This window comes from Ruditapes philippinarum, unplaced genomic scaffold (genome assembly GCF_026571515.1).
Source record: "Ruditapes philippinarum isolate M1 unplaced genomic scaffold, ASM2657151v2 ctg2271_1_1_1_1, whole genome shotgun sequence".
NCBI lineage: Eukaryota > Metazoa > Mollusca > Bivalvia > Venerida > Veneridae > Ruditapes > Ruditapes philippinarum.
Genome location: NW_026861888.1, coordinates 144 through 72232, shown reverse-complemented (window position 1 = coordinate 72232; position 72089 = coordinate 144). Strand labels below are relative to the sequence as shown.

General features: G+C 32.9%; 2 protein-coding genes across 4 annotated transcripts; one reads left to right on the top strand and one right to left on the bottom strand.

Moving 5' to 3' along the window:
• Window positions 1-573: 573 nt before the first annotated feature.
• Window positions 574-7764, bottom strand: LOC132717273 (uncharacterized). Its single transcript, XM_060700709.1, has 3 exons — window positions 7617-7764; window positions 1968-2090; window positions 574-1002 (listed from the first exon to the last, which is right to left on the bottom strand). Exons 1-3 carry the CDS (start codon window positions 7654-7656, stop codon window positions 821-823), a joined length of 345 nt encoding a protein of 114 aa, XP_060556692.1. The 5' UTR covers window positions 7657-7764; the 3' UTR covers window positions 574-820.
• A 17658-nt stretch (window positions 7765-25422) lies between these two features.
• Window positions 25423-52457, top strand: LOC132717272 (uncharacterized). 3 transcript variants are annotated; one of them, XM_060700706.1, is made up of 3 exons: window positions 25423-25587; window positions 30788-30910; window positions 31835-32060. In XM_060700706.1, the coding sequence occupies exons 1-3, from the start codon at window positions 25548-25550 to the stop codon at window positions 32014-32016; spliced, it is 345 nt and encodes a 114-aa protein (XP_060556689.1). In that variant the 5' UTR covers window positions 25423-25547; the 3' UTR covers window positions 32017-32060. The 3 variants fall into 3 exon arrangements, with proteins under 3 accessions (XP_060556689.1, XP_060556691.1, XP_060556690.1); XM_060700708.1 differs by lacking the exons at window positions 30788-30910; window positions 31835-32060 and adding exons at window positions 51314-51433; window positions 52210-52457 and having other exon boundaries at window positions 25434-25587; XM_060700707.1 differs by lacking the exons at window positions 25423-25587; window positions 30788-30910; window positions 31835-32060 and adding exons at window positions 48530-48700; window positions 51314-51433; window positions 52210-52457.
• The last annotated feature ends 19632 nt before the right edge of the window (window positions 52458-72089 follow it).

Genomic DNA, 72089 nt, shown 5'->3' with positions numbered 1-72089 from the left:
GAAGAGATTGACTAAAAAGTTGCAACAACAAAGAGAAGAAAATGAAAATGATATGTGAACAACATTTAGTAATAAATTGTAGTAATTAGTATATATTTTGTTCTTTTATGAAAACAAGGCATTGGGCCAACAAAGGGCCAATGTTTATTGTAGGAAACCAGTCAGTGGGCCAACGGGGGGCCAACAAGAAGAAGGGAAACCAGTTGTTGGGCCAACAGAGGGCCAACGATAGGAAGGAAACCCAGTCATTGGGCCAATGGAGGGCCAACGATAAGAGTAGGAAAGCAGTCGTTGGGCCAACCATATACCAACCGTTGGCCCAACGTTGCCCCAATTAGCAAATTGACATTGGGCCAACGTTGGCATTATGTGTTGGGCCAACAAAGCAAATGTAATTGGCCCAACGTTGGGCCAACTACTGTCTGCTATCTGGGAGGAACGGGTTTGAGAGGGTTTTAGTAAGCTTATAGCTTCCATTACAATCTATTAGTAAAATCGAATCTGACTTAAGTTTATATCTTCTAAATTATAGCATTTTTCGGAATTCCTTTAATCAGAATGATCAGAAAATGATCAGAGATTTTCCTTTATTCATTTCAACAATACACATAAAAAGGTGCTATGAAAATTACAAATTTTAATAAAAAAGTATTAAGAAACACACCTACAAAGTTATACATGCACACTAGTATAAAAAGAATTGATTACGTCATATTGCATAGAATGGAAGACATCTTTTAAAAAACGTTTTTTCGGAAAAAAATAGATTAGATACCAATCAAAAGTTTTTAATATACAGTCTATTTCATGATTTTAATGATTAGAAGATATTTCTGAAGATGTTAAGAAAGACACACGCAACAGTCGTGATCACAGCGAACGTGGACATGGGCTCAATGGTGGCTGCGTTACAAAGGTTTGACGTACAGGCGCATATACTAACATCGTCTTTTTCCTCGCATTCGTCCTTCTTTACAAACGGTAGACAAGTTCTCACGACGGCTGAAAACAAATCAAAAGAATACATTTGTCATTGTAATTTAAAGTCTCTTTGAGTCACCTTTATCACTCAATAATTAACACACACCACATGCACATTATTAAATAACGCCAGTGTAAATCATACGTTGTTTTTATTTATTTGAGCCGTGTCACGACAAAACCAACATAATGGGTTTCCGACCAGCATGGATCCAGACCAGCCTGCGCATCTGCATAATGGCCCATTATGCCTCAAAAATGCTTTTATGTCTCAAAAACTTTTTAAATTTGGTGTATTTCTATAGTATCAAATAATTTACTTATTGGCCAATTACGTGAACCATCATTTTTATCTGTTGCTTTTGGCCATAAAATATAATTATAGTGAATAAATAGTTTGTGTGAAAGACAAAATGCTACTTTGTAAACATTTTGCTACTTTCATGACAAAATATTTCATATTTATCGCTACTTTCTTCGGGTAAAATCACCTAACATTCTCTTAAACCATTATTTAAACATTATAAAAGTTCATGCAACCTTTTTTTGTTTTTAGAAGTAAACATTATTTGTTCCAGAGGCATAATGCGCCTTTAATGGAACTTCTGTCTACTTCTTTATGCATGCAAATCAAACTTACCCCCATCTGTTTACTTCTTTATGAATGCAAATCAAACATACCCACTTCCTGTTTGCAAATCAAACTTACCCCAATCTGTTTACTTCTTTATGAATGCAAATCAAACTTACCCCCTTTCTGTCTACTTCTTTATGCATTTAAATCAAACTTACCCCCATCTGTTTACTTCTTTATGAATGCAAATCAAACTTACCCCCTTCCTGTTTGCAAATCAAACTTACCCCCATCTGTTTATTTCTTTATGAATGCAAATAAAACTTACCCCCTTTCTGTTTACTTCTTTATGAATGCAAATCAAACTTACCCCCTTCCTGTTTACTTCTTTATGAGTGCAAATCAAACTTACCCCCATTTGTTTTCGTCTTCAAACATGAACCACTACAGGTGTCCTTGGCCACGCCATCAGACTTGAACTCATCATTACACCCTAAGGCGCACTGGTAACATTCCAGGCCGGATACATGGTAGACTGAAAAAAAATAAATATAAAAATTCACAAAATTACAACATATAACTTCAAACCTTAAAACCTTATAAAAGATAACCAATGAACTTCCAACGTTTACCCCACGTGATCTTCTAATCTAGATTGGTATTTCAGTTAAGTATCCAGTCATCCACTCCCAAACCCCAATAAGAATTAGACGAAATAAAATTAATATCGTAATTATAGCCTCGTTTTCTATTATCCGAGTTAAAAAAAATAAAACCGCATCAAGCCACTATTTGTGTACTTATTTTACTTTGTCTAGGTTTCCTAGGGTTTCAAGAGTCCAAATAAATCGATATCATGTCCATATTGTACTCAAAATCTTGATACAGTGAAAGGTTACCCGTTTTCTTTTGCTCCTGTATGAAAAACTATAAACTATGAACTATATACTATTAACTATAAACTATGAACATGTTTCAAATGTATACGTGCAAAAGTTAAAAGTGATATTGTTATATTAGAACAGCATTTGAAAGCGAAATTGTGTAAGTATAGAATTCAATGTTGATTTTAATCTAATTTAAAGACTCATAGTGATTTTGAATCTTTGAATAACAAGATTGGGGTGCCATTTTCATTGTCATCAGTAGAATAATTCATAGGTGGTTTCTATTTTTTTATGTACCTTTAGATTCAGTGGTGTTTTTCTTCTTTCTAATAGCAAGATTTAAAAGTCATTATATAAGTACTCAGGGGTTACTTTTATTGTAGAATATGCAAAATTCAGTGGTGATTTTTTTTATTTTAGTAAGCACAAAATTCATAAGTGATTTTTATTGTATTATGTACAAAATTGAGAGGTGATTTTGTTATTGCATTAGCATGTGCAAATTTCAGAGGTGATTTAATTAAGTGTTTTACAATGTACTAAATAAATCCTGTATTTTTAGAAAAACTTAAATATCCTGTATGTATTTATAAGTCCACGTTATGGGGTGATTTGTATTGTATTATGTACAAAATTCCGAGATGATTTATCAGTACAAAATCTAGTGGTGATACAAAACTTCTTCTGTGTAGACGACAAGAACCAGCAAATAAAAGCTCTTGTCGTAACATTGATCCACATTGTCATACAACAATGTCATTCCACAATATGAGAAATAGTAATTAATGTAATGGATTTTCTGGTACTCGGCTTTGCAGACAGAATAGACGAGCAAATACCCAGTGAAATTTACGTAATTTCAGAAATAGTAATTAATGTAATGGCTTTTCTGGTACTCGGCTCTGCAGTCAGAATAGAAAAAATACCCAGGGAAATTTACGTTAAACAAGCCATTATGCATGTATATAGTGATATACATGTATCATTTTGTAGAAATTTGGACAAGGATTTCATTGCATAAAAAACAATTTGAGAATATTAGGAATTCTATACCTATCAATGAAAACTTTACTGTCAGTTGAAGTGAGTTGTATTCTACTTAAACAAAACACAGTATTCTACTTAAACAAAACACAGTATTGTACTAAAACAAACTCAGTTATTTACTTAAACAAACACAGTTTTCTACTTAAACAAACACAATAATCTTCTTTAAACACGGTATATACTTATACAAACACAGCATTCTACTTAAACAAAACACAGTATTCTACTTAAAAAAACTCAGTTATTTACTTAAACAAACACAGTTTTCTACTTAAACAAACACAATAATCTTCTTTAAACACGGTATATACTTATACAAACACAACATTCTACTTAAACAAAACACAGTATTCTACTTAAACAAACTCAATTATTTACTTAAACAAACACAGTTTTCTACTTAAACAAACACAATAATTTTCTTTAAACACAATAATTTTCTTTAAACACAGTATTATACTTATACAAACACAGTATTCTACTAAAACAAACACTTTTATATTTCTACTGAAACAAAACACAGTATTCTACTTGAACAAACACAGTATTGTACTTGAACTAACACAGTATTCTACTTTAGCGAACACAGTGTTCTATTTAAACAAACACAGTTTTCTACTTAAACGTTATTTGTATTCCACTTCAACAAACAAAGTATTCAACTTAAAAAAAACAAAGTATTCTACTAAAACAAACAAAGTATTCTACTTAAACAAACACAGTATTCTACATAAACAAACACAGTATTCGACTTAAGCAAATACAGTGTTCTACTTCAGCAAACATTCTACTTAGCAGACACAGTATTTTACACTCGTAGAATAGTATTATAATACATGATCAACTAAATGACCGACCGACTAACTGGGGCGGGGGGGGGGCGGTGTTGTTGTTTTTTGTTGCTGTTATTGTTTTTTTTTTTTCTTGTTTTTTTTTTTAATTTGATTATTTACCACTTAATTATTACTAATTCATTTACACATACACATCTAAATTAAAATGAATATGATGAATATAAGTACGGCAAAAACCAAATCTCTATTAAACAGTACACGTCAATAAAATAATGTTCTATTCTGTTCAATTTAACAGTGCCATATTGCCCATAGGTGAACGTCGCGTGGCCATGACTTACACTATACCCCCGTTCCCTCTCTACAACCCAAAACCTTTAAACATCATCATAACATCTTAAGAATTGACAAAAAATAAATAAATGCTTTGTTTGAACAATAATTTATTAGTCATATTTTTTTATTTTTTTCTTTTTTTTTCATAAAATTCATTTTAGTCAATACTAATGATGTTTGGATGATGTTTAAGAGTTTTGGGTTGTAGAGGGGGGAACGGGGATATAGTGAAAGTCATGGCCACGCGACGTTCACCTATGATATTGCCTTGCTTTACGAGTACGTATAACTTCTTTAATATATGACCAATTAATCCGTAGTTAAAAAAACAACATCTTAAGACAGGCGCAGATATACACACGTACGCACGCTCGCGCGCACTCCCACACACAAAAGAACAACAACAAAAACACCCCATTACTTATTAATTATACTCATGCTCAGGTTATGCGTAAGCAATATCGACTTTTCCCATGTGTTGTATTTATTTCCAGTGATAGTCGATTCCGCACAATAATTTTACTGTTATCGTAGAAACGATTATTGTTTAATATCAAGATATTCTAAAGAGTTTGTATATTTATTTTGATTGATTGTTGTTGTTTTTTTTTTTCTAGTTGGTCGGTTGCTTGCTTGCTTGGTGTGTGTGTGTGTGTGTGTATGGGTTTGGTTGGTTGGTTGTTTTGCTTGCTTGATTGATTGATTGTTGGTTAGATGGTTGTTCGGTCGGACGGTCGGTTGGCAGGTCGGTCGGTCGGTTGGTTGGGTGGGTGGTGGGTAGTTGCCTGGCTTGCTGGATTAAATGATCATTTCAATTAGGAGCATACTATACACGTTTGTGTTATTGCGGTATTTGTAATGTATGTTTTACTTGTTAATGTATACACATTGTGCTTTAGGATGAACATGTTAGTAAGTCAGTGTTTGACAGTTATTACCGTTTGAATAAATGACCTTGAAATACTTTCGCATGGCTGCTATTTTTATGCAAAACAAAGTACATCGACCATGGACGTGAACTTGTTATTATTAAGAAATTATTAAGAAATGGTTAGAATATCAAACAAAAATTAGCGCAACAAAGATTGGCTTAAGTACTTGATATAATATAATAAGTCCGAGTGGGAGCATTAAGGAAAAATAGCTTCATAATGTTTTCAGGACTAAACTAGGCAGTAAAACTATTTTTTTAATAATATCAACTACTAAAGGCAATCTTTGGTTCACTACATTTTTTTCTTTAATATAAAAGTATATAAATAAATAAAAAAAGTCTGATTTGGAGCATCCTGTGCGCGATGACCTAGTACCTTCAGTACCATTGATACTTTTCCGGATTATTTATTACAATAGGAGATCTAATTTCCTTTTTCCAAATAGAATATACATGAAGAAAAGTAACAAATATTTGTAACATATGTTAAATATTTTGACTTGATTTTGATCAGCTAGTATAAGGCTATAGGCTGCCGGTACAGACTTGAATAACTGGCTAAAGGGTAACTGTTTACGGTCTGTTATAACAGCCGAAGTTTCATTCTTTTTCTTGCATATCAAATCTTAATCATATTTCGGAAAGAAATTACGAAAACTGATATTTTCATTAAGCATTTTTTCGTATGGTAGCGAATGAATTTACAACTTCATTCATTATGGAAAAGTAACGACATTCTATGCAATTCATTCATAAAGGGCGCGCGGAAATGACGTCGTTTATAGCACGCGACTTTGTCTTACACGGATGGGGGTGTAAGACAGGTTTTCTTCTAGCATCTGTGTAAACGGTAGACAATCCTGTCTGATATGCGAGACAGGTTTTTCTAGTACCGGTGTAAACCTCAGATAATCAAGAAAATATCTGATAAGCCCCGTCTATAACTAGTAACTTCGCGGCGAGATATTGTGCTATTTTGTGTCTGGGCAATATCTCAACCAGCACGAAAATATCTCAGAACAGAAGTTAGCTTTGGTACGTCGATTTATATTGACTACTAGTATAACCTAACTGTAGTAGATTTAGCTTTGTTGAATCTCTCTTTTGACTATATCATAGTGTATGTACCTTTCTGTTGAAAATGTGTCAGGGTGAGATAGTATGCATACACATGCACAGTGCGTTAACTGGAGTGCAGAGAAAAACTTTTTTCATTTCTGCATAAATGTACAATAATCCATTAAATATTAAATATGTGCATACATCTAAAAAGAAAGTCATCATTTTATAATGTTTTTGTTGTTGAAGAAAAAATTAGTATTGAGTTACAATTGTAGTAAAGATAGTGTCAATAATTTAAATTGAGCAATGTAACATTTGATAATTTTAACTAAAACACGAACTAACTAGAGTGAAACATCATTTATTGCAATTTAATGATGACATACTGTTTTTCAAAATAACCGACCTATGGTCTACGTCTTGACCGTTTAATGTGAAACTTCATTGAATATCGTGTTGTTTCCTTGTGTCATACATCAGCAAAAACCTAAATGTTACAGCTTATGAAATTTTTGTACCGTTGACTCATAATTTCCCTTCTTGCTTCAAAGCGTTAAGTATATCGTAAACTAACATCATCAGAGATTATGACGAAGATAACATATGTTCCTATGTGTTTTTAAGAAAAAAAAATGTTCCTATGTGTTTATTTTTACAACAAAAACCTTGTTATACTAATATAAAATTATTTTGCAGAAAAAAAGAAAGAATAAAAGATAAAAAAAATAATACGATAATATCCGACGGTTTGTCTATCCATAACAAAAGGAAAAAACTTTTAACAAAGTTGTTATATATAAGTTAAAATTTGCAAACGAAAATCACATTTCACTTTGTAACCCATTTACATGTATTGCAAAAAGTCATACACAAGTGAAAAATAAAACTTATAATTTTCATAAAAATTCACATTTGCAAACAAAAATACATCCCATTTATAAAAGTTTCAAAAGACCGCAAGATTGAAAAAATAAATCTTAAAAAAAAAACAAATATCTTACCAGCAAGGGAAAACAAACAAAAGCCTAATAGCAAATTCATCTTTTAGTAAAACTGTGTAAAATCCAGATGCAAACACGTCAAACTAAGGCGAATGCTGCTCGCGAAATGATTTCTGCATTGCCCGGTTAAATATAGATCATTTTCCGGTCAGATTTTTCAAGTATAGATCACTTATGATAGTTTGGTATAAAATTCATGAATATAAATTATATATTTAACTGAATATGCTGAATTATTCACCTGAAAATCTACAAACTATCTTTAGACGTGTACAACATTGATTGCAAATAGTTTTTGGCGTTTAGAAGACACCGACACATCGCGGACATTTTATCATCGTTTACTTGTAAGGTTTATCAGAGATTGACCTTGAGTTTGTTGGAAAATGAAAAAAAAGTACATTTCGAATTATCGAAACGTAACAATTGAGAGGAACTTTTGTTCTCCGAAATCTCTCGGTTGCTGGAAAATTGGACCATTTTAATTCAACCATGTATTGTCACAATAAGTAATAATTATTTTTACAATTGAAAAGAAGCACCAGGAAAAAATTACACATACTTTCCTGCTACCATTTTATCATAATGTATCTGTAGGAACCAAATGGTACATCTGCTATTCCGAGGCTTATCAGAAAGGATGCAAAAACTTATGCTCTTGCATGGGGAGTTCTTATTACTCAAAATTCATTCTGCAGAAATATTTGTATTCTACGGAATACGGAAGCCCATTAGTGCCATTTTTTCTAAAGCGTTGGCGCACCATACTAAAAACTATATTCCGGTATATACCGGACAAGGCGCTTGAATGATTAAATGCTAAAGTCTCGTTTTTTCACCCATCAAAATAGGCTCCGATATATATGTGACACTGAGTGAAAAATGTAAGAATCGTCGAAAAAAAAAACGATATTTTTTCTACTTTGTGAACTTGATTTCTGCAAGCATCTATAGGTACTGCTCCAACACCAAAGTGAGTTGAAAAACTTTCAATCCCTGTGTCTCAGGAGTTTTATATGGAAGCCTTGGAGGGTCACTTTTGAGTTTCGACTTATAGATTTATTTTACTATTTTCTTATGACTTTTGATTTATGACTTTTGATTTTTGACTTATGGATTTTGTTATTTCCCACGTGCTTGCCATTTTAATCATAATTTCCAAGGAAAATATGGTAGAATATGACATTGATTCAGACAAGGTAAGTTCATTTACCTAAGTTTCCTGGAGGCTTATTTAAAAAATCAAAATTTGTGGGCTCATATGCAAGAACAGAATGTTATTCCTATATAAGCCTTTTAAATTGATTAAGAAAAGAAAATACTTTGCTTGCATTGCATTGCATTGCATTGGGTATCTATTTTTTATTTTTAATTTCCGGAACAGGGATATATAATCTCAAATTGACATACAGCGTATGAATCAAAAGCTTTATTTTTATATGGGTTCCAGTTTTAAATCCAAACCAGTCTCGCATTGTTGTTTGCTGTAGTTACAATCGGTTTTCACCCGTAGTTCTTCATTCTTCGTCCATCTTATATTGAATATAGACCAAATTATATGCCTTAGTTTGACAAAGAAATTTGTGGTTAAGAAGTTTCATGAAACATGGTATTTCAAAAAACAATAAATCATACAGGCTTTGAAACTTCACACACTTGTTTAGAACACGCTCTAAGTTAGAAATCTCTGAATTGCATTGTTATCAAAATTCTGCCTCTTTTTCGATGTTGAATTCATTGTTAGAATTTTCATGAAAAATGGTTCCTCAAACACTTTTTAAGCGATTCCTTTGAAACTTGGAACACATATTAAGTGTTGACATCGAAGATCAATGACCAAGTCTCGTATGAGTGGCGCACAACTGGACATACTTATGCCCATTTTTAAAGCTAAAATGTTTTGTCAGATGGTTTATGAAATATGATCCCATAAACCAGTTATGATATAATATTGAAACTTTATTCACTTGTTCAGTATCAATAACTTAGGTCACATACCAAGTACAAAGTACATTTGTATATAAACTTTTGTATACAGTTATGTATTAAGGCATTTTTTGTATTTCATTTTGTATATATATATGTATTTCATTTCAATTGAGATAACACATACTTTTAATGTTTTCAGTTTAAATTCTAGTAAAGCTACTCGTAGGAATTAAGGACGTGCTGTCGAATGGTTTCAACTACAAAGCAGTTGCAAGAGCATCAGCAGCATCAGCAATACATATTTGTCAAGTTTTCGGAGCCAGTTTAGAAGACTAAGAGGTTTTATGGCAAAACAGCGTTCGTTCCGAGTGGAAAGTAGTACAGTTTAGCAAATGCAAAATGTCCAAACACTAGTGATTTGGTTTTCTTCGTTATTGTCTATGGAAATATTCAGACATTTTTGGAATACAAGCGTTACCATTTCACACTTGTTTCAGACGCTCGATAATTTTTAAGTTTTAACCCCACCACTTATTGTGGACGCTTTATTGGAAATGCAATGTCACGTCCAGCCTCGTTTATTTTATACTGTCCATACCTCCAATATGGTACAAATCTTGTCTCGATATACAGGCCATGGTGTGACAGAGAAAAGTGTGAAAAATCATGAATTCATAATTCTGACTTTCATAATTTTCAGTATTTGCCAAAAATAAATTTTAAAACTTAAAAGAAAGGTATCGAAATCAAATTTTGCATGTTCATATAGCTTGGCGAGGCAGAAAGAAACATACTTCTTGCTATCATAGCTACATTTTAGAAAGTCCCCTTTGTTGTTGATCTTTTTCGTCTTTTTTTCATACTTAGATTTTGTTAAACTCATAATTATCTCAAAAAATGTTGGAGGCATCAACTTGAATTTACTGGCGAGACAGAGTGCATTGTGTTGTTAACAAAACTTTTTATTATAACATTTAATCGTTCTTCTAAGTTAAACATTCCTTTTTTCGACATGCTGTGGGTTGGTTGGGGTGTGTTCATTAAGAAAGACTATGATATTTCCATTACATATAAAGTCGGTTATTCTTCGAAAAAAAAACAACAAAAAAAAACAAACTAACTTGTGGACGTTATTAAATATATACATTATACAATGTATACAGTTTCTTAAAGTTAACTAGGAAGTTTTAAGCTAGAGACTGTGTTTGTTTTTTCTCTCTTTTGAACGAAATAACGCTTTGACAATGATTTTAAAAATCTTGACTTCAATATTAATACAGTCACTCTAGCGTTGCTAGTTAACCTAATCTATTCTATGATTTCAAAAGCTTCGTTAGATCACTCATGATTTTCTTAGTTTTTCATCAGTAACGTATCAACGATGTGTTGTATTGTAGACATATTGCATGTATATATGTCTTCTGTGACGTAAATACTTGATGTTTGTGTTGATGGCAGTGTTTATTTTTAGCTGTTCTATATTGTTAGCTTTTAAGTAAGGCATGTGTGCTATTTTAGAAAGAAATACCTCTGTAGTTCTTATCTCTGTTTTTAAATTAAATATAATGAAGCTCAAATTCAGTTTGTTTTGCCTATCTAATACATTTGTTTTCCCATAAGACAACAATTTTAATAAACAAATTAAAGCACGGTTGTAGCATAAAAAAATGTTTGTTGTTATCTGTTTAAACACATTTATTCCAAACAATTATTGATAATAATAATAATAATAAATACCACATTTATATAGCGCCCTTTTCATTAAAATGTTCAAAGGCGCTTTACATCGATAGCTCTACCAACTTGTCATGGTCAAGACCGTGAGGTAAAAACCTTTGGTAGTGTGGTCTCTAGGTAGAGGTATATTTAGGTAGTGTGTTGAGGGAGTTGGCTAGTTCCACACAGTTTACTTCTATAGTGATTGTTATTCTATTTCTACTTTGCTCATTTCAACCTCTTACTTATAGTTTTAATGGATGACTATCTCTACATAGATAAATAAATTCTCTGTAACATTTAAATACTGTTTATTCCGGTGGGAAATTGCAAGTTTATTTTGGTTATAACAAAGTTACAATAACACAATAATAAATTGTCAACAAATGAGGAAAATGTCTTTTTATCATTCAGGACCAGATTTAATATGATAATGTAAATAAGTACAAGTTTGAAGTAGAAATCACGAGAGTTTCAAGTCATATTTGTGTCAAAACCGTTTTCTAAATTTTTATTTTATACCTATAACTTTTCTTCCAACGGATAGAAAATTCCGTATTATGTTAGTTACAAATACGGAACCATATATGGAAATGCCGGATTATTTTTGACATTGGTTCCGATCTTAGCTGTGTCTTACATAGCATTAGGAACCAAAATTATAAGAGGCGTCGCCGGTTTTGCATATATTACGTATTCATCCGTCAGTCATAAATTTATTTTTTTATTTTCTGAAATTTCTTATAGCAGTGTAGTTTAATGAAAATCATTTTTACTAAAAACGAAAAGGTATATAATAAAAGTCAAATTAATGTTGTAGTAGCTTTCTGAGGCTATGTATTTTTCTACTTGCAACATTGGAAAATTGATATCTCACTCGACCTTCGGTCTCGCGAGATATCAATTTTCCATCACTGCTTGTAGCAAAATACAAAGCCTTAAAAAGCTACTACTACATATTATTCCGTACATATATCTCCTTTATTTTAATGTATTATAATGCCTAACGCTTGTACCCTCTTTAATAGTCAACACGGAAAAATAGCGTACCAGTCAACCGTGACTAACTTCAACAAGGAATTAAATAATCTATTTCAAGATGTAAAATGTTAATAAAAATTTGTAATAAAGCTACACATCTAGAAAATAGCTAAGAACTGTTTTATCTGAATAAAAAAATTCGTTATTTATCAAGAATAGTTTATTTACTTTAATACTTAATGCTGCAGACGGCATGTATAAATGAATGTCCCGAATTAAAACTTCTATACATATGATTTCACATTAACAATTGATGTTGATTCTTCACGTAAAAACGATCAACTATGATAAAAACATATGAATGCATTCAATGCAATAATTCTAATTTTTAACATCATATGACTTCAACACCACTCTCGGCTGATGTCCTCCCTTGCGTTTGGTGATTGTATCACAAGTTTGCTTATTTTGCATTAATCTAAAATCAAGTAAAACTAATGTTTATACCAAGGCAAAGAGTAACAGCAAATGGCAAAAGTTATAAGTCAAAAGATAAAAGTCATAAGTAAAAAGTGATAAATCATAAGTAAAATGTCATTAGGCAAAACCTAAAAAAAAAACGCGAGAAAATAAGTCAGCATTTATTACAAAGATCAATTACTATTTTTGAAATAACAATCATATATATTCCTTTTAAATACCATAATACATCCTATAAAGTATGGTTGCTATTTGTTGCGAATGAATAAGACGTTAGAATCTAATTACACATACTTGAAATTACACGTATATCTTATATGCCACGGTACGAATTTATTCAGTACATGATATGCAATCTCGGTGGGGACAGAGCTAGCCCTGTAAGGGGTTCCGGGTTCGAATCCCGGTATGGCTGCATATCTCTCCCCCCCCCCCCCCTGTGACATGGCATAGTAGAAAGTGTCCCTGTCAGTCACGCGGGAGACCGAGGTTCTATTCCTAGTGGGGCAGCCTTTTTAGATTTTTAGATAGAAGAGATACAACCAGAAGTCGATTCATATAGTGCAGTTAATCTCGTAATACGTATGCCAAAAACAAAAAGAAATACAGCATGTATTTTACGTAAAAAGTCACAAAATTGCACATACATATATTGTGATGTAAAAACTTTACAAATTAATATTTACAGGCTGCTGAGTTGGAAATCTTTAAAAGGACAATTAACTTGTACAATAAATGTGTTTAGATTTTTCTAGCTATATTAAGATGGGAAAATATGCACGTTTTCTATTATTATAATTTGTTTACAGATATTCATTGCCTAATTAATGCTAAAAGAATCTAACAGCAAATTGCAATTATCACATTTTCAATGCTTTATATATTACAAACTAGCCGGTAAAAGCCGTCAATATTCCACAGAATGAATCAATATACTTCTAGAAAGAATTTAGCAAATTGATACAAGCCTTTTGACTTAATGTAATTTAAGTGATTTTTTAAGTTTAGTAGGATATGATAAAAAATGTTCAAATTGGTGGGGTAAAGAAACAATACCATGTGTATTTCTATCGTGTCGAGAATAGTCATGCATTTAACATGCATAGTTTATTACTAGAATGTTATTTTTTGCATCTAAACAAACAACACTTGCAAAACATGTTTAAATGAGATTACACGGATTTTTTGTTTAGACTTTCAATACATGTATATCTTTTATAAAGCCTTTTTAATGTATATGTTCTGAGTCATAATAATGCCTACAACTCCAAATCCGTACGGTAAATTTTTCTTAAATTTTGCATACAGGTGTCCTTTAGGTATACCACTAAACAATGTTGTCAATTTTACAATGCCTTATAGTGCAAATTAGAGTGTTTATAACTTAAATGATAATTTACAAATATATTTTAATTTGCTCAATATTTACAAACCAATATCTTAAAATAACCATATAATGAAGTGAAATCGTAGACTATCGTCTTTTTTATTTTAAAACATCATTTTTTGAAACTTAACCTATAGTAACCTAGTATATATCAATAACACGAACAAAATCAGTATTAGTCGTTTCAAAGCGTATTAATATTAAATCTATTCTCAAAATAAATCTTTCAACTCGCTACACAGTTGTAGTGCTTAATCAGCGTCCAATGGAATCTGTAGATATGCCTTAAGAAGGGGTGCTAATTCTATGAATTCCTCACATTGTCTTTTTGGGCGTGAAAACATGTTCTTTGCAAATATATACGTCTCTCAAGTTAACTGCATTGCCGAAGTCGTGAGTTTCATACAGACCTGGTACAAAAAACAGTGTGTCAGGTTTAACACAAATAACAGAAGAACTTTTTTGTTGCCTTATTTCATGTGCAATCCGATCAAACTCGGTTTGTAAGAGGTCCATGAAGCAAAATTTTAAGTTCTCACATTGTACTGGATGCAGATCATTAAATACACAAGTATTGCTTAAGTCTTTTGGTCGTTATTTGAGTCCAAAACCTCTAACCATGTTTATACCCATTCACAGCACAATGGATATAAAATCCTTATGGTTTAAGTTTGTCTTAACCGACCATATGTCATGGCGTAGTATACGCGTCGGCATAAGCGATGAGCTTTCCGCATCTCAATACCATCCGGATCAAGCGCTCCCATTATTTCCATGACGTCGTCTCCCTTGACGTACATGTGGTAATTCAGCATTAACCTACGCCATATTGTACGGTATTCTATGCGTTGTCCATTTGTTTGTATTTCTCTGTTTATAACATCAGACACAGTCTCAAAATGAGTATATATTCCATTACGCAATTTTAAATTTAAGCGTTTAAAAAGTCTATTCACTATACTAAATGACGTCGTAATGCCATGCTGTACCGGAAAGTACTCTATTATCAGCAGAGTTTTGTTTGTTATAGATATTGTGGGTAGGTATCTTGGCACGGTAGCTTTGGTAATGATGAACAGTATAATGATGAAGAGACAGATCAACATCAAGGTTTTCATCCTCGTTACCTTTTGTCCAGTAGTTGTGTCTGAAATAAGAGTTTATATTTTATCTAAATTTTTATACATTCATACTATATAAAATGGGTAAATCTCTTAGCTCCGATTTTTTAAGATTGATAAGTGCGAAAAAAAATACAATTAAAAAATATTTAAATGCCAGTAGGATATTTTGTTCTAACTGGTTCTATATCTACGTTTATTTTAAGTGTTCTTTTCTCAATTGTTAAAATATACAACAAAATTAGACATTGATGCTAAATGCAAATGGCGCTCGATTACAATTTTAAGTTAACTTTGTACTTGTGTGTATGAACATAGCACTTGCCGTTCTTTACTAATTCCGTGTTAGCTCAATAAAATGCTGAATTGCGATACATGTTTAATACTGTACACCATGCCATTTTAAGACGTAAAACTTGTATTCCCTGTCTATTTGTAAAACAATTATTTGTTTGTTACTCATGGACAGATTTTGTGATGAGGACAAAAAATGTATAAGCACTAATATAATAGAAATATAATACAAATAGAAGATTGTACAAAACACACAGTCACACTTGTGGAATTAAAGTCTGTGATATGTTACCACTATGGGATTATATCAAATAATATTAAATTCCCTCCTTAACACATCCTCTCCTCCATGACAAATCTAAATGAAATTATTTAAAACGTTTAAAAACATACCTGAAACCAAAGTTGCTGCTTTCAGCTTCTAGAGCACGTGTAAAATGGATTAGCCAAAAGTCATAAGACGTAAGTCACAAATCAAAAGTCACAAGTCGAAAGTCAAAAGTAAAATAGCCGTAAGTCGAAACTCAAAAGTGACCCTCCAAGGCTTCCATAGTTTTATCATATGACTAATGACTTAAGTATTATGACTGCTGTCTATTCCTTATGTCTGTATCAGATGTATAATAAGTAATTAATGGAATAATAGTTCCACGGTCTTATGCATCTGTCCTAGAATTCTGGAAATAAAGGAGGAACAATAGGAACATCTCGGCTATTATGATTGATAATCTCAGATCTGTTACATGTTATACGAATGACTTGTGTTATTCAAACTATCTCGAAATCGCGCTAACGAAGAAAAAGTGAGTCGTTTTTACCATCAACAGTTCTTATCTAAGATATTCGTGTAGCTGTAATTCTGAATTTATTGAAAACGTGAAATAAAGTAACATTACGATTGCAAGAGGCTTGCATACTAATAATTTTATTCAACCCGTTCAATAAATCTAGTATTGGATCAAGATTCATTCACTATCATTTATATACGAAAATATAGTTATCCAAATTCCAAAAACCGCTAGCAATTTCTCCTTATTGCGCCCGCCGCATTGTTGATTAATATGTTTATAGAGATACAGCGTATGGTGGCTGATTTGTGCCATTCGTGTTTTCCCCCCCGCGACCCCCGAAAATTAACAGGTCGCGAGGCGAAAACACTAATGGCACCATAGTCCTGTATAATCCACTGTCGTCTATGAGCAATTAACTGAGTCATAATTTTGTATATTTATGCCGATTTAGGGACAGGGATGGCGAGATACAAACATCATCAATTTACGACTCTCATTTCCATCATGTTAGATCGATTTGTCCCAGATGTATATCAAGTTACTTGACATGTACAATGACCGGTCATCTACAGACATTTCCAGCTATGCATGCATTGCTTCCTAATTCATATACACGGAATGATATCGCCGTGACATTAACTAATGAACATGAATGCAAGTCTTCAAATAATGCCGTCACAGTGAAATCACTTCCTTACGTGACACAAATGTACTTAAAATATGTACATGTCCGTGGCTTTGCACTTAGTATATGTCAGTGTTTATTAAGTGAAATTTTAATAATTAAAAACCTAAAAGAAAGAGATCGGTCGGGAGTAACCGTCGGTTCTTCATTGATAAATTGATCAGTTACACATGCGCACTTCGCCTCAAACTCTTAATTATTAAGAGTTCGACTAAATAAGTAAGTGGAAAAATCCCTGTCTATATGATTAAGAATGACATTTATTTTCTAAAAGATCAAGTGTGTAAAAGAAACGACTCAAAATCTCAAGTTCATGGATTGTTGTGTCTCGTGTTCCTTAATTGTCATGTCCTGTCAATTTTAAGTATATAGATAAATGCCTCAATGTCCTATATAATAAGTGGGTTAAATACGTCATAATATCGGTCTCGTCTGTCTCGCGAGACTAAAAGATCGTTAAAGTGGCGGCGCCTATCAACTTATATCTCGATAAATAAATATTGTCTTAAAACAAAACATTCACTGTTACACGGTTGATTTCAACAGAAAACCGTCACGGTGCCTTTTTTCTTAAAGGAAAAATATTGATATAAGACATACATCAAAGATATCCGTCCCTATTCCTATAAGTATTTTTTCCACTTGTAATCAATACACAATTATATAAAATAAGCAACTTTTCAAAAATAAAAATCATTATAAATTCATTTACTAACACACATCATTTATAGTTTTCTAAGTTGCTCCGTCCCAAATTTAGTGGTTCGTTTGCTTTAAAATCTAATGAGGTGTAAAAAAATACATCTTCGAAATCTCTTACAGAAATCCAAATATAATAGTTTGAAAAAAAAAACAATGAATTCTGACCCTTCTAATTAATATGTAGTATATAAAAAACGTTGCATGTTTATAGAAAATAATCTTAGAAAAAACATTGACTATTGAGTTGTCTTTTGATTATTATTATTATTAATATAATTATTATTATTATTATTATTATAATTATCATAAGTTATTATTATTATTATTATCTTATTATTATTATTATTATTATATTATTATTATTATTATTATTATTATTATTATTATTCTATTATTATTATTATTATTAGTGTTAGTATTATTATTATCATTGTTATTATTATTATTATCATCACCATTGTTATTATTATTATTATTATTATCATTATTATTATTCTCATTATTATAATTATTATCATTATTATTATTATTATTATATTACTATTATTATTATTATTATGATTATTATTATAAATAAAATAATTATGTCGTTTCATTTTGTTTAATGTTATTCTTTCTCCATCCCTGGTAGCCCAGGCTATTTACCGCATTCTTGTTTTAACCTTGTCAACTTTGTAATTTGTTATTTACCTCATATTTACATGCATTGTGTATTGAGTGAATAATATATCTTGAAGCAAAATCAAGAAAATTGTTTAAGTTACTACACAACCGATAATCAGATCCAGGCAGTTTTCGATTTCTTTTATTTTTTATTTTTTTTTTAAATTGTCCACACACATGGACATGCGCTCTTTGTTACCATTTATAAGAATAAGACAAGTCAGGGATCTATGTATTAATTAATTTGAAATTTTTATTAAATTCTAAACCGAAATGAAAGGCTATATAATCTTTAGAAGTTTTTGTGTTTTGCTAATGAAGAGATAATAATAATGAGCCGCGTCACGACAAAACCAACATAATGGGTTTGCGACCAGGATGGATCCAGACCAGCCTGTGCATCCGCGCAGTCTGATCAGGATCCATGCTGTTCGCTTACCAACTCTATTACAAGTAGAGAAACTGATAGCGAACAGCATGGATCCTGATCAGACTGTGCGGTTGCGCAGGCTGGTCTGGATCCATGCTGGTCGCAAACCCATTATGTTGGTTTTGTCATGACGCGGCTCATATCTTGATGATGTAATACGATGTCATGTGAATAGCAGTTATGAGGCATAATGGGCCTTTAAGGTAACATATACAACTAGATTATTTAATCATGCTTGTATACTTGTACTTTAATGTGATGAAAGTAGAGCAAATAATTTTTAGTTTGTCCTCGGGACAATGGCACATTAGATATACAGTCATTTAGTTTAACCTTGAACTGTTCATCGCTTCATTTTTTATTTTTTTTTTTTTTTTTTTTTTTGCAAACACTCGAGTTGTTGTAAGTGTTCATAATGGCAGTTTTTGTTTATCAGCAAAACCCTTCATATAATTTAGGTCGCAAACTTCCGTCACTGTCCGTAACAGTAAGAATAATCCTTTGATCTCCGCAAACATCTTATTTAAGGCCGTCAATCTTAGTCTTTTTCCGTTAATTCATCCTTAAAAGGCCGGTATACATCGTTGCTTTCAGTAAAATCAATCTAAAAAGTGTTTTAATGTCAAGATTGAGAGAGAAAGAAAAAGCGAATAGAACGCCTTATAAGTTGAAAATGTTGCAGGCTCGGTTGGATTGTGCTTGTTCAGGGCCGGTACTGAAAAAATGCAAGCTACCGCACATGCCCCCAAGCACCGACCTAAGCAGAATTTAACATATATCATTAAATGATTAAAATTCAAATTTACAAACCAACATTAGTGATCAAATAAAACCTTTTTTGCCGAGGAAGTAAATGATGTTTTTATAACACGTTTATAAACAAATAAAAAGACAAACAAAAGGTTTTGTGACCAAGTCTGTTGAAAAGAGAAACACCTATCCACTTTTAAAAAAAAAAAAAAACAATTCTCCCTTTTTTTCAAACTAACTATTTCTGTAACTATATCTTGGAAAAGTGCATCAACTATCTTTTAAGCATTCTTCAACAGCGTCCAGGGAGCCGTTTATAACGCGTCACTGACGAAGATCGTGAAACGAATCGTCTGCTTTACTAGTTTTAGTATAGATAGCGGACCGGTAGATTAGAGGTATTGAGAGGTTTCCTTATTGTTTTGTATTATCGGCGACAAAATTTATTTTCCACCTTAATTATTTTAATTTGACAATTATATGAAACGATTTATCTACATATAACATATTCCACCTTTATGAAGCTGAAGTGCCGCTTTAAGGTTCAATTTTCAATCGTGTTGTAATCGGTTATCCCGAAATAATAATTATTATAACAACATGAATTAACAAAATAAATAAGGACAAGAGCTTCAGAGGGCATGAAATAGATGAATATTTATCAGCCATTTCTCTGACATGTTCTATATCTTTAACGTCAATACACTTACACCCTATACCTTATATGTTTTTTTCAGGTTTTGTGCCAAAAATAGTTTGCTTTTTGGCACAATTTAAATTGATGTTCATTTTTCATGTTTTGTGAACATGTTTCGGCTGGTGTACTTTAGGCAATCTGTTTTTCTCATTTTTACAGTGGTAGTAACATATTTTTGTGTTTCTTTGTTGTGTCCGGGGAATGCGTTTTTCCCTATTGATGTTTGTTCTTGTTTTTGCTGTTCTTTGATGTTGTTCTTTTGTTGTTGTTTTTTAGCGGGGGTACCAGCTTTTGGCAATTTCAATCCAAATTTATATGTGCTTTAAACTATCTTAAATCATCTAAATATTCAAACGTTTAAAAGGTGAATGTGTTTCGTTTCTTCTATCGTTACTATATTTTTCTAAAAATGCATGCATAATTTGCAAGTTGATTTGCCGTGGCTTTTCTGCGCTGCAAAAAAATTGCCATGGCAATGTAGGGGAAAATCACACACATTTTTTTGAATTGTCTGACCAAAAAGTAATCATCATCATCATCATCATCATCATCATCATCATCATCATCATCATTTTAAGCATCAATATCATTGATTATATTGTATACCTTTATGTTATGTCATATTTATATGTGATAATATTAAAAGAATATTATTATTAATAATGATAAAAATAATAAAACTACATTAATTGTATAATACTATGCTAATATATTATATTTATATTAATAAAAATATCAATATAAAATGCTCTGCTCTGCCCTGCTATGATACACTGTGTTTTGCTACGCTACGTTTTGCTATTCTATTCTATTATGTTCTTTACTATGTTTTGCTATGCTATGCAATCCTATCCTACCCTACCCTATATCCTACCCTACCCTACCCTACCCTATATCCTATCCTATATCATATCCTATGCTATATTTTTTATATCCTATATCTTATAATATCTTATTTTATATCCTATCCTTTCCTATTTTGAAACTTGACATTTTCTTGATGTATGAACAAAATGTTTTCAACCTGTAAGTAATGAAGAAAAAGTTATATTTCGTGCATCAATTTCGTCGATCAATCTTTTAGATAGTTGTGTATCCTTGAACTGTTGATTGTTTCTAATGCAAAAAGTTCGTTTCTGATTTATACCAGACTAGTTTCTCATTCTACACACGCTGCGAATTCTCCCGATAAGTTACAAACGGTAGGTTAAAAACAAATATTTTCTACAACAATAAACAGACATAATGGCAACAGAAAATTGTGTATACTTCTTCAAAGTTCATATATAAATGTACGTCAATTTAATGCTAAAATTGCTACACTCAATTGTAGATAGCTCTGAACGCTTTCATTTCAGTAATTGAATTGGTTATGTAGTTATGCACAAAAATGCAACGCATATTAAATTTTGCATTCGATATACAAATGACCATGCTCTGATATGCCAGAATTATTTATGGTGGCTAATTTACGCCAAAGTCTTTTTTTCCTACATTAAGCCGATAATGCGAAAACACAAAGACCTTGTCACGTTTCTGTATTTTCGAAATTTCGGCACTCGTAGTGAATTAACTTTTAAATTTGACTTTTTGCCTCCTAGTAAAATGCACTTTTTCTTATTTTATTTACCTGAGAGTGAGACTAAAATAATGGAGCACCACACTAAATACCGTATTCCGGTATATGCCGGACAAGGCGCTTGAATGATAAAATGCTAAAATCTTGCCTTTTTACCCAACGGTCTTTTCACGCCGATTTTTGTATATAAATGCATGAAAAATGTCATAATCGGTGAAAAAAACGATATTTGTCTGTTTTGTGATCATAAATTTTGCAAGCGTCTAGAGGTACTGCTCCTATCCTGTAATGAGTTAAATCCTTTACTTGACGGTTAATCACATTCATTAGACGCATGGTTATACAGTCCTACGCATATATAGTATATATAGAAAAAGCTGGTCGAGTTAACACGATTTACATTAATCTCTTAAAGGCACAATATTCCACATTTATTCACGAATAAAGAGCAAACTTCAATTCAACATTCAATACATTGTATATTTATTTCATATAATATGTAACATATGAAATACAATGGAAAGGTATAGATTTTACTTATGCCTATACAATAATAATTGACCAAGGTTATCTGAAGAGCTTATAACATTAAAAATGTTTGTTAGTTTGTTAGTTGTTGTTTTTTTTGTTTTGTAAATTAGCATAAAATATAAATCGACATAGATTTTGAACAGTTTTCCGGTGAGTTTCAATTAGCATGTTTGTGGTTTTTAAGGTATGCCAGGTATAATAATAACGTTTTAAATTTTGTTTACGTAGTTCTCTAAATTTTGGACAAAGTAAAAATGATAAATAAACATCAATTAAACACGATATTCATTTTTGATCGTATAAGAAATATAATTTAAACAAATACTCTGCGTCATATGAACATGTATTTAATGTAGCGTTCTATTGGTTTATACAGAATTTATTTTAGTTCGATTGTGTAGGAAGCTATAAGTTTATAAACACACTTTCGAATCCGTTCCTGGAACCAACCAGTACTGAGCAATGAGTATAAGTTTCTTGCTCAAGAAAACAACGACTTGCCCCTGTCAGGGTTTGAACCCATGCGGTTAGCTATCATTAGATTACTAGTCCGACGCGTTAACCACTCGGCCATGCCGCCACTTAACTAGCCACCACGCCACCTAGCGTTCTATTGTCAAATCATGTGAAGATGTACAAAATTTTGTTGAAGATATTCTGAATTTTGTTTCCTGTATAAAGTCAAGATAGCTTTCCCGTGCTGTAAAATGATTAAATGTTATATAATGTTAATACTTAAGTGTTTTCATAATGGCGTTGTCATTAGCCTGCGGTCAAAGACCGAAGGCTAATATAACAGTGTAAAGCCCACTAACAAGGTCTTTATGAAAACTCTTAATTATTGACAATTTTATTGATTAACTACACATAATCTTTAAAAGTTAAGTACACCGTGAAAAAATCCTGAATGTCTGCTACTTGCCGGAAAAGCATTTTTCCCAACTTCCAAATCAAGAACGATAGCTATCAGATATTTATCATCTTAAAAAACACCAAATTCATACCTAGAAAACAGAAGAAACTGTTCAGGAGAGTGTCTCTGAGCTGCCTTAAAGATTGTTAAACTGACTACATTGTAAAACAATTCCAGAACAACTGCAAAAGAAATCGTGTTGGTGAGCAAATGCAAAATATGGAGGGTTCGCTCCAAGTCTCTAGCTCTTCCCGTTCGTGAAATATCTATTAGGAAACGAGCAGATTCGTGCTACAAATCCCTGGTAGACAAACGATTCGGTACGTAAATATAGACTGATACATCTTTGTCAGCCGAGTTCGGGTCAAAATCACGTGAATTTACTCAATCGTATTATAAACATTCTAAAAACATTAAGTGGGACCACTCTGATACATGCAAAAGTCGAGTTTTAAACCTTTACACCTTTCTAAGCCAGTGCATGTAAAGCAGCTGTTCTGTATTTAGTAAGGAATCTTCTGATTTGCCAATGGCAAGGAACCGCAACAAAACTGAAATAGATGTTGTGTTTGTAGATAGATGTCTTCAAGATTACAGAAATAGGTTGCACATAGTTTTTTTTCAAACAAAGCAGCAATATATAAAATGCAGGTATCGATAGTTCTCAACATTTTCCAACAACTGTTTTAAACAATCCATAAAGTCACAGATAATAATTCATGTGTGTATGCGTTATTTCGATGTCCATGTACCTCTTTAGAAACATAACTGGTTTTGCCTTTTCCATATGTATTTATTGTCAAAGATTAACCAAAAACAGTCGTGTTAATTTCATTTCAATTACTTTCTATTAAAAGGTTCATTCAGACCTAGCCTCAAATAGTTTCATTTTGGGCGTTATGTATTGAATCCATTTTTTATTTTTATCTTTTCCACAATCAAATTTGTCGCATCTTAATATAAATATAAATTGATGCCAAAGCCCGTGTTAAAATATATATATGAAACCAGTAATACTCATGGTTTGTAAAGCTAGAATAAATACAATTTCAATGCTAGTAAATATGAAGAACATGTCATTTTAAATGTCAAATTAATGATCAGCTATCGCTATTAGTCAAAACAATATGTTTAAAAGGCCATTGCTACTTGGATGTTCTCTTCTTGCAGTATCACTTTCCTTATCGATGCAAAGCACATCAGATGGTGAATCAGTAATTTATTGTCTAAATTGCCAAGCAGACCGGGGTGTAAACATTAGGTACATAACAACCAGAGCACAATATAGGATAAAGAATGAATGCACCATTCGGAAACAGAAGTAGACATATACAGTTTGAGCCGGAAGGTCTTCTATAGAGGTTAATGAGCCAAAAGATTTGCAGTAGCGCTATTCGAGCATACAAGTGAACATCTAATTCGGTATACAGCGTTCGTTCCTTATGTTTTCGTTGTATCAAGAAACCTGTTTCGTCCTGCTTTTTTACGAGCGAGTTCATCTGTAAATAAATGTTTTTGACTCCGTTAATGTACAGTGCAGCAGAGTCTTACAAATTAGAATTTATGTTTTCCCTGAAAGAAGGACTCGTTAGTTTGTAATTTCATTTATGGAATGCTGACGAGACGAGAAAGTTTTGACATTAAAGATAATTCGAATTTGCTAGCAACAAAAAAAACTTGTGATGAACGTGGAACTTTGGACAGTTTGTTATCTGTCGCCTATGCAACTGGTGTAAATTTACCGCCCATATACATCTTCCCAAATGATTGGATGTCTAGATCATTAATTGCAGGAGCTCAATTACAGACTTTAGATTTGGCACTAGCTGGACCTTCTACAAGGTAGAATATTTTATCCGGGACCAGAAGCTAACCAATTTCAATTGTTTTAAATTAAAAGTAGACAATTGAATGTTCTCTTTTGCAAAATATAATGTTTAATTGACCCTGCTCGACACAGATATGTTATAGCAAATCACTTTAATAGGAAATGAATAGTTAAGATTTAAAGACAATGTAACCTTAAATCGTGTTTGAGTAGTCGGTTTTCAATATTCAGGCATACTGCACTTTAGTGTATAAAGTTTATTAGGACATAATAATGATATATTAGGTAATTGTTAACGCAAAATACGAAATGTTTTGATCATCGTGACTGAGTCGAGTCATACATATATATATACTAAGCAGGTCATTTAAAACTTCCTGAACTTGCACAGTGTTCAAAGTTTGGATTAATATTAGTCGAGTTTACACGATAAACAAAATTCCTTGAAAAAAAAATGAATGTGGTATTAGGATTTTGTTTGTTTTCACTAACTGGTAATGTATAATATTATTTTATGTCCTGGTAAATTAATAATGCTGCATTTGAACATTTTATTGTATGATCGATGATAGCTCAGGTTGTCTCAATAATAATTCCTAAAAAAACATCATTTTTTGTTCCTTTAGACATTGCACATAGGAGTTTATAACGTTAAAATAATACGGTTTTTAGAGGATGTTAGATGTTCATCACAGGAGGAAAGTACAGTTAAATGAAAGATCATTTTTTTTCAAAAATGTACCAAAATATAATCAAATCAAAATTTTGGCTTCAATACAAAATTCCATATCAGTACTTCTAGTAACTTCCAAAAAAAAAAGCAACAAAAGCATCGAATTGCTTAGATAATAGGTCAATGAGTATTTTTTAAAAAAAAAGAAACTGTAACTGGGCACCAAGAAGTAAGCTTTAAAGACATAGAAATATAAAAATATCTGGTACATGATAAGAACGCCAACAAAATAAAGTGAAGAAATGGTATAATGTTATAATTTTGCAAATTTTTATCAGATTTTTTCAAAAATAAATAATAATTAAAAAACAACAATAAACAATATAATGATATGTTTTAGTAAAACATCCAGAAATAACAAGTATTTTATTGCTTAAAAAATCATTTAAATAGATTCGTTTGTAATTTGCGACGCATCGAAAATCTTTTTTTATTAAACGCTCTTATTGGATGGATCAACTCTTATTAATTTATACTCTTTTTAATTTAAGTAAAGTGAATCGTAACCATTGTAGCCTCGATTTCACTTTCAGCGTCGAAAAATTTATATCAAATTTATGGACATCACTTTTCCTTTTTCATTTTTTTTTATCTCTTATTATGTATGCAACGTCTGAAACTGTAAGATAAAAATGTAATATTGTTTTTACTATTCATAAAATTCTAGACTAGATAATTATCAAATCATTCTTTAAATAGGGTATTGGTCCATATTCCTGTCCTAGAGAACATACATTTATAAATTGATAAAAATAGCAACAGAAAGCCATGTCTATTTTTTCCGTATTCTGATTTATTTCTTCGTGAGTGAATGTGTGAATGAGAACAAAGAATGGAAAGACACGCACGAACCGACATACGAACATTTTGGATTATGGGCATTACATTTGATCTGAATATGGCTATTGTCTTTATAAAACAGTTAATGCGGTTACTATGTTATGAACGAGTTGCAGGTTCAGTTTGATTGAGTCTGCTCTAATGGACAGTACTTAAAAGTGCACCCACCAGAACCGGATTGAGTAGAATTCAAAACAGCGAAATTGTGAATTAAGAAACATCCGCAGATGTGTTTGTACGGCGATTATCCTTAAACCTTTGATTAACGAATAAAAAGCGGCATATAGTCGGTCCCCGAGTAAAAGTTTCGAAACTAAATAAAATGGAATTTGGTGTGGCCAGAATTCCTGCATACCACAGATAAGTTGTCAAAAGACCACTTTAAAATGAAGGCCACATATTTTCAAGGTGATCATACAGTATTCAAGTCAGGACTATTAGAACCACCTTACAAAAATATTTATTGTAATATAAATACGCGAACCACTCAAGTAGAAAAAGCGAAATAGAAAGAACTAATAGCACCACAAACACAATAATAAAGCATTGGATACTTGTCCCAACGAACGGAGAAAATTAACAAATCGGCGGACAGACAAACCAATGTAAGTTATATTATTGATTTGATAAATTATCGACTTCAATTTGTTTGTACTTATCTATAACGCAACCGGAAACACATAGTTAAATGGAGACCTTTCAAGATGATCTGCATTGTCACTGACATGCATTCTTACTAACCGGATAATACAACACGTCAATGATAACAAAATAGTGGTCCCTGAATATTTTATCTCATATGGTTTTATCTCACAAGTGCAACACTTCCTTTACTGAACATACGAGATCTCCACCTTCATGATAAACAACAATTTAACTTCATTAGGGCCAAATGTATTGAAAATGTCACTGTTTGATTTTCGACGGAGACGAAAATTTGATTTTCCACGGGGTCTAAACATATTTTAAACAAATAACTGCAGCTTCTTAGTTTGTTAACCTCTGAACTCAAAAGAATAAAACTTCCTTATGTTAGAATGGCACAATCCGTACATTCTTGATGCTTTAAACTTCTAATAACAACAACTTTATTAAGCCATTATAACAAGCATGTGAGCATACAGTGAATAATACAGACAAAAATACTTTATGAGATCACGTGGCAGAATGTTTGCTTGTTTTAATATATCTGAAAATAATCACCATTTTATCGATAAAAGTATCAGTATAGCTAATTTAGCAAAATTGTCATAACCTGATTACGTCATGAGTCTTCACAGAAGTAGAACATGTAAACATCAATGAAGTAGAAATTTGCACAATTATTGTATACACGTGAAAAAAGAGTTCTGTGTAATAGAAAGAGCACCGAAACACGAGGCTATCTGATTTGTACGAGCGGGCGAGGGAGCGAGCCCCCGGGTATAACTTAGATTGCCGATTGTTTTCATGTTCTTTCTCTTGTGTATCATAGTCTTTCTCTTGTGTATCATAGTCTAATAACAAAGACAAAAAAACAAATGAACGAGCATCTGAATGTTATGTTTCTGTCGTTTTCCCTTTCTCTGCCTTTTACAATATGTAAACCCTAGCAAAAATGAACCAACAGATGGGCATAGTCTTGAGTGCGGATAACTGATACCTGCACTCCAGTTATCGCACTGAGCATGTATATGTATACGATTTAACTCTGACACATTTTCAACAGAAAGGTCCCAATGCATGCCATGATAATTGTAGAGAAAAAAAGGATTCGTAATGTACTACATGGCCCCATTGACAAACAAGTGTAAAATATTAAGGAAAATGGCATGACCTACATTTAACATGGGCAAAATAGAGTAGTCATGAAAAAAGGGCTTGACCTATGGTTAACAACTAAAGGCTTTATCTACTTATATTTAACATGGAAAAATAGACTAGAAAATGTGAAGTTTAATATCGTCACGTCTCAGTAACTTCCAACAAAGCCCTTTCTGGTCATGAAAAGGACAAATAACTTTTACGCTTTGAAAAGACCAAGTATCGTAACGCTTTCATCTACGGGAAGTAATATTCTTACTGGCTATTGCTAAAAAGAGCACTAGCATTATTATAAGTTCTTCATAAACATTAATTTTGAAATTTTGCACGGCAAACAAACATGTGTTTGTAAAAGTAACGTTGCTTCTTGGTTAACAACTCTCATTAGTATTTAACTTCAATAAGCGTTTAGTCAATTAATGTTTTTATGTTACCCAAAGAACGTCAACCGCCTAAATTCCGGCCCGCTTTCCCACCAATGCTGTGAACCGGCAAGTATAACATTTTTCTGTGAGAAGGGGTTTTTATTCTGTGTTGTTTTTTCTTTGGGGATAATCTTTTTTAATTTAGTTTTTAGTGTACTTTTATAGGTTTTACAGAAAGTTAATGATACTAGTTAATTTTTATTTCGTTTCCAATTTAGCACTTGTTTCTTTACGTTATGCGCATCTAACATGCTTCAAAACCATAAATTACACTTTATTAAACTCAAATATGTACTTCCTAAAAAATTAAATATTTTTTCTCGGGCAAAATGAAAACTGTTTTCATTTCATTGGAGTGTCTCTCTTTCAATAATTCTTATAAAATATCAAACCTCCTCTAGGCTCAAAAATTAAATCTAACACTTCAATACAAATCCGCGTATACATCTTTTGCATTACAGTAATTCCAAAAATTATCAATTAATAGCATTTACAATGTAGTCCTATAAAACATTCAATATCATCATATCATTTTTGTGATTTTAACAGTAAAATGTTAAACTTAAATAATATTATAGTTTTAGAGTATTTTCCTTGATATCCATTATTAACCCTGTGGTGGCATATTTCTGCCACCAGATAATCTGATTACTAACTAGTTAATTAAGAGGTTAACTAGTTACGTAACAATTAACCTCTTAATATTAAGCTGGTAAAATAATAAAAAGATGGCAGTTGTAGGCACTAACATGCATTTTTTTCCCGTTATGATCTTTTCTTTATTGAACAAATTAACTGGTTACGTAACTAGTGCGTGCGTGCGTGCGTGCGTGCGTGCGTGCGTGTGTGTGTGTGTGTGTGTGTGTGTGTGTGTGCGTTTATTTATACTCGCCACCGGTTGCCCATATTGGCGAGTCATCCAGAAGAGTATTAGTAATTTTTTTGGGAGATTAATGCAATTACAGATACAGAAAGATCGCAGCCCCAATTCCAGAAGCTTCTCCTGGTTCTTTACCATGCCAAGCGGTTAAGCACCCATACACGGGACCTCGATTTAAAGTCTCATCCGAAAGACTGATTTATAGTAATTTTAGTTGGCCAGGTTGGGAATCGAACCCATAATGTCGAGATTACAAGTCTCGCGCTCTAACCGATTAAGCTATGCGGGCGGGTTAGGTTGTTTATTTTTTATGCGTTTATTTAAGGTCGCCGCCGGAAAGCCCATATGGGCGACCGTACACTCAAGTCGGGCCATCCTAGAGCGTCCCGCCGAGATTTTTTCGTCGATTTTTCCAGCTTTTATTGGTGGAGGAAGACCCCAGGTGCCCCTCCGGTCATTATTTCAGGCACGAGCGGGAACCTGGGTAGAACCACCGACCTTCCGTAAGCCAGCTGGATGGCTTCCTAACATGAAAGATTTCGACCCGAGTGAGGATCGAACCTTCAGCGGTGAGGGACCTGTGATCTCAAGTCAGCGACCTTAACCACTCGACCACGGAGGCCCCTTTTAGGTTGTATACGACACTTAAGTGAAATTATATACATGTATAAAATTATAAATTATGCGTATAAAACAACATCGAAGAATAATATGTAAAATATGTCCTGCAAAAAATATTTGTGCATATTATATGTACTCATTAAAATATATGCATTCATTTCTTATTGAAAATTTTGAATTAGACTTTATAGAAAATAATTTTTTTATTACCTCCCTTTATTTACATGAACTGTTAAATTCGGTAAAATCTTTATAAATAATGTTTTTTGGAGCTTACAAAAATGATAAATCTTAATTTGAGCATCATATTTATGATATAAAACCATTAAAAATGTGTTACAAGATATTTAACATAACGTTAATAATGTTCCCAATATCTGTTTGGTTTTCAGCATACATTGTTTCTGGCATGGAATGCTATCTCTGCGCAACAGGATGCAATGATGAATTCAAGGCTGCTGGTGTTTCCAAGATTACTTGCACTGGTTCGTGCACGAAGACTAAAAAAGACGGGAGTAAGTTTGATTTGCACATAGTAATAGAGAGAAATAAGAATCCCTGAGGAAAACCCAACACGGCAAAATTAAAAATGTTGCAGGCTCAGTTTGATTGAGCCTGTTTCATAAACGGCACTGGTAAGTGCAAACTACCGTCAACGCCCCTGGCACAGGTTTAAGCAGAAGTCAACAATAAACATGAACTGGTACAATTTTTTATATGGCGATTATCACGGAACCTTAAATGTGACACGTCAGTGTCATTCCAAGAAAGCGGCATATGGCACCCAAGTAAAAACAAGAAAACAATGGACGCAACTTAATAAAATTACATTTTGAAAGGGGATCAGAGAAAACATTGAAAGTCAATTTGTGATACTTATTGCTAACTGGACTTTTATCGGATGTTATCACATTAAACGGTATATGAATGAGGAGTTTCTGCACTGACGTGTCAAAACTTTTGCGCACATTTGATAAGGCTAAATATCCTTAAATTTGCCAAAAACATTCATTTCTAAACGGATCTTTTGTTGTTGAGTGGGTAACGCGTTGTACTAGTAATCTAAAGATGGCTGGCTGCAGGGGTTCAAGCCCAAAAGGGGGCAAGCCGATATTTCCTTGGGCAAGAAACCTAATACTTAGTGCTTAGTACTTGTTAATTCCAGGGATGGATTTGACTGTGTTTAATTAAGATAAAAGACTCAAAACAATCCAACTAAAATAAATTCTGTCTCAATTAAAATATGTTGACCGTTATCTAAGGAGTTTTTATAGAAACCCTTTGTGTGAAATGTCACCCTTTACTTGATTCAATATCATTATCATTAAAGCTAACATATATAATTCATGTTACTATTTTTTACGGATAAAGCTAAAGATGACACATATTTTTACTATAGTCAGAATGAAATTTAATTAACTGTCATTAACGTTTTACAGAAGTCACTAGAAGCTGTCTACCAGTAATAAAGAAGGACGAATGCGAGGAAAAAGACGGTGTCAGTGTATGCGTCTGTACGTCAAACCTGTGTAACGGAGCGTCAATTGAAACCATGTCCACCTTTGCTGTCATCACGACCTTCGCATGCGTCTTTCTAAATACCTTCAAAAATATCTTCTAATATTGTTAATAGGAACTATATCCTGTATACCAAACGACTTGATAGCTGTTTTTTTTTTCTTCTTAAAAAATCTAACGTCACCCCTTACTTTTGCAATAATGATTCATTTACTGTACTCATATAATTATTATAATTATTAAAACATTTGTAAAAGTATACACTGAGTATTGGTTAATCTATATACTTTTCCATTAAATGTTATAATTTTCGTTTCTAAAAGGCATTGTGCATATTCACATTGCCTCCCTTAAGTGCTAATAAGAATTTTCATTTAAACAAGCACTGAACTGCGACGTCATTTTCATTCAAAGTATGACGTTAACGTATGACTGAGTCCCAACGTTTGCCGTACAACGTTACTGTATTGTCAGTGTGTTATACGAGGGGTGATCAAAAATAAACCGGACTGGGATGGCCAATTGAAGAATTTTCAACCTATTATGATCACTTATTGTTATATATCACACTTAATTGGAAAACAATACCTGTAATCCAATGTTATACCGAATCTGATAACGCAAATAGCTTGTCCGTAACAGCATATTTGAAAACCTTGGTAACGCACACCGGGCTCAAAATTTCGGGCCAAAATCGATCCAAAACGTAGCTAGCCCTTTGCGCTTACATTAGGCGCTTTATGATGCGTATATTTTTCAATATCGCTCATTTAGATTTTAAAATACGCTAAAACGTCATGAGGCATATTTTTGACATTGTCAGAAAAATAACTTCATTTAAAAGCCATATTCATATTTGAAATCACAATTAAAACGTCACTTGTTAAAGAAATACTCGCGTTAAAACGCGTCGGAACATCTCGAAAATCGATCAATAAGAAAATTTTATCAAAAGTAAGCCAAGAAACTGTTTAAAATGCAGAATAAGGTAATGACTATCACGGGAAAAGCCCCTGGACGCCACATCATAGCTTTTTATTAGCATATAAACAATAAAGAAAGTGCAATATAGAAATGGAAAACAAGAAAGGGACAGGCAGAAAGGACGTTGGTGACGTCAATCGTCGAGACGTTGAAAAATGACAATCGATTGACTGTGGACAGTGTCCACTATGTTCTTCAGTAGCTACGGACTGTGCAGTCAACTCTAAGGATTTTAAAATGATAATTGTTATTATATTAATTACATGTATTGTATTCTTAGTTTACAATCGTATAAATTATTTACGTATAGGTCTTATGGAGAAATTGTGTGAGCAATTTAACAGTCACGTTTCGAAATCGGCTATGCGTTTTATTTATTGAAAAATAATGGCAGTTTTATTGTAAGTTGTGTTATTCTTCTATTTACTCGTATGTTTGATACATTATCATTCAGAAATATTATATTTATTAGTTTATTATCCAGCAATGAAGTTACAGACTGAAAGAATGGAATTTTGCGTCATTACAGGAGCTCTTTATCATCATCCATTCTATTACAATACAATATGGTACCGACTTGTACAGAGATATATAAATAAGCAGTGGATCCGCCGCCATCAACAACATGTGGCCTACTTCATAAATAAGTAAACAGCTGTTCCGTTAAAGACATTATTATTCTTGCATTTATAAGCCTGCGTCACATTACACTCCGATTAGGTTTGCGATGGGGTACCGATGTCTGAACGGGCTGAAATTGCCAATTTTTAAAGGTCTCCGGTCGGTAACCCTCCGGTGTCAAGTAACTGGTGGGGCACCGTACAGCTAATCGGAGAATTTTAGTGAAGAGTTATTTTCTTCCGGCATCGCCGGCTCACCGTAGCAGACACGGTAAAATACCCTTCGATACCCGGCCGGACACCTTTTGTTATCGGTTACATACCGGTTAAAATTTTCACCTCCTAGGTGCCAAATATTCTCCCAGTTTCCGAGCGGTATAAGAGCGGTATATGAGCGGTGACAGAAGGCGTCTCGACAGGTTACTTACCAGGGCCCGGATGGACAAAGTACGTTGCACGAATGGTCCTAAGGTGTCCGTAAGTAAATACCACCATCATTCTCTCATTAGCCACTGTGCAGAGCTGAATCGGTTAAATCGGTAGACTTGTAATCTGGACATTGTGGGTTCGATTCCCGGGGTGACCAACTGAAATTACTGTGAATCTTTTGAACGAGACTTTAAAGCGAAGTCCATGTATGAGTGCTTAAACACTTGGATAGGTAAAGAAGAAGAAGATTGTTTGGTTACTGTTTGGCTCCTTGACGGTTGTCATCTTGTGTTGCTGGATAGTGTCGTGGTTGAGTTCATTGAACGCCGCCTTCCTTATTTATCTTGTTTTCATATTTTTCTGAAATTGCGGCATCTTGCTATCTGTATCTTCACGCCCGTTTAACTCACACCGAGTGAAAAATGTCCATCGGTAAAAATGTTGTGAGCAACTTCCGTTCCTCGTTGTGAGCACCCATCTATGACGAGTGACACGATAATCAAGGTGAGTTTTTCATAGTTTTTGAAGATTACAGACATTTATGTAAAATTATCGGAATGCAGTTAGCTAGCGATGTGTTTTCCGAGTATGCACATGTAAAGATATTGCCTGTTGGTGGACAATTTGATGGAAATACCGTGCGTCGCAGTCACTCGGGGTAGCTGGAAAACTGGAGACAACTTCTCTTTGGACCTAATTTAACATTGAAAACGTCGATTCTGGTGACGTTTTGTGCATTCTAACCTAACACAGATGCCCACAAGTCTTCAGCGTAAATTATTATCTGAAAGTCTTCGTAGAAACGAAGATATACCCTTTTTGCTTTAATCCTCGTTGTGAGCACCATAACCTCGTTGTGAGCAATACAAGCGCAGTGCTTGTCTGGTTTTAATATGTAATTCAAATGGCAAGAATACAATTTTCAATCTACCAAAAGCAATCAAAACGTTTTTGTACAATAGTTTTTCTTTGCAATAGTTCTTCTTTTTCTTTTTTTGAAAATTATTCTTCATATTCACAAGTCATAACTAATCAGTGGAGGTAAATCAGGTATTTTATTTCGTATACTCTAGTGTGGCACGAGTGAACATCACGGGGTGTTTATGAATATTTCAACAATTTCACAATCTGTGTGATACACACATACATGTGTTTATCCTGAGCTGAAGACTGACCAAGTTATGTAAAACAAGAACTATCACGGTAAGTTGACAATGCCCCTGAAGTGGTGCTTTGTCCTTTGATTTATGGACCAGATAGATTATTTGTTTTTGGACAATTAGATCTTCAATGTGAAGGTAATTCAAGGTCAAGGTGAAATAAATATAGGTCAGTTGGAAGGTCTTGTCCAAAGGGGCATTGTGTCCAAATATGAATTAATTCCACTTACTTATAAAGAAGTTATGACCAATGTTAAAGTTTTTGGATGTTCTAGAAGGTCATTCACGGTACAAGGTAAAAAAAATACAGATCAGTTTGAAGGTCTTGCCTAAAGGGGTGTTGTTTCAAAATATGAGTAGAATCCGTATACTAATAAGGAAGTTATGACCAATTTTTAAGTTTTTGGACAATTTGACCTTCAAGGTGAAGGTCATTCAGGGGTCAAGGTCAAAAGAATATAGGATAGTTGAAAGGCCTTGTCCAAAGATGTGTTGTGCCTAAACATTATGCCAGGACATTATGGCCAATCTTAAATGTTTTTGGACAATTTGACCTTCAAGGTAAAGGCCATTCAGGGGTCAAGGTAAAAAATACAGGTCCGTAGGAAGGTGCTAAGGGATGTTGTGTTCAAATATGAATCAAATCCGTTTACTTATAAGGAAGTTATGGCCAATAATAAAGTTTTCGGACAGATTGACGGACTGACAGACGAACAGTTCAAAACAAATATGCCTCCCTTTGGGGTATGCACAACGTCTTGCAAAGAAATGCTGCTGTGCAAAAACGTTTTAATTGCTGTGGTAGATTGAAAATTATATTTTCACCATCTGAATTACATATTAAAACCATACACGCACTGCGCTTGTCTTGCTCACAACGAGGTTATGGTGCTCACAACGAGGATTAAAGCAAAAAAGGGTATATCTTCGTTTCTATGAAGACTTTCAGATAATAATTTACGCTGAAGACTTGTGGGCATCTGTTTTATGTTAGAATGCACAAAACGTCACCAGAATCGACGTTTTCAATGTTAAATTAGGTCCAAAGAGAAGTTGTCTCCAGTTTTCCAGCTACCCCGAGTGACTGCGTCGCACGGTATTTCCATCAAATTGTCCACCAACAGGCAATATCTTTACATGTGCATACTCGGAAAACACATCGCTAGCTAACTGCATTTCGATATTTTTACATAAATGTCTGTAATCTTCAAAAATTATGAAAAACTCACCTTGTTGATCGTGTCACACGTCAAAGATGGGTGCTCACAACGAGGAACGGAAGTTGCTCACAACATTTTTACCGATGGACATTTTTCACTCGTTGTGAGTTAAACGGGCGTGATCTTGCGCTGTCCTCCGAAATCTAAAACGGTTAAATCTGGAGGACACGCCTATACGGGCAACCGATGGCGAGTATTAAGAAACTCAATTACACACACATATTCTCTCAGTTTTCACACAAGTCAGATGTTTCTTAAAGTTTTCAAGTTTCATTTACAATCTTTTAAGGAAAACTTTGATTTCAGAGTGTAATATACCATTTAAAACAGAAAGCAAAGAAGGGGTTGGGGAGAAGTCAGATGGGAAGAAGGCAAGGAAAATGCCAGCAAAAGACGGGGTGTGAATAACGGCCGGAAAATGGGATAGCATGCCATACGAATACCGTTCTATAGCCGACCGGATATTGCACGTATACTTTACCGTCACAGTACAATTGTTGCAAACAGGCCAGATAACGGAAGGCAATTGGACATTTATCGTACGGTAGTCTGTCGGTTACCTTTAGAATATCGACCGGTGTCCAGAAAGAAGATGCTTAGGGTTTTCACCGGGTGACCGGGCGAGTACCCTTCGGAAATCGTCCGAATACCTAATGGACTACAGAGGGAGAATGACCGCCCACTTCTTCCCGGACATGATTCAAATGTTCCTCTCCGATCTCAACTTATCAACGGTGTCCCACCGATCCCTCTATATCGACATATCAGCCTCGTTACCGCCCAATGGGCGGGGTCCGCTCGGGACGGATATTCCGATCTGAACCCGACAGATATTTAGATTGAGGCAAGAGTTTTTTTCTGTTTTTCTTTTCTAAACACAATATACGCGACGTTATCTTAGCGATAAATAAAGGTTTTCAGACTTCATCAAGCGCAGATTTTGTGTGACAACATGTTTTCTTGCATAGCAGACTGGCCTTTCCGTGAGTTTTACCGATACGGGAAATTTCATCTGCTATGGGGGTGCCAGATCAGTCGCGTGTCATACAACAATGTCATTTTAGCGCATTTTATGAATGAACAGCTTTAAAATGACGTCATTTTAGAAGGGAACTATGGCTTAGGATGACGTTATTTCGCCGTTGTTATTAAAGTTGTGAATTCATACGCTTCTGCAAGAAAATAGTTATTTTTGAAATGACTTTAATTTCCATGAATAAATATCTTATTTAGGTAAAACCATTTTAAATATGAAATAATATGGCAAACTATGCAAGAAAAAATATCTGACATATGTTTCCGGTTCGGATCGGAATATCCGTATCTCGGGTTTCCGTACCTTAAGTTAACCTGGATTTAGATGTGGAGATTGTCCCAATGAATAAAAAAAATAGAAACAAAATGGAAGATATGAAGATGTATCGTTTCATGTATATTTGCTTGTGCTTGTAGTCAGGTTGGTTTAGCTGTTGACTATGAATGCAATGATCTCCTGGCAATTACATACTGACTTAAAAATTAAATTATCTTAATCCTAATTCGAAAGCAAATTTACATGTGTAAAATGATAAATCAATGAAAAGATTACAAATAAAAAAATTCTCACGGCCTGTCTAATAAGGAATAGAAAACAAATTTAGGAGTTTCAAGACAATTTCTATTTCATTTTTAAAAATCATTACCTTTCGTAGTTTTTTTACTTATCTGAAAAGTTATATTTTTACAAAACAAAAGTGGAGATACATATGTATTTATTGCAGGTTAAGAGTTATAGTTGCCCGGTTAAGTGAAGTATAACATAGTTAGCACGAATATTTCGTGCTCGCCGGTCATGGTATGGATACGTCAATTGAAAGACGGGTAGAATCGCCACTCGAGGACTTCGCATTATATTGAACCCATCGCATCCCAGCCGCTCACCCTGAAGCAATGCTTTTATTTAAGGGTATAAAGCTATATCATGTGAAATATTTTTATAAAATTTATCAACAGTAAAATTATATTGGTTTGATTATTATATGGTTATATGGTTGATTCCCGAGAATGTTGTACCATAGAATGTCTCTGTTATTTAACACACATGAATAATGTATGATTTATTGCCATTTTTATTTCATACAAGCATTTTGGCAGTATTCTTTTTTAAAATCCAAACAATATTTTTGTATCAGATATATAGCTTTATACACTTTAAGCCATATTTCGCATCCATTGATTGGTTGTTAGCGAAAAAGTGTTTGTTTTGTTTGAATCTACTTGTAAATAATCAAAATAATAGTTTATTCCGCAGGTTGTGAGCTTTCAAGATTGCATCTCCAGAGACCATAAACCATGGATTCATTAAACTTACAGAAATAACAGTTATTATTTGTAGCGATATTGAAACAATGCGGAGGCCATTATCCTACTTTAGTGTTGTTGTTTATTCTGTCCAAGACTGAAGGTTTAATAACTCTTATTAGGTGATTATTAATTTATTTTCCGTTAAGCAGAGCGTGTTAGATAACAAAACATTTCTGTGACAGTTTGTTTCCCGGGCACACAATCGATAAACAAAATTCCGGTAGAGTTATTCTTCTGTGTCTGTGACAAACTGTTGGTGTCTGAAACTGCTATCTTTCAGATGTCAGATGAAGTATTATGACTATCAGTTATATATATCCATTATAAAACCGCCAAATCCATACCTAGAAACGTTGCCCAGAAAGAAGGAAATCTTAAGAAGGAAATCTTCAGGTTATTGTCATCGGGACAATGATTAGCTGACTTTAAAGATGCTGTCAAACTACATTATAGACCATATACGACTAAAGTCAATGACCGGGAAAAAGGGGAAAAATTATCGTGTTCAGGCATGTGACTTGCTGACTGCGGGTTGTATTTAAAGGAACACTTGTGAAATCAAAAGGCCTAAGAACATAAAATTGGAAGTTCTGGCATATGGCAACTGGGGCACTAAAAATGAAAATAATGCAATAGATGATAGTAAACTACATTCAGACAAAAGTATTTTTGAGTTATTTCTTGCCAAATTTGAATGAAAAGTATCGTGAGAAATTGATGGGAACTTTTGCACTCGAGTTATTGGTATAGACCTGCATCAAATTAGTGGACAAAATAGAGAAAATAAGAATCCCTAAAGAATGCTCAACACGGCAAAATTGAAAATGTTGCAGGGCTCGGTTTGATTGAGCCTGTTCATGGACGGTACTGTCAAGTGCAATCTACCGTCCACGCCCCCTTGCACCGGCTTAAGCAGAATTCAACATTTAAACATGGTGATTATAGACCTACATTAAATTAAGGATAAATCTCGCAAAAATACTTCCAGTCTCATCATGTCAACAACCCCGTCAGTGGAGTCCTTTAATAAGTCGCTCTACTATCATTAATTATAAGCATCCCACTGAAAACAAGCCAATATCACCAAGGATATATTTTTGATACTGTTTTATCTTTCATAATTGACAATCTGTATCGTAGTATATCAACAAAAGAGCATTTACAGGGAGCATCTATATTTAAAAGAAAACAAAATATTCCCCATTTTTCAATTGTAGAAAGCTATGTACAAACTATGCTCCCTTCGCAGCTCAGTGAATACAAACTCGTAAGAAAGTGAGCGATAGTGAAACATTAGACCGATTCACGGGAAAAAAATGTTGCAACAAACCTGTTTCCAGATCAGTTCCGTGTGCCAGAGTATGCTTCTCTTCAAACTATTATGCATTAAAATTTTTGTATTTAAATTAATACAGTTTGGATATATTACTCCTGTACTCTTTATAGGAATAAAGAAAATTTAGAGGAGGAGGTGGTATTATGCATTAAAATTTTTGATTTTATTTTTTATTATTCAATTTTATTTTAATTTTTATTTTGCTTTTATTTCTTAAGGTACACTTTAATGTCGCAAGTTCTTCAAATTGGCATTCACGTTGTACTTGTTAAAAAAGCAGGTTCTGATGAGTATAGGTTTGCAGTTGACTATAGGAAATTAAATAAGATAAGCAAACCTCAGGCATATCCCTTACCACGCCTGTCAGATATCTTTGATGCAATTGGGGAATCAAATTCCCAGTTTTTTTCCATCTCTTGACCTTGGTAAAGCATTTTGGCAAGCACCTTTAGAGCAAGACAGTAGGGAGAAAGCTTCATTCATTTGTGCAGAAGGAATATTTTCTTTTAGAAAAATGCCATTTGGATTATCAGGGGCTCCAGCTACTTTTCAGTCGCTTTTAATGAAAGTTCTTAGTGGTATCTCATGGAAATTTGTTCTCTGTTATGTAGATGATGTTATCATTTTCTCAGCCACATTCAAAGAACATCTCAGTCATTTAAATGAAGTGTTTAGTCGATTAAGACAAGCTGGTCTGAAACTGTCTCCAGGTAAATGTTATTTTGCACAGAAAAAATTGCATTACTTAGGGCATGTAATAAGTAAAGAGGGAATACAAGCAGATCCCAGAAAAATTGAAAAGGTTCAAAAATTTATGTGCTCCAACAAATCAAAAAAGGGGTAAAAAGCTTATTAGGTCTGACAAATTACTATAAAAAATTATTAAAGGTTACAGTAAGATTTGTGCTCCATTGTTTCAATTGTTACAGAAAAATTCTAAATTTGAATGGACTGATGATTGTCAAAAATCTCTTGATACATTGAAAAATGCTTTGTGCTCAGCACCAATTTTTGCATTTCCAGATATGAACAAACCATTTATATTAACTTGTGACGCATCTCGGTCCGGTCTTGGTTATATTTTAGGACAACTAGATAGAAATGGTAAGGAAACGGGTCATTGAATATAGTGGTCGTGCTTTGCAGGCTGCTGAGAAAAATTACACAGTATCAGAAATTGAATGTTTAGCAATAGTGTCTGGTGTAAAGGCATTTAGTGCTTATTTGTCAACAGACATTCCATTTACAATCATAACAGATCATCAAGCACTAAAAGTATTAAACTCTATAACAACTTCTCAGAATGGTAGAATAGCTAGATGGGCATTATTTTTACAAGGTTTTAAGTACACAGTACACTACAGAAAAGGTGAGTTGAATAATGCAGATGCTTTATCTAGACTTGTTCCTGATACATCTGATAAACAACAAATTTCACTAGTTACTATATCAAATGATGCAGAAAAAGACAGTTCTGTCACTGATGAACCATCAGGAGTAGATGTCCGTACCTACAGGCATACTGAAAAGGAGGTAAGAACAGTTTTAAAACATACATATATTTCGGACAGTAAATATTTAGAAAACAACATTCGAATATACTGGATCCTCTTCAGTGCTAGAAGGATACAAACTGGCACAGAGACAAAAGATGAATCACCAGATGACACCGGTAAGTTGATATTGATGCAGAAAAACTACCCAGATTTTGTTAATATTTACAAATATTTGAGTGAAGGTGAATTACCTAAAGATGAAAAGCTGATGAGAAAAACAATGTATGACAAAGAGTTTTATGAAATTGTGGATGATGTTCTCATACACAAGTATCAAAATAGAGGTAAGAAAAAACCTACAGAAGATAAGTTCATAATACAAACTGCACTTCCAAAGAAACTTAGGGTGAAGGTCATGCAAGAATATCATGATCACAATGGTCACTTTGGAGTCAAAAAGAACTTTTACTGAAATTCAAAAATAATATTATTGGGCCACATATGTACCAGCAAATACTAGATTTTGTGAAATCATGTGACATATGTCAAAGAGCAAAACATACTACACATCAGGTAAGTACTCCTCTTAATCCTTTACCTGTAGTAAATGTATTTGAAAGAATGCACCTAGATATCATAGGGCCACTTCACAAAACAACAGATGGATTTGAATATATACCTGTCTGTGTAGACAGTTTCTCAAGGTGGGTAGAGGCATTTGCATTAACTAACCAATCCGCTGCAGAAATAGCAAGGGTGTTGCATAATGAAATATTTTGTCGTTATGGGGCACCAGTGTCTATTGTTACAGATAGAGGACAAAATTTCCTCTCCAAACTCATAAATGCAGTATGTGAAATTTACAATGTCACAAGACACCGGCACAGCTAGTTACAATCCAAAGACAAATGGATGTTGTGAAAGGCAAAATGCCACAATTATCCAGGACATTACGTATGTATATTGATAAAGATCAAAAGAACTGGAAACATGTTTTTACCAATAGTATTGCAAGCCCTTAGGTCATCACCAAACATTGAAAACTTCAGGGTTTAGCCCCTATAAAATGATGTTTGGAGGTTGAAATGAGACTCCCTATGGATGTGAATCTAATACCTAAGAGAAAACATTAGGAACGGAAGCTAAAACAACATATACAATCTTTGTTGCAAAGACTAAAGGTAATACATAATATTGCAAAACAAAACACTGAAAACAACTCAGCAAGAATCTAAGGTAAGGCATGATTTAAAAGCTCAACCTCTGATTTCAGACGTTTAGAGCAAGTATTATTGAAAATTAACAACATACTCCAGGTCTTACATCTAAACTAGAGTATAAATGGAAAGGTCCTTATTACATAAGACAAAAAGTATCTCCAGATACATACAAAATTGCAGAAAGTAATACACATCAACTTCATAGAGCACCAGTAAATGCAAAAGACTTAAAAAGGTACAATGATCCAGATAACTTTAGGTTTCAAAGTGATGATGAGCAAATAATTGATGAACAATCCAGTTCGACTGACCATAATGATCAGTTAAATAACTCGGACCAAGGTAATGTAACAAATAACAATGACATTGAAAATAATCAAGATGACCAAACACAAACCCCAAGAAATCAGGTAAGTGACCAAAATAAACAATTAAATGTTTCAAGGGAAAAATCTCCTACACCAACTACTTCAAACAATAATGATGGGGTATGGTACAAAGCAAATAGAATTTTGAAACTAAGAATAAGAAATGGTATGAAAGAATACCTTATTGAATGGAGCAACAAAAAGTATAAGCCTACTTGGCAAACAGATGAAAATGTTAGTGAAGAACTGAAACGTTTATTTCTATGGTTCGATACACTAAAAGTGGAAAGAAAAGAAAAAGACAGTACAGATATTTCAATACATAAGTAATACATGTACTTAGGTTCAAACCCTATTGAGTTTGTTATGTTCTTAGACACTTATAGTATTTTCAAGTTCTTCAGGTTGTTGACTTGTGTACTTGGCACATGGTATTTAAATTCTTTTTCTTGAATATAGTTCAGGTCCGTATTATAAGATGGCAAAAATTAGTGCAGGAAGGTTAGGATCACTATCTTTTGAACTGAATATGACTGTATATGTGATGACTGAATGTGTGCATTGAATGAATGGTCTTTTTCTCTTTTTACTTCAAATATTTAGTTCAAAGGTTAGGCAGATAAAACTGATCACTTTGTTTGTCCCTTTGGTGATTCTTTTCATTTCCTTGTATTCTAGTTGCTTCTATTGTCCTGATGCTGACCTTGAGCATGATACTATGTAGTCCATCGGTGTCTGGAAAGAAGGTCTCTGACTTGCAACGTTTGAATTATGGGGTTGTATTTGAACCAGTGGATAACTTGCAGTTGGCAGAAGAGTCATGGATTCATACATTTGAAATTATATTACCAAAAACAGTTAATTTGTTCAGTATTTTTGGTTGTAAAAGAAACAAAAAGTTTTGTGATTTAGTAAATTAATCAAATCCGACAGAGTACGGAAGTTATGATAAATGGTACAATTGCTACCATTAATAAATTGTTGCCTGAAAAGAAAATTTCAATTAAAAGTAGAAGTAAGCGTGCCATTTTACCTTTTATTGGAAGTCTCTCAAGATCAATATTTGGCACAGCTACAGTAAAAGATGTAGAGATGCTAGCTAGACATATCAATTCATTAAATAAAATATCAAGCAATCTGATTAAGTCTGTAGAACAACATGAAGATGATCTTAGTTCTTAACATGAAAGCTACTGATGAAGAATGAATAATATTGTTAAAGGATTGGAAGAAAATCATTTGGCTATTGAACATATTCAAACTCAATTGTTTGAATCATTTGATAATTTAGAAGAAATCATTTACAACAATGAGTGCATTCATTTCTAAGCAAATTACAAAATCTAGACAGCTTGAAACACTTTTCAATGAACTTTTAGGAATGGTATTTATGCTTTAATTGATGGTAAGGTATCTCCTCACTTAATTACCTTTGAAAAACAATGTCAAGCACACTGAATGATATTCAGAACATTCTTGACAAAAAGTTCATAGGATTCCACTTAGTATATACAGACCAGCACTTATTCTACCATTATGCTAGGACATTTTAATGCTAGAAAAAGGTTCTACTCTATATGTTTCTGTAAAATTTCCCATTTCACCAATTTTAAAGCCATTAATGTTATATAAGATAACTTCATTTCCAGTTCCAGTAAATGATACTTCAAATCATGCAACACAAATACTAGATTTACCTGATCATATTGCTATTACTTATGATCTACAATATTACACAACTTTTTGGAAATCTGGAGCTTCAAAAATGCAAGTTTAATAAAATTGTGCAGTGTGATTTTTAATAAAATTCTAATGCCTGCTATTAAGAAATCTTGTGAATTCTCCTTGTTTAAAAAATGACAAAATTTTTAATCAAAGAAAATTGCAATTTTTAGATTTTTGCTGAATCATATTTTCTAATGATGTTGTTCTGCTATCTAAAGATTCTATATTAGTTTATAATGTTGATGTCCTTGAATATGATTGTAAAACTGGAAAGAAAATGGTTAAAGGTTGCAAGTTTTGTACCATGAATGTGCCATGTGATTGTTCAGTTTTCTACAAGTCATACATTTTTTCCCTGCAAGATTGACAGACTGCTATGAAAATACTTCAGCAAAATTACATCCTGTAAATCTTGCATTGCTACAACAATTTTTTAATGATAGTTCTTTGAAAGATATAGATAGTAATTTATTATTTGAAAATCCAATGGCTATAAATGTTCCAAAATTTGAAATTTACAAATCACACTATGAATAAAATTTTAGCAGATGACAGCAAAAGCTCATCTTAACTTACAAAAAAATGGCACAATCAGCAAAAGAAAACTCACTTATTTATCAATCTCTCACAGATTCCTTACTGTCAGGAAACATTGCTTTGGGATGATAATATTATTTCAACCAATGACATTATTTTATATGTCACAGCATCTGTTTGCAGCATTTTCTCTGATTGCTTTCATAGTAACAGCATGTAAGCTTAGAAAAGTATTAATTATTGTATCTACATTACAAATCACTTGTACCAAACAGGTTAAAGCTTCAACTGTTCCATCATTAGTTTTATGTAACTTCTCAACAAGCTACAACAAATGACATGTATTTTTGGGAGAAACTAAATTTAAGAAAATGAGCACTGGATCATATCCCTTAATGTCATAATCATAATTCTTCTTGTTTTTGTAATGATAAATACATGTAAAGTGTCAAGGAACAGTACTAAAATAGTGGTTGAAATCACTAAATGGAAAACATTCTGTACAAGTACCACTTAAAACTCTAACTTTATGTCCTACCTACTGGCAAATAAAGGCACCTAAAAAAAACATTGACCAAATAACAATCAGAGGTATGTGGACTCCAATTGTTACATTTGACTGGGTGATTTTGAAATAAAGAATAAGCTAACAAATCAACCATTACAGATAGAATCAAATTACAGGGTAAATTATTTTGTGTCAAGAAAATTAAGACATATTATGTCTACTACTTATTGTGCCTATTTCTTTATTCAACATGACAAATTGTTCATGCCTTTACAAACTTAGTAATACCTTTACAAACTTGGTAATACATGTTTATACCCATTGCTTTATAATAGTTAGTATAGATAGCACCACCTCAGACAAATAAATTGTATATATTGTTTTAGTATATATATGTGAATATTAATTTGTATTTTCATGAATTATCTTACAATTAAGACAAACTTTGACAAGATGAAAAGAAATAAATCAAATTGATGTCATATATTTTTATGTTTTGCATGGTGTATTGATTTTTGTACATATGTATATGTTTTCTTTTTATAAAAAAAAAACACAAACAAAAAAACAAACAAAAACTGTTGAGATACTTATATGCAATATGCATGAGAATATAAATGGTATTTAATGACAGTTAAAAAAAATGCATTTATTTGGTTATTGTTGTAAATATATGCTTTTGTTTTGTACTTTATGTAGAAAAATACTGATCTAATGCTTAATGCATTTACTTACTTAAATACATAGAATGCTTGATGTATTTAAATTAATACAGTTTGGATATATTACTCCTGTACTCTTTATAGGAATAAAGAAAATTTAGAGGAGGAGGTGGTATTATGCATTAAAATTTTTGATTTTATTTTTTATTATTCAATTTTATTTTAATTTTTATTTTGCTTTTATTTCTTAAGGTACACTTTAATGTCGGTAATATGTTATAACAGAAGGCATAAGAACAAATACAGATAGGAAGATCTAAGTTAACCAATCTACGGTAATCGCTTTAACAAGATAATTAATCCTATTTCAGACCTTTCGATAGTAAATGTTACAAAAGAAATTTTAACACTATCAGTAACCATAAGCTGATTTGTCTTGAACTTACAGGGTTTCAGTTAATACTTTTATTAACAAGTAAACATTGTTTCATTGGGTGATTCCAAATTTCGTTACACGAAATTAAAATTGATTGGTTAAAATTACCTAAGGGAATTAAGGGTCACATGATGTACAGTAAAATTGATTGGTCTATTATTGTTATGGAAGTTGTTGTTCTAAAGTCCTTTCCTCTGAAGAGCCATAGATTGTATGACTCTGGATTGAAATAGTTTAAAAAATAGTTTGAAAATAAATTGAGGAAAAAGGACATCTTTTTGTATTTTAGGTAAGTCAAATATTTTAAGTTAATGTTAAGAGAATGTTGTACTTTGTAATTTTTGGGTGTTATAACTTATGTTCTGACTTAAATGTATATGTTATATATTATTTGTGGTATTCCACTAAGAAAGATTAACATTAAAATATAAAACGGAACATTGTGTTGAGATTCAATCCACCTTCAGTAGAACTATAAATTTAGCGCATAATAAAACTTTCAAAGTAAAAAAAATCATTCCCAAAGGGCGAAAGGCGAAGACACAATGATTGGCTAATTTATCGTGTCTTCAACATTCAGGTCGATAACACGACACGAAATCTCGATAAGTTGGCCAATTACATGTATCGCCTTTTGATGTGATGATGAAATATGTAAATTTCTACACCTGTGACATTAATACGAAATACGAAATGTTTTGGGGTGAAAAAAACATCTTTCACAATAAAATAACATTTCTCAACATTAACATTAAGTAATGTCAAATGTCAAACCTCAAGATGTTTTGGACGGAAAAAATATATTTCACAATAGAATGACATTTCGCAAATTAACATAAATAACTGCAAATCGGCTCTTACTTGGCAGTAATTAGTGTAGCCGCTTTCTCATGAAGAAACCAGTGCTGATAGTGAAAATTGTGATTGGCATATTTTAATTAGCCAGGTCAGGTGTTTCTAAAAAGGCTGATAACACTGTAGCAATGTGAGGATACATTCAAATTTATTACATAGATAATGCACGTGGAGCTCAACTCGCAGAGACAAATGAGAACACAGTAACTTTTTGATATCCTTTTAACTCTAAGAAAAATGTCAATTATTAATTGCTGACTGTTTTATATTTTCTAGAAAAAGTAAGCAAAACAGTATTTTGTTTCATATGACAGAAATGAATTGCATTAACAATCCTAGGTATTGTTGAAAACTCATTGTTTTACATGCCAGATTAAGTAATTGGACCCCATCCTTGTTTGTACGTGACTGCTGGGGAAAAATAATGTTATGCTTAATTAAAGAGGTGACACTTTCTATATTTTTATCTGATATCGAGTTATAAGAGCCGATTTGCAGTTATATGGGTAAGAGTTCGATAAGACTCCCTACGGTCGTCTTAATACGAACTCTTACCCATACATAGTGCCATCTGTAAAAAAACCCTCAAGGTTGTTGTTAAATTTTATCCCGCCTGTAACAATTTAAATGCATGCGTTTGAAGAACATACTATCTGAATAGACCTATAATCTTAAACATGCCCCATAGTCACCGTGTCGTAGTCGAATCGTATATATTCAACGGAAGATTTTAGACTTCATTAACATTCACATTATTCATAGTGACGTACAGCTAGTTATTAACAGCTAGGACAAAGATTTTGTCGAGTTAACACGGTAAACGAATTTATCCCCCCAAGAAAGACAAAATGAAAGTGTTATTAGGACTATGTTTATTTTCTATTGCTGGTAAGATGTATTATTATTTCTATAGAATACTTTTAACAATCCTAATAATTTAAAGATTTAAAATGCTCATTCTTCAGTCACAGAAATTTATTGAAATCTATGATATTCCCACTGAATATGTCTAATTTGAATAAACAGGTTGACAATCTTAATAATCTAAAAATATAAAATGCTCATTCTTGACTAAAATATTTTAGTCACAGAAATTAACGAAATTTTTAATAAATATGTCTAATTTGAATAAAAAAGTTGACAATCTTAATAATCTAAAAATTTAAAATGCTCATTCTTGAGTAAAATATTTTAGTCACAGAAATTAACGAAATTTTTAATTAAAAGGTATAATTTGAATAAAAAAGTTGACAATCTTAATAATCTAAAAATATAAAATGCTCATTCTTGAGTAAAATATTTTAGTCACAGAAATTAACGAAATTTTTAATGAATATGTCTAATTTGAATAAAAAAGTTGACAATCTTAATAATCTAAAAATATAAAATGCTCATTCTTGAGTAATATATTTTAGTCACAGAAATTTATTGAAATCTATGAAATTCTCACTGAACATGTCTAATTTGAATAAAAAGGTTGACAATCGTAATACCGTAAAGATAAACAAACAAACAAACAAAAATGGTTAAAGTGCCTAAGCTGATCTATGCTAGAGATGCAAATGTTGTGTTGTTAGGCTTTTGGACCTCAGTGGAGTTCCTTTAAGCCAAAAAATATTTTGCCACACGTTTTAAGTTGACCAGTGGATTGATGAAAGAAAATTTTATGTTTTTAAGCTATTTGACCTCAGTGGAGTTCATAGATCATTAGATCATAGGTCGGCCATTTTGAAAAAAACATGTAGTATAAATCTTGTTTTTTTTTTTTTTGTTTTTTTTTCATGTTTCAGTAAAAAAATTAGTGTTATATTGCTCAAATTTAAATATTAACACTATCTTAACTTTGTACTCAATTTCTTTTTCTACACACAAAAACATTAAATAAATGCTGTTTGATTTAGATAAATGCACATATTTTAATGGACTATTGTGACTGTTTGCACGTTAAAATCTACAGATGTAAACTATTTTTCACATAAACTTTTGTTGTTCATGTGTATGACTAAAATATGTCAGGTTTGACCATTTCTAACACTAGTCACATGAAAATATGCCATTAGGCGAAATTAGTGATGTTGAGTATAATACATGTTGTGTTCAGGCAAGCGTTGAACGAAAACACAAAACAGTAAGAACGCAATTAAAACAACAATAGACACATTTATAAAGAATGAGTCTTAATTTGGATGAGAATAAGACGTGACATGAATGAAATATTAAATTTGCATGATTTATAATTACGTAAAACCAACTGGCATAACACATTTACATTTAAACGTTCAAGTGTAGAAAGACAATGCCACGTTACATTTTAATGACGTTATTTAAGAAATAATATATCCCAAACTGTGATTTTATTGCCCAATAATATCACTGTTTGGAGTTCGGATGCGAGGAATTATATCACGAGGGCGTAGCCCGAGTGATATATGATGCGCATCCGAACGACAAACAGTGATGTTATCAAGCGATAAAATCACTGATTTGGATATATTATTTCGATTCTAACACGACATTAACAAATAAACGTTAAGGTACTTGATAGTTAAGCAAAATTGCGCCTGATTTATTTCCGAACTTATTTTCAGCGCGTCGGATTTTTAGTGGTTACGTCACGTGTATAATGATTACGTCACATGTCTAAATATAGACCGTCAAACTGTGCATCTGTTGCATAATTACACACACTTTTTGTTCTTCTATGTTCAATAGGGAAAATGCGGGTCGTGTTAGAATAATTGTTCTATAACGTTATTTCAAATCAACAAAAATTGATATGACAGTGTTTAGGATAAACTGTTTTAAATTTAATCAAATATATATGTTTACATAACAGACATATCATCAGAAAAAAAATCTACACGTTACATAAAAAAGTGAAATGGAATTGATATGTTCTTTAATACAGACATATACATGTACATTCATTAATCAAATTTCTCAGACAGAATTAACAATAGTACTTCTGTAATTTAATGATTCTTTTATATATTTTGCCAGATTAAATAAAACATGTTTGTTCTTTCAATTGATACATAGTAGTTCAATAAACTTTATCATGGAAGTTCTTTTATACTTGTATTTTGTCATAAACCTTTTTTTATAATTTCTAAGAAACATGGGCATGTAAATAACATTTAACATTAACGTTTGTAGGCTAAATTCAACAAAATTTGATAATACATTTAACCATTATATTGAATCCAACAAAAGCTTGTTTACCAGTTAACCATTAAAGGCCCATTATGCCTAAAAAATGATATCATTTCAATTTCTCAAAAAAGAAGCTTTTTACATATCTTGTTACACTGTTTTCATAAAATATTCATTTTCCATTTGCACATGTGAACTTTGGCTGCTTTTGTTCTTTGGCAATAAGTATAATTACAGTGAATTAGCATTTTGTATGGAAGTCAAAATACTTATACCTTCCTTCATAATCGAACCTAAAAAAAAGAATGCTGTATAAACCAATTTTTTCACTATTTATTTGGTTTTCAGTCTACCATGTTTCGGCCCTGGAATGCTACAACTGCATTGGTTGTAATGATGAATTCAAGGCTGACAATGTTTCTAAGGACACTTGCACTGGTTCGTGCATGAAGACTAAAACAGATGGGAGTAAGTTTGATTTGTATAGTAGTACATATTGTAAATAGTAGTACATTTGTGGTCCCTGACTGCGCATGAGCAGAAATACAGCAACTCGATAACGTTGGACCGTGAATCGGGCGACCCGGGTTCGATTCCCGGACGGCGAAGGTCACTTTCGTTGTGATGATCATGAAATCCGTTCTATGGGCATTCGCAATGTACTTCTGCCTGCTCTTGCATGTACAGAAGTAATCAGCTCCTTGCGAAAAGTGAAGGCAACTAGTACTGGTAAACTGCTTGACAGTCTACCCAGCAACGATGCGGAGGCTAAACTGTGCTATGGTAAATTCAATGTGGCTTACTGCCGTGATACGGACACCAAAACCACCGCTCATTGCTAAGTACTGGTTGGTTCCAATGATTCGATAGTGTACCAATCAGCTTCTGGCTTCCAACACAATCGAACTAAAATATATTCTGTATAAACTAAAAGCTGTGACTGTTATATTAGTTATTTTTACACCAGCGCCGATTACGAACTTTCAACGTGTTCTTGCTTAAAGATCGTTGTCACTGAGCCTAAATATGTTTTATTCGGATACAGCTTTAACAATTACAATTTTGACTCATATAAAGGTTTGTATAAGGAATATAAAGGGGGGAATCTGGTCTTCCATTTTACTTCGACACATCGAGAAAATCGACTAATCGAAGTTCGACTCATAAAATTTCTACTGTAAATGACAAATACATTGTTGAATAGTCAATATCAAATTACATGAAATTTCATTAACGTTTTTCAGATGTAATTAGAAACTGCCTGCCGAGCATAAAGAAGGACGAGTGCGAGGAAAAAGACGGTGTCAGCGTGTGCGTCTGTACGTCAAACCTGTGTAACGGAGCGTCAATTGAAACCATGTCCACCTTTGCTGTCATCACGACCTTCGCGTGTGTCTTTCTAAATATCTTCAGAAATATCTTCTAATACTGTTAAAAGGAACTATATCCTGTACATACAACACTTATATTAATGTTTTATTTTCTCTTTTTTTTTAAAGAAATCTGACAACACCATTTTTTTGTTATAATGATTCGATTATTATGTCGATATAGAATACATGTATAAAAGGATACAACGTACCGGTAAGACCGGTGGGGACATTACAACTTCGTGAATTACCGATTTCATCTTAGTGAATCAACAATTTAACTTATTAAATTCACGTTTTCAACATACGGAATTCACAAATTTGAAATCTTGAATTCATGAAATTGAAAACGGTGACTTCACGAAGTTGAAATAGTTAAGTTCAAAACGTGAATTCATTAATAAATTTGTGAAAATGAAATCGTTAATTCATGAAGCTGAAATCGAGAATTCGTGACGTGGAAATAGTGAAGATGAAACCGTGAATTCATGTAGATGAAATCGTGATTTCATGAAGCTGAAATCGTGAAATCTGAATGATGAAATCGTGAATTCACGAAGTTTAAATTGTGGATTCGATAAGACAAGACGTTGGCATGCCACCACAGGTCTTTCGTAGGAAACACTCTGTGTTCGAAGTTTCCACGAATAAATCCGTTTTATGTTCTACTAAAATCTAATGTTATAATATGTCTGTGCATATTAGCATTGCCCCCTTAAGTGCCTTTAAGAATTTCAATTGAACAAGCACTGCACTGTGACGCCATTTTCATTCATAGTAAGACGTTTACGTATGTTTGCCTAACAATGTTACTGTAAGCATTATGATTGCATAGAGGATATTTGTTTGTTTTACATGTAAGATCGAAATATATTTCAATGACTGGACACCAGATGCAATATTTTAACGAGTAGCGTACCCACGAGTGAAAATATTATTACTTGTGTGTTAATGGGTAAAATATAGTTCAGTCTTACTTGCAAAGGAAACAAATTTTCTATTGATTTCATGTTGTTTTTTTTTAGGATTTCAGTCATTTTTACTTGTTTTGCCGCGTTACGTCTTGCGTTCTTCTTCATGACGTCATCATGTACCAAAGTTGAATTTTAATTTTTTAAAATTTCTCGAATTTTCTTACAACGTATGCATTTAATTTACATATGGCGGATTTTATTCCTTCCTGATAATTCCATTAATTTTTTTTATGAACAATTATTTTCATCCGCATTCAAATATAGTCCGGCTACAGTGCAAATTATGAAATATAATTTCACTGTGAAAATTATGAAATATAATTTCACTTTCCTCTGCACAGTATGTAATAATATATATGTTTCTACTGTAACATGTAATTAAACCGATTTTATATCACTGAGAACTTTTTTTTAATTTAATATTTTTATACTCATGTCACAGGGTCAAAAAAAATGTGCAAGCTGACCGGAACTCGAACCCGTGACACTCCAAATACTGTTCCGCGGCTATACCGACTGGGCTATTCGGCCACCACAAAAGTCATGTTCTCTCCAGAAATATTTGAACAGTTCTGAACTGTTACTCAGAAGAACATGCAGATGTTTAGTGTTGTCCGACAACTTTGTTCTTGTCGTTATATTTCTGTGACTTCCGGTATCATTGATTGTTGAAAATAGAATAATGATAAAGCCAGCTCTGTTTTCATTGCCCTCCTGGGGGGTCTCACATTTCCAGAATTTCAGGATAGTTTCATTAGCGTGTATTGTAAGTGTGAGTAGGTGTATAACATAAAATATAATAAATAACCCTGAAATATATTGGACTTGAAGTATATTGGCTTCATGGGTTCGAGACATACTCGGGTCACGACCATGTTTCTTCATATGACATCAGTACTGGTTGGTTCCAGGATGCGGATTCGAAAGTGAATAATTTAAGCTACAAGAATTTGTTTCGCAACCGAGCTAAAATAAATATGTTTAAGCACTAAGTATATTGGACTTGACGTATTCTGGACTTGTATATATTGAACTTTCTATATAGTTTCTGATAACTCCAAAACGATTTTTGCCTATCATTTATATGTATAAGTTAAAGTTTGCATTTAAAGAGTCTACTGGCAAATGACAGACCTTCATCATGCTACATGTTTGTTCGATATTTATTATTATTTAAAATAAAACGTCTTTGTAGACTACATGTACGATGCGGGGCTTCAAAAGTTTCCAAACAGATGTTGAAAACTTAAAACCATTGCAAATAATACGATTTTTATAGTTACAGGAAATTAATTAAACTTCGAAAAATAACTTAAATTTTGCTGTTGGAAAAATATAAAGACTGCTGTTTAGCATGAGTATATGGTATATAAATTTGCAGAAAGAACATGTCTTAAACTAAAGGATAGAACGCTTTATGAATTGCTTGTTTCCTATTTTTCCTATGTAAATATATTTCTTTTGACAACAACTTTAATGAAAAGATGTTTGCAGAAATCACACAGTTTACAGCAGTTGCCACTCCCAGATACTAGACAATATCAAAGCCGCAATGCCGGCAATTTATCCAACTTCCCACATCTTAAGCAAGTGCTATACAAGAAAAGAATTGATGCAAAGCATCAAAGGGCGTCCAAGCAAGAAATGCAGCAAGTGAAGATGAACTAGTACACATATGATGACAAGATAATCTTATAAACTACCAGAAATGTATATCTCTTATGAATGAGCGGACGAAAGACATTGTTCATTATGAACTTTGATTGGCATGCTAGAGATTAGAATATTACTTGTTATTTCTTTATGATCGTGGTTATTAATAGCAACGGATATACATGTTTGCAATCATTTATAATCCATATGTGTGACGCATGATCAACACGTACCACACCTTTGTAATTGTCCCTTATTATGTTATCGCTATTAGCGAAGACCCCCTCTTAAGGTATCTGTTCACACTTTAAGTTAGTAAAAATATGACAGTGGTTATATTACCATGTTAAGCATAATTGTTTATTATACAATAATTGTAATATCTATTAATTTTAATTAAAAAAATTACAAATTTTATGAATATTGTTTTCTTTTCTTTTTTGTGTTTTATGTGCTATTTTAATACTGAGTTTTTACTACTCTTTTTTATTAAAATTGTAAAATAAATTTTAAGAATTCAATTGTCATATTGACCGACGATTATAAGTCAAAGCTTAACTGGAAAAAGTCAGTAAATTATGGGTTATCTTTCAATATATAATATTGTTTATTCTTAAACCATGTACATGTACATTTGTATTTTTCTTTATCATTTTTTAAATTATCAATCAATTGAATAATTCATAAAATCTAATTTGTAACTTTGAATAATTCCTCGGCATCTTTACTAAACACGAATAATAAATTAAATAAAATGTTTCAAAGTTGATAATGTCATTTTAATACCATAAAAATGTACCCTTTTCTCAATTATTGTACATATCACGGATTTATATTACATATAAATCCGTGTACATATTTATTGTTTTTATCTCAAATAGATAAAATGAAACATGCTATTGTTTTTTTTTCTAATTGTAACGATATCAAACATCTACTCCAAAACCGGGAGAGACCGGACAATAAACGTGTGGTACTATTCGCCGGTCACTAGTAAATCCTGGTCAAAATAGACCGAGAGAGACCGGTAATTACCGATAGGAGTGATAAATAGATATATCTATAAATAGATTTTTTGAATATTTAGGTCATCAACTGATCATTCTAGGATACATGTACAACAATAACATACCATGATAACCCACTGTGTACTACAACATGATAAATAAAAAAACCCGAAGTGCGCGATTTACTGACGGAAAAGGTTATTTCATTTGAAAATGTTTGCATTGCGAAATTCTCCAGTTCGCTAATCATTGTAACATATCGCGACATTTCATTCTTAATTAATAACAAGTAGAGATTTTGATGCTAAAGCATCAAGTCGCCGGATAGAAAATGACTGTATTATCATAAATATAAAAAAATCAGTTTAATTAATGGTTCAGGTATAAAGAAAAGAGGAACAATTTATGTTAATTAACTGTTTATTCACAATAAAACATCATATATGAAGCAAACTTGCTTAGCAATATTGTTAAGGAACTGCTATGATTATTAAGCAAGTATTTCGTACGTTAGTTTACGTAACTTATTATGATTTATGCTAAAGATTTTATTGATAGTATAGATCTCGATATTAAATTAATTAATATGTGGTAAGTATAGGACGAAGTTGTGACCTAGTAGGCCAAATTCGAATCTTTGAAAATCCCTTTTGCAGTTTTCATAAAACTATTTTTTTTGCGCTATCGAAAAAAATAAGCTATTTAGTTGAAATCAATATTCCTGTCGTTACATACGATATAGTTAATGTTTAATTGCCTTTCAGTTCGATAAAATATTAACAAAAAGATATTTTATTAGTTTTCATTATTATGTGTCGTACCGTTTTGGTAACCTGCGCGACGGAAATCGACGGAATATATAACGAAGACGACGATTACCACTATTTATTTCAATAAATGTGCCTCTTTAGCATAAATCTATTTTGTGATGTTCAACCTAAACTAAACTATTGAACATTGACAGAAAGGGCAAAATTTAACCCTTTACCAAGATAAAATGAAAAGGTTTTGAAAATTTATTTAATTCTTTAATGTACTAATCCTTTCTAATGATATAAAATATGAAACTGATTAATGAAAGATAACTATGTTATTATTTATACATTTGCATCTTATTAGCCCCCATACCGTTTTCCAACTAGTATGTCTTATCAGCAATCTGTTACTATTAATAGATTCTATAACACTAACATACAACGTGTAGTCACGTGATTCTTACAATAGAACAGGGAGAATCTGTTTATAATTAGATAAAATAATGAAATATAATAGGTGTCATAAGATATAAAACAACCAGATAATTTAAATGTGTCATTTTAAATATCATTCATGATTTATCAATCATAAAATAGCAACGCTTGACACTTAGAAAAAGTAAAAGTATCCCTAAATTCAATGACTGGTCCATAGGGATACGTTATTAATTCATTTTATGAAAATTGTAATGTTGCTTTTTAAGATGTCAATATTTGTATATTTCATTTCATTTAGCAACGTTAATTCATTTTTGAACTTTTAAGATTCTGAAAAATAATTGTGGCCCTTAATTGTTCAGTAATTGATTTGCTTTTATTTTCAGATTTTAAGGCCTTCTCCTACCATAGATATAATATTAAACTGTTACAAATATAGTCGCCGGTTACTACCGGCGACTAATCAAGCACCCTCATACCGATCGGAATGATCGGCTTTTATTATGACCGACTAAAAGGCTCGAGAAGTTGCTGTCGCCCTTTCACAAAATCTGATTTCATTCCATAAGGGCGCCGCGCTTCGGCGCGGACTTCAATTACAATATTAAACGATATCCGGACATTTCCCTCATATCTTTTTTTTCCTAAAGAATTTAAACAATAATATGTAAAAATAATTAGCTAATGCATTAAGTAAGACTGACACTTATTTAAGATCACTGAAAAAAAAACAAGGGGCGGGGGAGGAGGCAATTTTCGCCCTTCAAACAATTAAGGTGGGGGCGGGGGCAAATGTCTGCCTTTGCTAAACATACCAGTAGGCAAATGACTGCCACCGCAAAAAAGGGGAGCAAACTTCTGGGGGCACCTGATCGGTGGGGGTAGGGGGGGGGGCAAATGTCATGGAATCAACTTTGACAATAGTTATTCAATAGACACATCCGCCCCCTGTAAACCAAGCATCCGTATGACATAGAATCTCAATTAAATTATGATAAAAACGCTTATTAAATAAACTGTAGATACAGAACGTGAGGAAAATTGTCTACTTTACATTAGATAAAACTAAATATTAATGAAATAAAGATAAATAATATAAAAATCGCACACATATTAAGATATAGACTTTGGTATACAAAACATGTTAAATAAATAACGAAAGACCGGTGGGGACATTTTAATTCAAAATCGTGAATTCATGCATGCCGTCAAAATGATGGACCCGAAAATTTAGAAACCAGTCTTTCGTATAACATGGTCCGTATGTATGCAAAACATGCAGTATTAAACACAGAAAGGTAAAATCAAGTTTGTTTACTTTATATCATAATGCCCAGAAGGCATAACTTTAAATTTTATGTATTATTCATACGCACTTCACTCATAAGAAAAAAACTCTTGAGGACACATCAGTCTGTCATTCGCGGAAGATAAAAGATTTCAGTTTCTATATCACTAAGGTGATAAAATGACGACCAGATAGCTAACAGTAAAAGCTTTGTGTGAGTGTTCATAGAAGGCGCCTAGGTGAGGTAATGGGTCAAAATTTAGCAAGATCGAGATCGTCATTAGGGCAAATTTAATTCGGGAGTTGGACGGTTTCTAACACAATATTGTACCGACTTGTTCAGAGATATATAAATGAGCAGTGGATCCGCCGCCATCAACAACATGTGGAACACGTATTGGCCTACTTCATAAATAAGTAAAAAGCTGTTCCGTTAAAGACATTATTATTCTAGCAGACAGGCGTTTCCGTGAGTTTTACAGATGCCGGAAATTTCATCTGGCACGGGGGTGCCAGATGAGTCGAGTGCCAAACAACAACGTCATTTTAGCGCACTTTATGAATGAACCGCGTTAAAGTGAGGTCGTTTAAGAAGGGACATATGTGCTTAGGATGAAGTCATTTCGCCGTTGTTATTTAAGTGGTAAGTTCATACGCTATTGTAAGAAAATAGTTGTGGATGAAATGACTTTAATTTCCATAAACATATTTCATATTTAGGTAGATTTCTAAATCATTTAAATATGAAATAATATGGCAAAATATGCAAGAAAAATATCTGACATATGTTTGCGGTTCGGATCGGAATATACCGCCCATCGGCAAGCCTCGTTACCGCCCAATGGGCGGGGTTCGCTCGGGACGGATATTCCGATCTGAACCCGACATATGACAGATATTTAGATTAAGGCAAGAGTTTTTTTGTGTTTTTGTTTTTCTACACACAATATACGCGACGTTATATTAGCGATAAATAAAGGTTTTAAGACTTCATCAAGCGCAGATTTTGTATGACAGCATGTTGTCTTGCATAGCAGACTGGCCTATCCGTGAGTTTTACCGATACGGGAAATTTCATCTGCTATGGGGTGCCAGATGAGTCGCGTGTCATACAACAATGTCATTTTAGCGCATTTTATGAATGAACCGCTTAAAAATGACGTCATTTTAGAAGGGAACTATGGCTTAGGATGACGTCATTTCGCCGTTGTTATTAAAGTTGTGAATTCATACGCTATTGCAAGAAATAGTTATATGTGAAATGACTTTAATTTCCATGAATGAATACGGATCGGAAAATCCGTAACTCGGGTTTCCGTACCTTAAGTTAACCTGGGTTTAGATGTGGAGATTGTCCCAATGAATAAAAAAAACGAAACAAAATGGAAGATATAAAGATGTATCGGTTCATGTATATTTGCTTGTGCTTGTAGTCAGGTTGGTTTAGCTGTTGACTATGAATGATCTCCTGGCAATTTACCTACTGACTTAAAAATAAAATTATCTTAATCCTCATTCGAAAGCAAATTTACATGTGTATAATGATAAATCAATGAAAAGATTACAAATAAAATAATACTCACGGCATGTCTAATAAGGGAAAGAAAACAAATTTACGATTTTCAAGACAATTTCTATTTCATTTTTAAAATCATTACCATCGTAGTTTTTCCTATATGAAAGGGGTTTTTTTTACAAAACAGAAGTGAAGATACATTTTTTATGTTAACATTTTTTTATTTTTTATTGCAGGTTAAGAGTTATAGTTGTCCGGTAAAGTGAGGTATAACATAGTTTGCACGAATATTTCGTGCTCGCCGGTCATGATATGGATACAATTGAAAGGCGGATAGAATCACTACTCGAGGAATTCGCATTGTATTGAACACATCGCTGTTATTAAAGGGTATAAAGCTATCTTGTGAAAAAATTTGTAAACTTTATCAACAGTAAAATTATATTAGTTTCATTATTATATGGTTGATTCCCGAAAATGTTGTACCATAGAATGTCTTTTTTTTAACAGAATGAATAAGATAATTTTTTGCATTTTTTTTTTTCATACAAGCTTTTTGGCAGTATTTTTTAAAAAATCCAAACAAATTTTTGTGTATCAGTTTAAAAGTTTTTTTAAACTGGTTTCAGGGAAATGTCTCCCTTGATTTTATTTAATCTAAAAAAGTTTTAGTAATAAATATAAAAACCAAATTTCCCCAAGATATGGAGGCCTGGGCAGCACCCCCTGACATAAAATAAAATATTCTCAGTTGGAAAACTGATGCAATTTTTAGTTAACATTTTCTTTTTTTTAGGTTTTTTTATCCTTTTCAATCTCAAATCAATATATTATGTAAACACAAACCTGATTATTATTTACACCCAAAACAAAGAACTCTGATCATTATTTACACCCAAAACAAACACACATCATTTATCAGCCACTTATATGAAATATCTTTTCACGTATACGTCTTTTATACGAAACAAGACACCTGGCGAGCCCAAGCTCTAAACAACTTATGATCAAACAAAACAATAAAATACTACAAAACGAAGAACACCGAAATGACTATTTTTACAACTCTAAGATACCGTATAAACCACAAACATTCATCCAACAATATTAACTTCACACAATCTAATCAGCATCAGAAAACAACTTAAACTAAAGCACCCAATATTTACATATATCCTCAAAACAAAGCAGCAACTAATATAATCTTGACAATACCAAACATTCAACCAATATCAACCAATTATATCTTCACAAACAGATATAACTCAACAACCAAAACAACTAATTACAACCAATAAACCCTGATCAATAAAGATCACCACAATTATATTCAACCAACTTCAACAAACCAACAATACTGACTTCAAAACAACAAAATTCTCTTCAAAACAACAAAATTCTCTTCCCAATAAAACAAATAACCGCTACACACTATCATGCAGCGTGTCTCTCCTGACTGATGTAAAATCTCTCTCAAAAAGCGCATATTTGCTAGCTTAAACGATTTGACATTTAAACATGTATACACATTTTATACTCCCAGCAACAGGTTTATAAATGAAACTGTACATTGAAATCTGATACACTTCAGTGTATCGCTGTCACGTTGTAAAAAAACTATCTACAGTGAAACTGTATGATTATTCTGACAGCCCCCTACTCAAGAAAACACTCCACTGTTTTCAAACAAAAGGAATAATCTACAATGTCTCTTTTCAGGTATCTAGTCTACTTAGGTAATCTGCACACACGTTCTCCTTTCCTTTCACAGCTACTATTCTAAACTTATAGTTCTGTAGAAATAATGCCCATCTCATTCTGCGGCCACTTTCTACTTTACATTTCTGAATATACGTTAAAGGAGCATGGTCTGTATGCAGCTCAAATTCTTTCCCGTACAAATATTTGTTGAATTTCTTTATTCCAAATACCATTGCAAGACATTCCCTATCAATAACCGAGTAGTTTCTTTCTCTTTTCAGCAATTTCTTACTCGCGTAAGCTATTGGAAGCAGACCATCATCAAACTGTTGAAGAAGTGCAGCCCCACTCCGGTATCTGAGGCATCACATTGCAAAACAAATGACTTTGAAAAGTCTGGAAGTCGTAGTATTGGTGATCGTGTCAGTACTTGCTTCAATGTCGTAAAGGCTTTTTCATGTTCTGGTTTCCATATGATTTTATTTGGCTGTCCTTTCTTCGTAAGATCAGTCAAGGGTGAAACAATTTCTGCAAATGAAGCAATGAATTTTCTGTAGTATCCAGCTAGACCAAGAAATGATCTCAGTTGCTTCTTTGACTCTGGTCGCATAGCGTCTCTAATTTTGATCAATTTGTCATCTTCCATTTGCATTTGTCTTTTGCCAACAACATGACCGGTAAATGGTATACTTTCAAATCCAATCATACATTTAGAAGGCTTAACTGTGATCTTTTGCGTTTCGTATTCTTTCGAACAATTGTCTCAACATCTTCATGTGTCTCTCCCATGTAACCGTATGTCCAAAGCACATCGTCAACATAGTTATCAGTATCATTCACTCCGGAAAGCAACTTCCGCATCATTCTATTAAATGTTGCACCAGAATTGACCATTCCAAATGGCATCTTTCTGAATTGGTAACTACCTTCTGTTGTAGAAAATGCTGTTAGATGTCTTGATTTTGCTTCAATTGGTATTTGCCAAAAACCTTTGGTCAAATCAATTTTTGTGAAGAACTTATCTTCTTTTAGCTTTGCCATCACATCCTCAACATTACCCATTGGTTCTGTATCAAACTTTGTTACAGAGTTGAGTCGTCTGAAGTCAATACAAAAGCGGTTTGTATTATCCTTTTTCTTCACCAAAACAATTGGTGAATTATAATCAGAATTTGCTGGTTCAATGATACCACATTCAAGCATTTCCTTAATTTCATCCTCTACCGCTGTCCTTTTTGCATATGGTATCGTATATTGTCTAACACGAATTGGTGTTTTGTCAGTCAATTCAATCTAGTGAGATTCAAGATAGTGAGATTCTGTAGTTCCGGGAATATCAGTAAAAATATCCTCAAATTCTTGAAGCAACGCATTTACTTCTGATTTTTGTTCAAGTGTTAATTGATCATTAACATTAACATCTCTGTATGTCTCTTCACCCTGTGTGTCTACTAGTTCTAAAAGATTTTCATCATCAACAACCCCATTATCATCATTATTTTCGGCTTCTATTACAGCTACACTCGCACAAAGTCTATCTTCTCTTTCTTCATATTTCTTCAGAAGATTTATGTGGTACATTCCAATTCTATCACCTACTTTTACTTTGTAGTCAAACTTGTTAACTGCTTCACTTACAACAAATGGACATTTCCATTGTAACATCAGTTTATTGTGTGTTGAAGGCAGGAGCAATAAAACTTTGTCTCCTTTCTTAAGACTTCTTGGTCGTGTTTTCTTATCATAATGATGTTTATACTCTTCTTGTGAGTTGCTGAGAATCTCTCTAGCAATCTTGCATGTTTGTTCTAATCTATTTCTCAAATCTAGGACGTACTCATACGTATTTCGTGTCTCTGGTACTTCTGTCTCTGTCCATAATTCTTTTAGTGCTTGCATGGGACCTCTTACAGTTCTGCCATATAGAAGTTCAAATGGTGAGAACCCTGTACTTGACTGAGGGACTTCTCTGTATGCAAAGAGAACCGCAGACAAATATCTATCCCAATCCTTATGTCTTTCTTGGCACATTTTCTTCAACATGCTTTTTAAAATACCATTCATTCTCTCACAAAGACCATTACATTTTGGATTGTAAGGGGTAGTAAACAACTGTTTCAGTGATACAAGTCTACAAACTTCTTCCATAAGTTGTGACGTGAACTGACTACCCCTATCACTAAGTATTTCCGATGGGAAACCTACTCTTGCAAAAATATCTAACAATGCTTCGGCTATATTTTCAGTCTCAATTCTTGGTAAAGCAACAGCTTCTGGATAACGTGTAGCATAATCAACTACAGTTAATATGTACCTATTTCCCTTTTCCGATACAGGCGTTATTGGCCCTATCAAATCAACCGCAATTCTCTGGGACGGAGTATCAATAATAGGCATTTCACCTAAAGGAGCTTTCTGAAGTCTACCCCTGGGCACCGTCTTCTGACAAATGTTCACAGGAACGACAAAATCTAGTTATATCACTAGAAATACCCTGGCCAGTGAAAACTAGACTGTATCCTGTCTAAAGTTTGCTTGCGTGCAGACAAATGCCCACCCACTATAGATTCATGGAGCTAATGGCATAAATCTTTTGTGATATTTTACTAGGAACAACTATTTGTCTTTTTTCAGACTCCAAATCACCTTTCACCGTCTCAAATATTCTATACAACACATCTTTTTCTACTTCATATCTAAATTTATTACCGCTTTTTGTTTTCATGATCTTATTTTCCCTAGCATACTGCCACAAACGCTGTAACGTATTGTCATTTGATTGTTCTTCTTAAGAATATCTACCGTAATTTCATTATCTTCGACCTTTGGAACTTTAAAAGTTTCATTGCTTTCTTCTCTTTTTCTGTCTGTGCTCTAGTAACAACAGCAGCTATATTTGTTACTTCTCGGCTAACCCACTTCTCATTTGGCTTATCAAGTACACCCTGAATATGCCCAAGGCTAAGTCACAAATTGCTGACTCTAAAACCATAGCTTCTATTTTACCCTTTGATAATAAGGTGTATCAATGTCTATTTTTGCCATAAAGGTACCAACCTGGCCCGACCATCTATTGCTATCATGACACAATTTTTATTCAGCATGATCTTCTTCCACTAACTTCTTTCTAACTACTGCTAACTCGCAACCAGTGTCTCTAAGAACTTTCACTTCTTGATTACCCAACATATCCTAGTTTCAGATCCAATTGACGTTCACCTTCTTACTGATTCAATTGTAACAGCTACTTGTAATGACAGGCACAGAATTACCATTGGCTAATTTAAGTTTCCCTCTTCAATACCAACCATCATAAGAACTTGTTGGAGAAAATTGACATACATAACCCCTGATACTTTCTTATCATCTGATCTCCCATCATGTCTATTTTCTCCAGGCCTACTACGCCAGTTCCTTGGTGAAGAAATCCCGATTAGTTTTAAAGTAGTTTCTATTTTGCTCTCCATATGACATTGCAGCAGCCCCATATCTTTTCTTAGTCTGATCTCGACAATCTCTGGCCACATGACCCTCTCTATTACATATGAAGCATGTTACTTTTCCGTTTTTCTCTGTGATAGTGCTGTATTGGTTTCGATAAGTTACCTTGATTAAGGCGTATTGGTTGATTTATTTGAAAAAATTGGCAATTTTTGAGCTTTTTACTATTTGTAATTGTACCGCAATGAGCTTCAAAGTATTGTTCAGCCAAAGAGATGACATCTCTACGATCCTTTGGCTTTCGTTCCTTAAGAAAAAGAGCTAGCTTTGTTGAACAAACTTTGACAAATTGCTCTCTAATAATAAGATCTTTCAATTTATCTACTGTATCCGCAGCGTCGGCCATTTCTGTCCATCTGCTAAAGTACCTATTTAAGCGAGCCAAAAAATTGGGTTTACAGTCTCCCCTTGTTCCGGCTTACTCTCTCTAAATTTATTTCTGAAACCGTCTTCTGTTAATTGTATCTTTTCAAAACTGCTGTTTTTATTAATTCTTGATAGTCTGATGCTTGCTCAGGAGGCATACTAGTGTAAACTTCAAGACCTTTCCCCGTTAATAAAGAACTTAAGCTTATTGCCCATGTATCTTCTTTCCATCCTTGACTTATAGAGAATCTTTCAAAACGCTCTATATAAGCATCTATATCATCTTTGACTCTTCAAATTTTAGGCAATCTTGGCCTCAAACCGGTGCTAGACGGGGTATGAAGGCGATCCCCAGCCTCGATTTTTAACTTCATTAATTCTATTTCTTGCTCTTTCATTTTCATCTCTACTTCAGCTTCAAATAAACGTTTCTTTTCCTCACGTTCGGCTTCTTTTTCAAGACGTTCGACTTCACGTTCAGCTTCTTTTGCTTTACGCTCGGCCTCAAATCGCCGTTTATCTTCTTCACGTCTAATATTTCTCTCTTCTCTATCAAGATATTCTGATTCTTTCTTTTGAACATAATCACGTAAATCCCCGTCCTTTAACCCAAGCCTCTCTCCCAATGATACCCATTTATCATAATCCATAATTGCTTAATAATGGATTACTATTAAAAAAAATAAACTTTTACGAAACCCGTAAAGTAAACACTTATTACTTAACAAAATGGTGAACCTCTGTAGCACCGACAATCGTTATTCCAAATCTAATCTCTATATAACAATGGGCACCTACCGGGCACCGGCAATGACACACAGTATCAACAGTAACAACCAGGGGGAACGATATCAATCTTCATGTAGTGTAAACTATGTAAACTTTATGACAACAACCAACTGAGCACCGGCAGCAAAAACTATCTATTCAACTATTACAAAACACTTTATGAATAATCACCCACTGAACACCGGTTATAAATTTTAATCAACTACTGATGTTTATAACCTCAACAAATTATAAGTTATATCTTTATCATTGATATAAACTTATTAACACAATGATTCAAACTATCGAAACAAATGTCTCCCAAAAACCACTTAATTCTATCACTGTATAAAGTATTCATTCAACAAAGGGTGCTCTCCTGCTAAAATGCAATAACTTCTTAGTATAAATAAACTTTTAAACACAGCCCGTCACCGCTTCTATACATATAACTCTCTACTTAAACTCTATTGCACAGAGAGTTTACTTGTATAACACTACAACAGATTTATCAATTTTTCGCCTAACAGCATTTTACACTGCTACATTTTACCAACAGATCGTAAATGATTTAATGTTTAACAAAATTTTTTATCAAAGTTTAACAAACAATATTAGCCAGGAAAAATTCCAACTTAAAGAGAATATCCCGGACGAGCCCCCAAATTATCAGGAGAAATGTCTGCCTTGATGTTATTTAATCTAAGAAAAGATTATGTAATAAATACTAGAACCAATTTTCCAAGATATGGAGGCTGGGCAGCACCGCCTGACATAAAAGTGAAATATTCTCAGTTGGAAAACTAGCATGCAATTGTTTAGGTATTTTTATCCTTTTTTCTATCTCAAATCAATATATACATGTAAACAACAAACTCCTGATTATTATTTTTACACCCAAAACAAAGAACTCTGATCATTATTTACACCCAAAACAAACACACATCATTTTATCAGCCACTTATATGAAATATCTTTCACGTATACGTCTTTATACGAAACAAGACACCTGGCGAGCCCAAGCTCTAAACAACTTATGATCAAACAAAACAATAAAATCACCACAAAATGAAGAACACCGAAATGACTATTTTTACAACTCTAAGATACCGTATAAACCACAAACATTCATCCAACAATATTAACTTCACACAATCTAATCAGCATCAGAAAACAACTTAAACTAAAGCACCAAATATTTACATATATCCTCAAAACAAAGCAGCAACTAATATAATCTTGACAATACCAACCATTCAACCAATATCAACCAATTATATCTTCACAAACAGATATAACTCAACAACCAAACAACTAATTACAACCAATAAACCCTGATCAATAAAGATCACCACAATTATATTCAACCAACTTCAACAAACCAACAAAACTGACTTCAAAACAACAAAATTCTCTTCAAAACAACAAAATTCTCTTCCCAATAAAATAAAGTTTCCTTTTAAAAGGAAAGGCTTGCTCAGTTGTGCCATCATCCCATACCTTTAAAAAAAAATTTGTTTCAATTTACTATCACAATTATTTTGTTTCAATTTACTATCACAATTTTTTTTGAATTACGGCATTTCATTTTGTATATCATAAAGGGTTTATTTAGTTTTTGTTGTTGTTTTTTTTTTTTTTTGAAAAAAAAAGTTACACTTTTAAAGGGATAGGAAGGAAAGCCCAAGATTGGACGAGCACCTGTGTCCATTTGTTTGAGCACCAGTGTTATGCATGCAAAATTCGGACAAAAGAAGTACCAGAAGTCCACTGATTATAACTGAACAGGAATATGCTGACCGATAACAGTAACAACTTTTTTTTTGTAAAAACGAATATTTTTGTTCAAGAACGATTTGAAACCTTTTTTCTCTATTGTATGAAACTAATAAAGAAAGTAATCAATCAACGTGGAGATCTACAGTATATATCATACTGAAAGGAAACAAGTGTAATCCACTTTTGTTCGCAGAGAGTGTCATTCGTTTTGGCAGTTGCTAAATTAATTTATATAGCATCCTTTATAGACAAGTAAATGCACTAAAGACCTCGTTACGTGGGTACCAATAATTAATAAGCATGTATCAAAACTATGTTACACCTAAAATATCTATGATCACAGATATACCGACAACATCAGTAAATGCACTAAGTCTGTAGATCAGCTGAGCACGTGGTAAGGTTAATGATATGCATGGGCTATTTTAAGATTACCTCACCCTACTTTAGAAAAAAGACTCAGTAGATCTAAATATAACTCGATCATAGCACTAATATTCTGTGTGAATCAGTCAGCAGGACCGTTGGAGACGGAATACAACTACAACATAGTAACCATTCTTCTACTTAACTAATAAAGACAAAAAAAACAATTATAAAGAAACTAACTTTTGTGACTTGAAAAAGAATTGAAACGAGAACAATGTCGTTTAATAATTTATTTCTTCCTTCTACTTACGCTTTAAACCGATAAATCAAGTAAAAAATAGAAATCCTATTATATAAACAAACTTGGATTACCGAAGTAAGATTCCGTAGTATTATGCAGTATGACGGAATCGCCCGAATCGGCACGAATGCAATCGAACTACCTCGGCTATATAATTAATCCGAAGTGTGACGGAAAGGGCCGAAAAGTTGCGATTGGCACGATTGCAGCGGAAATATAGACTGGTTTCCCGTTCAATCATGCACTAACAAATGTAAGCAGAAAACCACCTAACCGGAACAAGTTTTCCAAAACAAATGTCTTGCGGGCCGTGGCGCGCAAGCCAAAAAAAACCGCTACACACTATCATGCAGCGTGTCTCTCCTAACTGATTTTAAAATCTCTCTCAAAACGCGCTTTTTCAAAGTTAAACAAATTTTAAAACATTTAAACATGTAACATTTTTTATACCCCCAAAACATTTTAAAAGGGAAAATTTGTACATTAAAATCTAAATAAAACCAGGGGTTCGTTTGACTTTTTGTAAAAAAACTATTCCATGAAACTTTTAAATTTTCGAAACGGGTTGCGCCACAACCGACATTTTTTTAAACTTTTTTTCCAAAAATTTTTTCCCCACTTTTTAAAAGCTAGATACCTAAAATTTTTAACAAAATACGCTTTTTTTTCGCTAAACTGAAGATGGTTTGTTTATTTTTCCATTAGTAGACATTCGTGTATGATGGCCCGGGGGGGGGGTGTCCCAAAGTGTAAAAATTACCCCAAAGGACTACAGTCCCAGTGCCCGGCGGGCAAGTAAAAAGCTACAATTTTTAAAGGCCCCAAAGAATGGTTTGTAGGTTTTTAAAAAACAAAAACTTTTTCAAAAAAGCAATATTCCAGGGGAAATTTGGGGGGAAAATTTTTTAGAATTTTTTTTTAAAATTTTAAAATCGTTATAAGCATTTGGAGGTCGGGTTTAGCTCTTACGAAATTTTTTGACGTAAACCCTTGTCAAGTGATGTAAACTTAGTTTTTTCAAAAGAACAAAAAAATAAATTTTTTTAAAAAATTTAAAAAGATACAGGGGTAAATGTCAAATTTAGTTTAAAAAGAAACGAAAAATTTTTTAGGTCTTAAAAGAGTTTATAATGTTTAAAAAAATGGGCCCTAAAAAAGGAATGTGAAGGGCTTTTTTTTCTCCCAATTTTGGGAGTTTTTTCAATGAGACAGTTAAATTTACTTCATGCTCGTTTGTTTGGTAACATTCTACAATTGGTATGACAATGAACTCACCATAACGGCAACAGCTATTCTAGCTTACATTATCTGGCTTATGTTTTTGAAATAGATTACACTGTGTATCCTATCAAACAGATGTAAGATATATATAATTTTTAATATATACAACTGTATACATTGTATACAATGGTAAGCGCGCAGACAAATAAAATTAACAAACTAATCTTGACATATAAATATTCTCACATTTATTTCATCATTTTGATTATATAAACTCAAAAACAAACATCTATAAAACAAAATTTAAATAACTAAAAAACATCAAGAAATACATTCAGACATAATCTTAACATCACAATTTCTCGTACTCTTACTTACTCTTCCTCATACAACCACAGTTTACATACGGCACAATACCAAAGGCAAATCATCAATTTTCACTCTCTTCAGTTTAATCTTTTCCACTCGACCCGCACCCCTCATGAAAACCAAAGGGCCCACACATCCCATAAATCGCCCCCCTTTTAACATTAACCCCATTCATTTCGCCCATTAACCCCCCTCTCCCCCCACAAACAGCCCGAAAACTTTTATGGCTAAGGGGTCCCCAACACCTCTTAAATTCGCCCCTTTAATTTGTTTTTTTTCCCCTTTTCTTCCCCCTCTTTCTTTTCTCAATTTTCTCTTCTTCTTTTTTTTTTCTGCTTTTTTCCTTTGTTTTTTTAACCTAAACCCTCTCCCCTTTTTCCTCCACCCTGGCTCGCTTTGACCCCCCCTTTCTCTTTAAAATAAAACAGAATTTTTTAAAATGAGATGAAAAAACAAAATTTTTAAGCATTAAAAAATAATTTTTTTTTAAATTTTCGTTTTTTTTTTAAAAATAGTAAAGGTTATAATGGACCGAAAAAGGTTTTAAAAGTAGGTAAAAAAAGTACGTTTTGGTTTCATAATATATTTAATTGGGGATGAAAAAAAAGCAGATATTTTTCAGTAAATTTTTACTTCTTTTTTTTTCAGCATTTCATCGCCACTTAAACCCACCCTGGGCACTTTGAAGTTTTTGTTTTCCCCGTTTTTTTTTGTGACGGGTTGGCCCCAAAACCTCGCCATTGCTGGGGGTATGACCCCTTAAACCATTTAAAGGATTTTGGGAAAATGACCCACAACCCCAATTTTTACTTTGCTTTTTTCCTTTTTCCCCAACTGAAATTAAATAATGAATTTTGATTTTTTTTTTTCCCTTTTAAAAAATTATGTTTTTTTACAAAGAAAAATGAAATTGACTTTGCCGCGGAACTGAACAATTTTAAAAATTTTTGGGTTAAAGCTTTTTTAGGAAAAATTGTTTTTTTGTAAAAAATAAAGGGAAAGTGTGGAAAGAAAAACGGAAAGAACGAATTACTTAAAAAGTGAAACTAAGGGAAACTTTTTTACAAAAATTTTTTGAAATCTTGAAAAAAATTAATAAAAAGCATTACGCGTTTTTTGTTAAAAAAAGTAAACGATAAACATTTAAATAATACCGGGTTAATTTGTTTTTTTTAAAAGTTGCGGGAAATAATTTTTGATTTATCATTTTGGGGTTTATAGGGCACTATCCGGGGGTACCCCAAAAAACCCCTGTCAAACAGAGGGGGTGTCTCTGTTTATGCGTGAGGTTTTAACGGGAAAATCTGCTCTTCCTATTACAGGTTTGGGGTTTGGGCAACCAGATCGTCCCCAAATTACAAAAATCGGGTTTTCGGGACCTTTTTACCTTCAAAATATCAGATTTTCCCTTAAAAATAGATTTTACTAAAGGGGAAACTCAAAGGTTAAAATAAGAAAAAAGAAACTAAATTTTGTATATATTATATTAAATATGTTTAAAGAATATGTACACTTGTGAACTTGCTCTTAAAACCTTCCCAATATAAACAAGTACAAGTACATTAAAATATTATAATACAATTTAAATGATATTAAATCATGTTCTTTTCTAATGCAAGTTCGCACGAAAAAAAAAATCTTTTATGATAATTTGCAATGTGCATTGTACTTTATTTTAACCATTCCAAATCGGTTGAAGAATGGGACGTTGTGGAGAGGCAAACCCGAGCAGTAACAACACAATTTTA

What these genes read in the sequence shown, in the direction of transcription:
- LOC132717273 (XM_060700709.1), bottom strand. Translation starts at nt 7,656, where the DNA reads ATGAATTTGCTATTAGGCTTTTGTTTGTTTTCCCTTGCTG. An exon ending in TTGTTTGTTTTCCCTTGCTG is followed by an intron (nt 2,091 to 7,616) that starts GTAAGATATTTG and finishes ATTTTTTTTCAG; the next exon opens with TCTACCATGTATCCGGCCTG. An exon ending in GAAGACGAAAACAAATGGGG is followed by an intron (nt 1,003 to 1,967) that starts GTAAGTTTGATT and finishes ATTTGTTTTCAG; the next exon opens with CCGTCGTGAGAACTTGTCTA.
- LOC132717272 (XM_060700706.1), top strand. Translation starts at nt 25,548, where the DNA reads ATGAATGTGGTATTAGGATTTTGTTTGTTTTCACTAACTG. An exon ending in TTGTTTGTTTTCACTAACTG is followed by an intron (nt 25,588 to 30,787) that starts GTAATGTATAAT and finishes TTTGGTTTTCAG; the next exon opens with CATACATTGTTTCTGGCATG. An exon ending in GAAGACTAAAAAAGACGGGA is followed by an intron (nt 30,911 to 31,834) that starts GTAAGTTTGATT and finishes AACGTTTTACAG; the next exon opens with AAGTCACTAGAAGCTGTCTA.